Source organism: Typopeltis vanoorti, chromosome 4, assembly GCF_054136105.1.
Source record: "Typopeltis vanoorti isolate ZY-2024b chromosome 4, IOZ_Tvanoo_1.0, whole genome shotgun sequence".
NCBI lineage: Eukaryota > Metazoa > Arthropoda > Arachnida > Uropygi > Thelyphonidae > Typopeltis > Typopeltis vanoorti.
The window spans coordinates 39,601,879-39,657,020 of NC_143552.1; the positions used below are offsets into that span (position 1 = coordinate 39,601,879).

The 55,142-nt window shown below is 34.4% G+C and overlaps 2 protein-coding genes across 2 annotated transcripts; both read right to left on the minus strand.

The window, feature by feature from the left end:
• Positions 1–18,277: 18,277 nt before the first annotated feature.
• LOC150107242 (uncharacterized) lies at positions 18,278–36,145 on the minus strand. Its single transcript, XM_090391095.1, has 4 exons — positions 36,095–36,145; positions 25,690–25,789; positions 21,946–22,911; positions 18,278–19,325 (listed from the first exon to the last, which is right to left on the minus strand). The coding sequence occupies exons 2-4, from the start codon at positions 25,763–25,765 to the stop codon at positions 19,015–19,017; spliced, it is 1,353 nt and encodes a 450-aa protein (XP_090247221.1). The 5' UTR covers positions 25,766–25,789; positions 36,095–36,145; the 3' UTR covers positions 18,278–19,014.
• A 7,183-nt stretch (positions 36,146–43,328) lies between these two features.
• Positions 43,329–50,069, minus strand: LOC150107243 (uncharacterized). The gene is made up of 3 exons (XM_090391096.1): positions 49,930–50,069; positions 48,279–48,337; positions 43,329–44,262 (listed from the first exon to the last, which is right to left on the minus strand). The coding sequence occupies exons 2-3, from the start codon at positions 48,313–48,315 to the stop codon at positions 43,676–43,678; spliced, it is 624 nt and encodes a 207-aa protein (XP_090247222.1). The 5' UTR covers positions 48,316–48,337; positions 49,930–50,069; the 3' UTR covers positions 43,329–43,675.
• Positions 50,070–55,142: the final 5,073 nt, after the last annotated feature.

The window sequence follows — 55,142 nt, forward strand, 5'->3', positions numbered from 1 at the left end:
ATTTTGGTGCCTATAAAATAAACGCATAAGTGCCTTAGTTCTCGGAATGCAATCCGAGATATTTCTACGCTTTGACTTAGCAGAGCTTTGATTAAATGAAATCCTTTCTGCGGTTTTATTAAAATTTTAATAAAATTTTAATTTTATTAAAATTACAATTATTCTGATATGGTTGCGCTCATCTGTCCCTTTCGTTTGCTTTTTGTCCATAAAAATTTTATAAGTTATCTTAAACGAAGTACACAATGTTAAGTAAAAATAAATAGCTGTAATGATAATCCCAAATATTATCCCACTCTAATGATAATCCCATGCTATAATGTTAGCTATTTTTGTTGAGTGCATGTTTGTATATACAAAATTAAAAATCATTACCACCTAAAGAAAATGAAAAGGCGAATGAAAATCACCTACCTTCTAAATAATCTTCGAACATTATTCATGCCAGTTTGGAATTTCATCCAACATTCCTCTTGGTTGGAGTGTATACACGCTGTTTACTATTCAAGACAAGTCTGCAAATAGAAACAGATATTTATTTAATGAAATTTTAATTCAGCTAGATGAACTAATGCCTTTTATTCTCTGAAAGGAGTAGGTGAGGCTCCTTCAGCACTGTGGGCAAGCAGTGCTCATTCTTCCATCCTTCGCTGAAAGGGAGCTCAGACTATTATGAATCAAGGCTTATCAGGAGAAACTACGCAGACAACTCGTGGTTATAAAAACATCCCAACATGTGTTAAGTTCTGTAATAATGTAAGTTATACTTTGATGTTTTGAGATATGGGGTTAAAATCACAGGTTCCGGCAGGAATGAGCCCTAATTTCTGTAGTAAAGATCGACTAATTCGGGAATCGGCCAAATAAGTTTCTCTAATCAGCGACCAGAATAGAACCCATAACAGGTCTTTTTTTTTTCTGGTGGAAGCCTAGCGTTATGGAAGAAAACGCCATTTCACAGCGCTACACAAGCACCTTCAAATAGTAATAATAATTATAATTGTAATTATACATCGCTATTCATAAAGTATGCAAAAATAATCTTACTTATTTATCTTACTTACATACTTCTCTGGCTCAGGCAATGATAGAAACATTGTATTGTCCATTCATAGACGGCAACATATTTATCTAGTTTTACTTTAAAGAGTTTGTTGAGTGACAAGAAGATTCTTAGTTCTTACGGCAGAAGACCGAAGCTGTAAAAACTAAGAAGTTTCTTTTTCTCAACTTTAAAGTGGGACTGGAGAATTCACGATCTGCTCAAAATATTCTGAGGTTGAGTGTAGTGAGAGTTGGCTGTTAAACTTTACTATGTTAAACTTGACAGTTACGTGTTAAATGAATGTCTTTTCCAACCGGTCTGCTTGTTTTGTAAATTTAAAAAATCATTATATCTCTTTCAAAGATCGATCTAAAGTGAGAACCAGGGGCAGAAAAAGTGTTGGAGAAAGTTCCTTTTGTCAACGACTGTAATCTTGCCTACAGAGGTATATTTTCTATCGATCTAAGGTTATAAATTTTATGACGAGGCAATGTAGATCGTTGTATGAACGTTGATATGAAGCTCTAGTTCTCCGCATTCCTTAAATGGTATGTGAAGGGCTCCCTGTTATCTAGCTTTAACCAGTAAGATTATTATATTCTCGCATGAATTGCTTACTGGTTAAAGCTAGATAACTGGGAGCTCCTCACATAGCCTTTAAGGAATGCGGAAAACTAGAACTTCATACCAAAGTTCACTTCGTAGCTCTCATTAGTAGGTATCCACTATGCACTGAAGAAATGAGGATGGACTAGCAATTTGGGATTTAGCGAACCGTATTCTATATTGGCTTAAACAAAAAATAAAAATGATGGTACAAGACAGTGCCATGTCGACTGGAGTGTTTTCCCGTTTTAACAAGGGTCCCTGTTTTCGTTAGGGAACTAGGACGGATAGTGAGAAACCAGCTATTGGAACAAAACTAACGTCAGCAGAATTGAAGATAATGCCATCAGCATGAGAAACATCAACACAAAAAAGTCAAACCTATGGCAGAAAAATTAGAACAATAACACTTAGGCATAATTGGTTGTTATTATTACTGAGACACATACGCTAGATCCTGCTAAATAACAAATACAGGATGCTATATCAGGGCAACGCCATTCATCAGGGAAAGGAAGGAGAAGCGATATTATCCGACATTAAATATGACTAAGATTCATATGGATAGAAGACACACAAAAAAAGAAAAGTCTTACTGACTATGTTATCAAAGATGGCAAAGTCAATAAGATATCACAATCAACGATAACAGTGATATTTTCAAGCTACGGGAATATACAGGGAATATGAAATATGAAATGATCATTACTAAGAATTGTTAGATTGGCAGAGGAAATACTTATAAGTTCAATCTAATAATTCTTTAGAGAATTTTTTACAATGGAATCTACACTGGTATATGACCACCCTGGTTTGGTCTATCCATAGAATCCAATTTCATGGTGACATATAGGCTTGTGAAAGTCTTTAAGAAGTAGACAATTATCGCCACCTTGTATGAGATCAGCACTCTGCTCATTGGAGACCTGAAGTTGCTTGAAAAGTTATGTTTAGTCTTTAAAGCAGAGGGAACAGGATTATCTAGACCTGGAATTTTGACTTGTAATTTAGATTTAGATATGAAATTACTCCCGCCCTCATTTTGTTGTCAACATTTGTAGCTTTTACCTTTCTTTCATTTGACTTTTGTTAAATTTATTTATATATAAAAGTCCATCGTCTAATTACCAAAACAGTGAGATAATTTTCCTTAAAGATTTCAATGTCTGTAGTTAATACTGATTCATCTTCTCTAAATTCACAGAAAAATCCCGAAGAGAAGCAGAATTGTTTACTGTCGGTAACGATGTGACACGAATTCCTTCTCCATGACAATCTTAGGCTCGTATCATATTGGCATCACACGCTGTCAATTGGGATGTCCTTCAAGATCTCTATGCCTCTTTTGTATGGTTTGATTATTGCTCGTTCTTCTGGGCACTTGTTCCAATCTAATAACTGAAATTATTCTTACTGCGATTAATGTCTTTACTTCTCGACCCTCAAAATTCTCAGCCCTTATTCAAGCCTTGCTTTTCAAACAAATGTGCCAAAGCAGTCCAAGCTAAAAGTTCAGTAGTTCAAATTAAAAACTCCTGCTCCTCACTCAGCTTACACAATAACTTGCAACAACGGCAAAAATCATCAACAGATCCCAAGCAGAACTTCTTAAGGGTCAAATGCACGAAGTTTTCCCCTTGCTCAACTGGTAGTTGAGCCTTTTGGTTTCTCGCCAAGTCTATTGGGCAAAACGTCCACCCTGCCACGTTCCAGTTTCTCTCTCTCTCTCTCTATTTTAATTGCAAATGTTCGTGAGACCTGTTAGATAAGTTTCAATATTATAAACTATTCCATAACCAGTACAAAAATGTTTCTTTTTTTGTGTAAAACCTCTTGTTACGCTATTTGTATATTTTAAAAACATGGGCTAACCAAAGAATTCAGTTTCCAGATGAAAGCACCCTTTGAATACGTAAATTTTCTGTGGTTTAGTAGTTCTATAGAAAGCTTCCTGTATTTAGACCATATGTTTTTAGACTAAAATAAATGATTAAATTCGTTATTTATCAAAAACAATATATATTCTCAATACAGGAAGCTGTCTACAGAAAGTAGCCTTTCCTCAACAAGAACAAAAAAAAAAAAAATCGATGACTAAAGATGTGAATATTTGCGCTAAAGATACTGAACGATTCAGTTATGGAGGGTTTCACACTGAAATAAGCTGTAACACTTAACTTGTCAGTTAAAGATTACAATTTATAAAATATTTGTTTAAGATAATAAAATAAAATAAGAAGACATTGTATAGAAAATATAACAAGATATTGTAAACAATATTTGAAAACACGTTATTCTTATTTCGCTCTTTTATGGAAGAAGGAAAGTCGGTTAATTTTCATACAGAATTTAAACTGTTAACTGCGAGGAAAAGATATCCAAGACATCAAAATAAAATATTTCATACTAAGCTATAATACTTTTTATAGTACACCTATTACCTTACCTCTTCGAAAAGAAAACTACATATCCAGGTTTACAAAGTGTTTAATAATAACTGGAAAACAGTTGTTGCTCATGACAACTATTTAAAATCTGTCTTCTCAAGTTCCCAGATCATAAAGGTCATCTTCAAGAGCAGATGACCTTCATTATCTGGAATCTTTGGTCATCCCAGAAATCACCCACAATTATCGAAACTATTCAGTTAGTATCTACCCTAACGTGAAATGTATTACTAGCTTTCATTTTTCTTGTTTAAAACATGAGTGTAATTGAGAAAGAAATGTTTTTTTTTTCTAGACTAACCATCACGCTCTCTAACAAACATGAAACTGGTGCTAAATGAACAGATGTGTTTTATTCTTCTCACAGTTGTCTGCGTTCTGGGAAATTCATCACCTGAGAAACCTTGGGAAGGTAAGCGTGTGTGTGTGTGTGTGTGTGTGTGTGTGTGTGTGTGTGTGTGTGTGTGTGTGTGTGTGTGTGTGTGTGTGTGTGTGTGTGTGTGTGTGTGTGTGTGTGTGTGTGTGTGTGTGTGTGTGTGTGTGTGTGTGTGTGTGTGTGTGTGTGTGTGTGTGTGTGTGTGAACGAAATGGAGCGTACTGTTGGTTTCAAGTAGCATTGATCTTATTTCTTATTCCTGATATGATAGCACTTGCTGATACACATAGGATACTGCAAAGACAGGCAATATTCGAAGTGTGCAGATAATATTCACCTAAAATAATATATTATTCATTTGAATTATTTCTCTCTAAGATTAGGACTATTTATGTTTTGTACAAACTTCGAAAATAACGATTTCGATTGATGGACACATTATAAGCCTTGCTGCCCACAATGTTCAATACCAAGAAACATAGCTTATTTCACGATAGGCGGGCGTCATCTAGTGGTGCCTTTATTATGGATTGTTGTTCGAAATTAATAACGAATACCGAATTTTAATTTATCATATTTTTATCTAATGAGACTAAACTTCCATTTAAGTTTTCTGAACAGCATAAAGTACTTGTGAGAAGAAATGGCCAATCGTTGTCACTTAAGATGTTTATTTAATAAGAGAGGGCAAGGGAACGGAATGGGAGGACACTGAGTGATAGTTATGTTTTGCATGACTTGACCATTGACGACTATTTAATTACATGTGTGTGTGTGTGTGTGTGTGTGTGTGTGTGTGTGTGTGTGTGTGTGTGTGTGTGTGTGTGTGTGTGTGTGTGTGTGTGTGTGTGTGTGTGTGTGTGTGTGTGTTCACCGCGCTCATTCGCACGTGCATGCTCACCAGAAAATCTCGCTAGGAAGATTCTCGTGTACACTCAGATAATTTTACTCTATCTCTTTTAACTAATGAAAGTAGTTTATATTGCAAAGCTTCTCTCTCTCTCTCTCAACACTGAAATTATCAGTCTCTACATGCTAACATCGAACTTACTTCTTAATTACACCAATTGATATGCTGGTGGTGGGGTATATCCCCGGGTTATTTATAGAAAGAATCGATCGGAATTCATGATACGCATGCAGTGTAAGGCCCTCGTGTGCAATTAATTCAACTGATTTTCTATTAATGAGTGCCAAATCAAAAGCTTATACATGAATACATCTTCAACAGGAACGTTTAATATAATACGGTATAAAATAAAAGCCGTACAGGAGTTCTACGCCATTTTATGTGAATATCAGAAAGCTGGGGCTATATCCATCTTTATCTCTCTCTCTTAGGTAATGATTTAGTTAAATACCAAATATTAGGGCTTACTTAAATGCAACGCATTATTATATTGAGTATTAATTTTATATTATCATCATCAATTTTTGACGTGTACCCTCAAGGATGTACCAGATAACAGTACATAATTAGGTTTACATCATTACTAGAATCTTATCGGTAGTTTTCCTACATATTAATCTGTATTTGTTAGGCCTCCAGCATTGTTAAATCTGGCATTTTCTTCTAAGATATTACTAACAGCATCAATAAAAATAGATCTTGGTCATCTCTTATTATTTCCAATATTTCCTCTCCTATTCTGTTTAATGATAATACCATCTGAGATTAGCTCTGACCATATATGACCATATATGACATTCCTGAATGTCAACAATGTCAAGTTACTTCGTACTATTTTCATTTTTAATATGATTCTGCTACTGATCCGTTGGTTAGATATTGGATTATAGTGAAATATCATTAATCAAACTGTACTGAACTTGGAATTGGCTACGTATATGAATGTTTCATTCATAAAAGGCCACATACTAAAGTACAAAGCAAGAATAATCAGGGCTGAAGAGAAATGGTGATATTATTCAAGAGATTCTAAAGAAAAAAATTATGTGAAATTCCGGAATACCATTTGCATAAGGATGATGTCAGTTATAAAAATGATAAGGCGTTACGAGAAAGGTCTTACAAGTATTGTACAGAAAGTCAAGTCTGTGAATGAAATGAAATGAAACTAGCTTTGCAAGATAATGACAACCCAAATAATTCTATAATTACACTGTAAGTAAAAGAAATAAATAATGTGAAAGAAGAACTCTACGGAATGAGAAGAGATGTGAGTAGGAGATGAATGAGAGAGAGAGAGAGAGAGAGAGATCGTTTAACTAATGAGTACTCATCTGCCAAGAGGTATTATGCTGGGGCAGCATGGAACTCCATGATACCAATAAAATGGATGAAGAAACTTAGGTATATGAAGCGAAGATACTATAACTGATGAGTAAATGAAATAAGAATTCGGCAATAGGTACTGATGTAATGTCAGCAAGGAGACGTTGAGTGTTCAGCTGAAGTAGTTGTTCCTTTCACGATGATGATTATGAGCCTTTGTTCTAGCTGTAATAATCTCGGCACAAGGAAGATTCCACAGGAGCAGAAAGAATGAATGAAAATTCGTTCAAAGCAATACTTAGTGCAAGAGTGATGTATCCAACTGTCGAACTCTCAGTATCTGTGGGATGGTGGTAATGATTTTAAAAAAGTTGGCGAGATCTCAGATACGGGAATGGACTGACAGGAAATGTTGCTTTAGAATGAAAAGTGTGTCTACTAAAGGAAGGTCCTGTTTGAGTAGTATGCTCATATTTTATGAAGATGTAATCGTTCTGTTAGATAGGATACGGAACGAAAGTCTAATACATACGTTGGAGTTATTGGGTTGATTATAAACTATTAGCTTGGATAGTAGGACGATTGCCGTTAGATATCAAAACGCTTTGTTTGGGGGGGTGAGCCTGAAAGATTTAAGATGACCAGTGCAGTACTCCAGCTATCAGTCCTAGGTACACTGTTATTCAGTCTTTAGTCGTGCATTAATTATATTTGGAAGAATTTCACAGATGACAGAGTTCTTTGCTGATAATAGATACTCACGGGAATCAGGAATGCGACGGACATGCAGCATTTGCAAAATGATATGAACAGACTGAATTTGTGAACATGTAAAAACTGTTGTCAGTTCAACGTTAGAAAATGAAACGTTATGCACTATGGTGTAATGAAATATTCAATGTCGTATTATATTGATTGGATTATGCTGAAAAAAACTAATCATACTAGGAATCTTTGAGTTTTAATAGAAAGTTTAGAGCGCGTATAGCAAAGAATGCAAATACAACACAGGATAATTGCAACACTGATACGAACATTGACAAGTATAGAGAGCGAAGTCATTTTGCCTCTTTACACGTTTTGATACGGTCTCACCTGGATTACTGTGAGCAGACTAAAGTGTTGCAGATATAGTGGATAGGATGCAGAGAAGAGGTAAGGATGATGTTGGGAATATCGAATATAAATTATGAGGAAGACTGAGAATAGAAGAAAAAAAGGTGTCATACGATAATGAGCTGCAAACCTTTGCAAGGGTCATAGAGAATACCGGTAGGTGGATTTTATTTTATTTTATTTTATGGAGGATGTGGAGAGAACAGGAGGACATTTACGGAAGTTTAGAATGAATGAATGAATGTAGTCATGATAGGAGTTACAGTTAGATTTTCCTCTCACAGAGCAGTGTGTGATTGGAGTCGCTTATTTTTGGAGGTAGTGTGAATGAATTCAAGAAAAGATAAGACAGCTTGTTGTGACGAATAGAATTGCCTGTCTGGATGAGTTGCTGAGTTCCTAAAGGTCTATGATAATAATAATAATAAAAAAATAAAATAATAATAATAATAATTTATTATTATTATTATTATTAAATTACAAAATTGAGGTGAACAAGACGTGGCAATGGCTACAATATGGATATATTAAAAAAAAGAAGCAGAAGGATTTATTTTAGCAGCTCAAGAATAGGCATTACAAACTAATGCAATGAAAGCAAAAATTTTTGACATTGATAATAATAGCAAATGCAGATTCTGTGATCAGAAAGATGAGACTGTAGAACATGTGATCAGTGCCTGCAGCAAGATAGCTCAAACTGACTATAAATACCACCATGATCAAGTAGCCAAAATAATTCATTGGCATGTATGCAAAAAATATGGCATTCCTACTTCTGATAACTAGTGGCAGCATAAAATAGAGACTGTATTGGAAAACGAAACAGCAAAAATTCTCTGGGAGGACTTTCGAATACAAACTGATCGGCATTTGGAACACAATAAACCTGACATCACAATTATCGAACATCGACAGGTTTGGATTATCGATATCTTAGTACCCAATGATAACAGCATTAACAAAGAACTGGAAAAAATGACTAAATATCGAGAACTGGCAATCGAAGTTGGCTGACCGTGGCTTAAAAACACTAAAGTTATCCCAATAGTTATCGGTGCACTTGGCGCAATTTCAAAGAAGCTATCCAACTATTTACAGCAATTAAACATCAACGAAGTGACCCCACATGACCTACAAAAAAACAGCATTTCTTGAAACAGTCCATATTTTACGACTCTACCTGACGGACTATTCTTAGATTCTTGGGTAGAATCTGAATTGTTCTGTATCACCAGTCAAACTGTTGTTTAAATAATATTTGCTGTTTAAATAATGTTGTTTAAATCTTGTTTTGATTGTATATCAATTATGTAAATAAATAATTTATTTATTTATTTATGCTTATGGCTACATGAAACTGGTAAGTGAAGAGTACAATCACAATTTCCAGCAACAAATGATGAAAATCTTAAAATATAAAAGTTCATTACATAAAAGGCACAACCAGCTTTCTAAGTCTTTCCTTTTTTTTTTTTTTAATAAAGCAAAAGTAACTTGTCATAATCAAGCCAGGGGCAATTATCGTCCTACTGTAACAAGTATGACAAGGCTGCATGTTCTCACAACACTTCACAACATAAATGTAGCTGTATTCTAGGTTTAATTAGAGAGCAGTTGTGTCTTGTGTGAGAAAACTTGATCCATTAGAGGGGGCCCATTTCACATTACATCATCTTCTAACATGAGGAGAAGCTCTGTTGATAGCATTACGAGGACTATGAGAGTGACTACGAGAATAACGTCTTCGTGGTGAGACGAGACCATATGATCTTCTGTTTTCTCCATAACCACCGCCACACCAACTACAGGTCAAGGTCCAGGCTAGAAAGCCAATTATGATGATAATAATAATAATAATAATAACAAACATTGAAGATAGTATATACTGTGTTATACCTGATATGGCATCGAACAATCTCATACATTATTCAGTTCTAACTGCTGATTTACAACTTAACTAGGCTATATATTGTCCCGTGTAAGATTCCCACTTATTTTTGAGGAACACCAAAATCTTCGTTTTCTCTTGACATTTTATCATATGCTATTTCCAGATAAATAAATAAATAAATATTTGATTTTATTCTCATGACTTTTTGACTATTTATCGTAAAGTGAAATACAATGTATAGTCGGGACAATCCCTATTTGGCCTGAACTAACTTGCTCTTCTTCTAATTTGTCTTCCACAATTTTCTGCATATGCTTGCATAAATCTAAACTGCAATATGTGGTAGAACACTCCTCTGTGATTCTCACATTCAGTTTCATTTCTATTTTTTTTTGTTTTGTTATAAATGATATTTCTGAAAGCTCTGCTACAATTATTTGGTTTAATGATAGTAAAGCTAAGAAAAATATTTCTAGTGAAATCATTACCTACAACCTCGTTTTTACATTTCAAGTTTCTTGCGGCTTCTTGTACTTAAGTATTGATTGAATTTCTCTTGAGTATTTTCTGTCTTGTTCTATCGTTACTCCTCAATTAGCAATTTTCAAGGTAATTATTCTTTGGTTGTACTATTATATGACACAGATTCTAGATCTATATATTTCGCTTTAATTTCTTATTTATGCGAGAATGAAACCTTATGGAGGACACTCCCATGAGGAAGGTGCATCGTTCCGTGTAACAAGTCAGACGTTTGTAACCTCGAACACGAATATGTGCAAAAATATTCAGAACCGAGGCTCACAACATGGGTTTCCATGGCAGGACCGCAATATGCAAGCCCCACATTATTCGAACCAACATGAAGCGTCGTCTCAATGGTGCAAAGAGAGTGTATAATGAGATGTAAAAGCTTACAAAACTGTGCATGGAGCAACGAATCACGCTGTATCCTCTCCCAAGCAGTTGGACGGTGTGGATGTGGCGGATTCCCGGTAAACGTCTCTTACCAAAGTGCGTCAGCCTAACTATGAAATTCGGAGGTGGCGGTGCGATGGTATGGTCCAGTTTTCCTGGTTTCGCCCTAGACATGTGTTTGTTGAATATTGAATATTGAACTCCGAGAGGTATCTGAACATTCTGGTCAATGCAATTCTTCTTACTTTGTGGCGTTTCCAGAACTCACCATTGTCTCTTCCAGCAAGACAATAACCTGCGTCATAACGCTGCTGCTGCTGCTTGCTGTAACTGCGTGGTTTGTGGATATGACCGTCACCACACTTTACCAGCCTCCACAGAGCCCTGATCTCAACCGTATTGAACATCTGTGGGATGAACTGGATCGTCTAATATCAAGGGATCTCCACTCCACAACAATCCAGGAACTCATTACATGCGTACAGGAAGAATAGTCCAAAATTCCAATTGATTGCTATCATACGCCTGTGGAAAGAATACCCCATAAGATTGCTGAAATCATCGCAGCGAAAGAAGGTCCTGCATCTAGTTAAGATGGGTTCCACTGCTGTTTCTTACTCACACTATGTTGTCTAATCAGTGTATATGCTTCCGACACGCTGTTTAAGGAGTGATTTGAGTATAAGATTGATTTCTTGAATAATGATGAGATACATCATTGAGAGGTCAGCTATTTCTTACCACTGTTCAATCTAAGAAAAAGCTACGATGATTCTCCTGTGTTGTCAGAATGCAAGATATTCGATCAACTAAAAAGATTATGTTAAGTGATTTAGAAAGCTTTGGAAAAAGAGCTAGTGCAGAATGAGATGGATCAGTAATATCAGATATATAAATATCAGATACATATAAATATCAGATACAATATCAGATATATAAAAAAGATTATGTTAAGTGATTTAGAAAACTTTGGAAAAAGAGGTAGTGCAGAATGAGATGGATCAGCAATATCAGATATCGACATGTTAGCGTAGGGAGCTGTTCGAACTATCAATCCTCAGTGACAGTTGACTGCATGTGTGGTGGGGGAGAGAATTGGGCAAGTAGTTTTATGTATCAACTGCATATATAAATTCGTAAACAAAAACTCTACTCATGAAGAATTCATAAAACATAAAATACAGGAGTAAAACGTAATATCTAAATTTGTGTTTTATGAAGTAAAGTAATCTTTCCAAGTGCACTTCTTAACTCAGTAATTAATTTCACTCAAGGACTACTTTGTTTGGCTTAAAATTTACAATATTCTACAGAAAATTATAGTTACTTGCAATCCTTCTGTCTCTATGTGATAATTTGCACTGAATAATTCAACAAACATAAATATATACTAAGTTATCATTAATTAAAACATTTTCTTTTTCTCTTTTTACTTATTAGATTTATTAATTTCAGAGGGCTGGAGTATTTCAGGAATGACATCTGTAGAAGATACTCTGAGAATGCTTGATATGTCAAACTTTAATGTCTTCGCTACAAATCTCCTACACAACTTGAAAAAGGACTTAAAATTAGGAATCCCCGAATTTGGAATCCCACAGATAGACCCATTTGTTGTTCCCAAATTAGAAAAAAGTGTTGGAACCTACAGCATGTATATTAACATCACCATTGAGAAATTCGAAGTTACTGGCCTTTCCGATTACATCGTAGATGAGTTCAGCTTGGACACCCGAAATGAATCTATCGCAGTTCAGTTACGGATACCCATCGTCATAGCAACAGGCAATTACATTCTAACTAGTAGAGCCTTTGGTTGGTTTGTTCCGTTGACTGGAGATGGTCCATTTGCTATCGAGTTCACAAATCTCTCAGCTTCTGCTAGATTCCCGTTCACCGTAGATTCTTGGGGTTATTTACAACTGGATTATGAATTTGATTTGAAAGTCTCATATGAAGATCTGAAATTAAATTTTACTAATTTACTCGGAGGAGGAAAGATGGGAGATACGATTCAAGCTCTTTTAAAAGGAGCCGTTCTTACGATGGTGAACTCTTGCACTCCCGCTATTAAAAATCTTACGAGTGGAACTTTTTCGAAACTAAATGATTTCTTGCTTAGCTTTCCTTTAAAGACGCTAATTCCAGGTCAAACTGCGAACGAATTTGCAGATAGAGTTCTTCAGGACGTTGCAAAGGGATCAACAGGTGTTAAGTTGGATCCATTACCACTTCCAGATCGAGGAAAACTTGTTGCTGGTTCGGGAGCGAAATTAAGAGATGGAAATCTATCTGGATTAAGTTCACTTCATCGAACAGGCGACTGCTATCTCTCTTTCAACGAAGACAGCGTTTTATTTAACGTCCATCTAGGAGTGAATAACTTAAAAGCGACATATAACGGTAATTTGTATTCCTTTATTGTCTTCTTAATTTTACTTACTTACGAACTAACTCATCCTTAAGTTCATGTTTAATGTGCAAATTTATATAAATAGTTTTCAAACATTTTTTAAGCAAATTGTTCGAAACTAGTATGATTTTATGTAATTTTTATAAAGAAGATAGCTTCTGCTACCATGAAAGAAAAATCATTTTAACGTCCATTTGAAATTTTAAACTTTATATTTAAAATATATTTCTCGAGAAATTACCACGTATGCAATCATGTGGAAATAATATTTCTTCCTCAGCACTAGATGGGCCGCAGAAATACTGTTACAGATTCGATTCTAGTCCCCCAGAATAAATGAACTTGTTCTGGGCCTTTCTTCAGCTATTCCGAGTTAGTTGATCTTTGGAACAGCCAAGCAGGAATTTTCTTCCCGAACGCCAGGGTATTTAACCCGCAGTTCAAACATTCACTATAGAATACACTCTATTTGAGTCATACAAGATATCAGAGCTTTTCTGCAGTAATCTCTTCTCAGGAAAGCTTTATTCATTGATCATCTTGAGATCAAGTATCAGTGATGGTCGAAGAATGAAGATGGCTACTTATCAATATTCAAAATTTGAGTTGTCTAAGTTGTCTGACGTCTGCTTGCGTTGAGAATAAACATCGTTAACGGGTTTATTTAGTTATTTACAGTTATTTATTCTCAACCAATGGCAATTTCGTCGTTTTCTTTACTGTTTGAATTTTAGCTGGAATACTCTTTTTAAATGGCCATGTTTAAAATATATATTATAATAAAATTTATATAAATTTAAAATAAATTTAAATATCAAAATAAAATGTATATATATATATATATATATATATATATATATATATATATATATATTGGAAATTAAAGTAGACATCTTTCACTAATTTTCTACATAATTTCCGCCATTGTTCAGGCACTAATCATAAGGGGACACCAAGAGTTGTATACCTTCATCGTAGAAGGTTGCCGCCTGAGAAGCAAACCACGTATTGACTGCTTCTTTGACCTCGTCGTTCTTGAAACCGCCGGCCACCCAAGAAAGATTTCAGATGTTTGAACAAGTAAAAGTCGCTTGGAGCGAGGTCAGGACTATATGGGGGGATGATAGAATTGTTCCCAGCCGAAGGTGGGGGGAAGTTGTGTTACGGCAGCCGTGTGTTCTCCGTAAACCTTAATAAGTTGCATGAATTTCAGCTGCTTTAACGTTCCTGGCATTCAAGAAACGGATAACTGACCTAATTTCACATGCGCCGGGCGATTATAATATATATATATATATATATATAATATATTATATATTTTTATATAATATATTTTATATATATAATATATATAAAAATTACATATATAATTTTATTTTTATGACTACTACTATTAACTCGTTTTATTTATATATATATATATAATATATATATATAAAATAAACTTTATTATATATATATATATAATAAAGTTGAGTAAATAAAATATATATTTTTTATTTACTCAACTGTAAATAAAATGTAATCTAAATACTTCTTGTTCCTTAACACTGATCCTCGTGTGTGTGTGTGTGTGTGTGTGTGTGTGTGTGTGTGTGTGTGTGTGTGTGTGTGTGTGTGTGTGTGTGTGTGTGTGTGTGTGTGTGTGTGTGTGTGTGTGTGTGTGTGTGTGTGTGTGTGTGTGTGTATATATATATATACACTTCTTGTTCCTTAACACTGATCCTCGTGTGTGTGTGTGTGTGTGTGTGTATATATATATATATATATATATATATATATACACTTCTTCTTGTTCCTTAACACTGATCCTCGTGTATGTGTATATATACACACACAGGAGGATCAGTGTTAAGGAACAAGAAGTATTTAGATTACATTTTATTTACAGTTGAGTGTCGATAAACTGCTATTCAGTATCAACTTGTACTTGTTGCTTTTCTTCACTCAGGTATCATTGGACTATTCCTAGGGTGGAAATTTAACGTGTCAGTACGAATAAAAGAAGCTAACGTGTTTGCAGCGGTGAGAGTTCCATTGAGGAGAGGTGCCCATCCTATCGTCGAAGTGTTCCGTTTCACCGATATCTCAAAAATAGTGGTAGATCTGAGTCGAACCATGGGTCGCCTCTACTCCGTATTTATGAGTCTTCTGACCAATAGCGTAGTCTCCATAATGAAACGATTTATTAAAAACAGACTTACAAAGGTGCTTAAAAAGACAATCCAATCTCAGTTGCAGAACTTTAAGTTACCTATAGGTTAACTCATCGGTTGAGGACCAATATGTAACTTTACACACGCATAACAGATTTCACCATTCAGGGACCACTCCTTCCTCGATTTTCTCTCTCTCTCTCTCTCTCTCTCTCTCTCTCTCTCTCTCTCACACACACACACACACACACACACACACACACACACACGCACACACGCACGCACACACGCGCGTGCCATTAGGTAAATAACTGTGACTAAATAAGATACATTCCATCTACGTTTCGCGTTTTCCATCTCGGGTTACTTGCATTTAACAAACCAAGCTACACTTCTCTACCAAATGCAATTCTATGCTTAAAAGAAGTGGCTATGAAATATGCACAGAAACTGATCATGAAGAATTTAAGAAATAAGGCTTAACCTTATATGGAGGCAAGCAGTAAAGCAGTGTCAGTGTTTATATTGTAGGCCCCATCGAGGCCAATTCAACATGTGTTGAATTAAGTCTACAGTGTAGATTAAACTTCAGTTAAATATATTACTAAACTGTACAATCTTATTATGGAATACACAGTATCGGTAAAAATATTTACTGATATTTTTACTGATACAATAAATATTTTTACTGATTGTAATATCAGTAAAAATATTTACTGATATTACAGAATAATTTCGGATGATCATATGAGCTATTTTAAACAATTTTTTAAGCAAGAGAAAAAAAAGTTATTTTTGTTATTTTTATTACGCCTTTTCCAGTAAAATAAGTGCTTGTTTTCCATTTCCTTATTAATAAAATAAAATCAAACACTCTAATAGAGTTCATAACAATCGTATTTCTAATTGGTAAGTACATTACCAATATTCAGTAGCTTTATCAAAGTAGTGTATATAAAATCCGTAGTAGATGATTTCTCTTTTTCGTAACATTTCGTAATATACATAGACATTTATATATATATTTATCTATAAAGCTAAAAAAACTACTAGCGCAGTTTTTCATACTGAATTTTTATATAATGAGATTATATACTAACTTGAAACTACCTCATTACTTCGAAGTACTGCCATGCCAAGAAGCAATAAACAACATAATAACAATGAAAAGCAAAGGCTCTCCATCAACTTGAACAAATGTCAATAAAAGACATCAGAGGATGTCTCTCTCTCTCTCTCTCTCTCTCTCCTCATGAATACTAAAGCTACCTTGCTATCGTATTTTTTTCCAAATATTCAATTCAAGAAAGAGTCACGACATGAGAAAACTTTATAAAAATATGTTTTTAAAAATTTATAAGTGTTTACATGGCCTGTCCAAAATTCCTAACTCAAATACACCAGACAGACAGATTCATGATTGCACGAGTTCCCCCACTCATTCGCTGTTGAAACTCTTAAGTGTCTCTTAAATTCATTAAGCAACCTAGAATCGTGTGTACTACATCTCGCATCTGATTTTCCGCATTAGAAATTACGGTCCTTTTGATGCCCTTTGGTTGTTAAGACGCTCGAACCCCCGTCTTGGAAAGAGAACTACTTTTATATGAACTGTAAAATGAAAGCGAATTAATTCTTTCTAATGTACGTTGCTCCACTGAATTGGCAACTGCTTGATTCTTTCTCTTTCTTTCAATTATATAAGAACATGAGCAGTTTCTTTTCAGCTCCTCATTGATTGTGCAACCTTCTCGCCCTCTTCGTTCATTCCATATACCTCTGTTCTTTGAAACACTCTTCATCATATCTTTTTTCCTCAATGAGTATAACCTTTGGCTCTTAAAAAACTCATAAACATGTTAATATAAGCATATGAAGGGCAAGACGTTTTCTCTTCTGAAAATTCGGGCTTTTCATTCGATAAATAGATAAACCGAAGAGAAGAACACATGAAATTAATTAACATAATGTACTTCTTTCATAGCCGTAGTAGCTTCTTTCTTAATTCCTAATATCATGGTATAGTATCTTTCATAGATGTTGACTAGTATGGATGTCCTATCTTTATTTACCAACGTCTCAGTACAAGAAGCTCTCATACACAGAGATTCTTTGTTCCCTGGACATAGTTGACCTTTATAGGCATTGTAATAATTTATCTTTTTTCAAACGGCAAGAACAGATATAACATTGACAATACGGCTATGAATGATTGGAAATTTTAGGAACTACCATATCCTAAGGCACTCCTAAATAGTTAATTTGGTGAAGACATTTTGATTATATTTATATTGTTTGATGAAAATACCATCAATGTCACCACCATCGTCAATCACTGTCCACAAAAAAAACTCTAAATATCACTAGAAAAAATATAATTTTCTTCTATGTTTTCTAACTAGCCATGAAAAGATTGAATTTACCATCAATATTGAGAGCAATAAACTCCAATTTAATATTCTAGACGTTATGAACAAGACACCAGCAGGTAGGATTTTTATTTTTTTGTTTATCGAGAACTTACTAACACTGCCAACTATCTGCATGATAAATCTTTCAATCATCGGAGTCAAAGACTTGCCATTATCAATACTGTGAATAACACAGGATAATGCTTTCCAGAAGGAAATGACGATAAAAGATGAAATTTAATTTTTTATAAGATCACTTCATCTATAATGGTAACCCAAGAAATTATTCCAACTTTGAATTTATGGATTGCGAATTGCTTCTAAACTTCATACACGAATTTCATCTTAATGCGACGCATTGGCGGTATTTCCTTCAATCTTTTCTGATAAAAGAAAAAAAATGCTAATATTACTTTGAAATTAGTACTAAAACCACTGTGCTTTTTCGTAACCCTAATGTAAATCAAACTGGACGGAGCTATGAAATCTGTCGAGGATGGAGGGGGAAGATATTGTAACGATGTGACTCATAAGGGAAAAGAAAAATCCACTTTAACTGCTCATATACATCTATATGAGCAGTTAGATATAAATATTCTAATTGGCCCATTGCTATATCACCTTTAGAACTTTACATAATCGATTTGAAGAAACAGAAATCTGAGGAAAATTCCAAGTTTTATTGAATTTTAAATCACTATGGACAATACAGTATTTTGTGGCATAGCTATCAACAGATTTATTTCAGATTACATCTTTGTCCATTACGGATCTGCCTCATCGTACGGACGCATATGCAGTAATTGAAATTCATCCAAAATAATCACATTCAACTATCAAAATACGTATTCGGAACAATAGAACATTCACTGAACTAAACAGTAAATCATCATTCAATGATAACTTTATTGTACAGAGTTTGATAAACTGTTCTTAAATAATAATAATAATAATAAAAAAATAATAATAATAATAAACTAATTATCATAAACTGAGTGAACCCAAAGGTTTATATCTTTTTTAAAATACTCGAAGTTTTATGGCTGTAGATAGTCAATGTCGGTCATCATTTATATGTAACCCTTCTCTGCTAGATTATAATACTTATGGATGTATCGTTTGTAGAATTCCATAATGATGTTTCTTCAGATCAGTAATGCAGCACTTCGGATTTTATAATAGAATGTAATCTTTTGTATTGAAAAATTTTGTACTTAATAAACATTTCAAAACTGCAGTTGTTGTCATTAATTGTTTCGTTGATTATAGAACGTAAAGGAAAGGAGAAATTGCTTTTAAGATAGATATCAACAAAAGACCTTTGCTGATGGCCTAAAATAGTTGCGTTATGCGAAAAGCAACTCAATTCTTATTAACTTAATTTAGTTAATCATTCTTATCCAATAGGAAATGTTATTTTCTTGAGTTCTTCTGCAATATACTCTCTAAGAACCTCAGTGACCTTTTCCTGTATTGAATTTTGTACAAATGATATCACACTATTTACCATCCACTCAGCAATCCATGTTAACGGTCCTAATCCCAGTAGTCTTATACTAATAGTACTCGTGTCTGTTATTCTGAACTCATCCAATTCTACAACACAACCATAGCAATTAAAATGTTTTGCCTTGAAATAGAAAGAAACTTCTTCCACTGAGCCTTCACATCTGATCGAAGGGCCGTAGCCCATGAATTTAGCTTCTCCTGAAAAAGAAAAAGAAAAAAAATATGAACTAATATTGTTTTTTGATATAATATTTCTTTTTAATTATCTATTGTGTTTTTTGAAAGACATATATTATCAATAAATAAGGGTTCTATGTGAATTACTTAGATGGAAAGAGTAATATCTGGTATGTAGAAGGGAATATTGATCTCCATAGGGCAGAAGTCAGTAGGAGCCCAAATCTTCCTGCACTAAGTCATTAAACTCTATCAAAATACTTTGTAAAACGAAAATTTGACAAATATCTCTTTGTGTGTGATAAAATAATTTGGTCTCTTTGTTGGTTAAGTATCTTCGAACTCATTATCGGAGACTCAAACTATCCACACATTCTCTCATACCTTTCCTTGGACCTATTAACAGACAAACTACTCACAACTGACTGGCAAACTATTTCATTCATTCACAATTCTCCAAGTGAGTCTAGGCCTCATACCCGTACTAACCATAACCTTTACTCCACTTCAAGGGATGATCTCTTGTCTTCTCCCCTCTATCCAAGTGCTGAAACATTTCCATTGTATCAATCCTATAAAACTCTTTAAGCAAATTAAATGTTTCTATCATATCCCCTGTTTTTCTCCTACTAATCAACTTCTGCATACCTCAATCTGTCTTCATAGGGAACATTCCACAGGCCAGTCACTATCTTCGTCGCTTGCCTCTGAATCCTCTGCACCACTTCTTCATCCCCAAGAAAACCAGGAGACCAGACTTGAGCACAATCTCGGTGTACTACGAGGGCCTTATAAAAAGGAATAACTTCCTTATCTCTACTTGTTAGTGTGTTCTTCAATAGCCAAGTAATCTTATGAGCAACCTTAGCAATTAGATAATTACAATTATCCGCTTAACAACATACTTAAATACATTTATTTTACATCTGAGCAAGTCTTCAGTAACCAAAAACAAGAATAACATTGCGAAACATCTTGCTGGTGACTTACAAAAAGAAACAAACATTTAAATAGCTACTTTTATAAAATGTCTTATTACTAACAATCCATTTTTAATCTGAGGGATATCTGAATTTTAATACATATATCCTGCAATGGGCCACCCTAAGAATAAAAAAATAGTTATTTTATTTATTTTTTAAGTACCACATTTTATAAATTCCCTTTTGATTGGAAGATGAGCGTAGAGAATAATTACTAAACCCTGCTCTGCATATATAAGAATATCTATCAGTAATTTCACTATTTACTTTATGACCATTTGATTTAGACTTAGGCGAAATCATCGAATTTTCTGTGACCTGTTCATCCATGAAGAACTTTCTTAAATTATTGCATGGCAATACAGCACTCTTATCATAATAATATTCTTTGAGCTTTTCAGTGTCTGCTATCATAAACCAATTAGTACATTTAGTATCTACAGTTTTATGTGTCACTGGACAGATCTTTTTCAAAATTCTACATGGTCCGAATTTACCCACTCCTGGTTTATCTTTACTTCGCTGATCATTGTTTTCTTTAAGTAAGGCCAGGTCACTTACTTCTAAATCTCTTTGTTTTCTAAACTGATTGAATACCAGTTTACCCTTCTCACGTGTAAATTCGATGTTCCACTTTTGAAATTACTTCCTTTATACTAATTTTATGGAGGGGAACTTCCAAAACCAATGTCATTATACTTGATCTACATCATTTGCAGCATCATGCGTGCTCATATCATCCACATCAGCTTTAGAAAGACAATCACAATCAGCGTCTATATTTTGTATGCCAGTTAAATAAAACATTTTCAATTCATATTCTCAAACTTCCAAAGCCTGTCTGATAGTTCGTTGGCTTTTATCCTTCATGTTATTCAAGAATATCAGTGGCTTGTAGTCTGACTTTAGTTCTGTTTCTGACCATACAACAAATACTTTGGCTTTCTAAGAGGATAAATTAGGGATAACGCTCCTTTCTCTATCGTGGAATAAATCCCTTCTTAGCTAATTACTTGCTTATCAAATTCCCAAAGGAAGGGATCTCCTTTACGATTCCAAAAACAAGTTCTACAAAGTAAAGGTAGTGAGCATTCCTGTATTTTCTCTCTTCGCATAATTATTGTATCTGGTTTCACATCCCTAGCTTTAGCTTGTATGACGTAATTTACTATAAAACTATTACACTATATATTTTATATCGTTGTAAATCAATAAATTCAGTTAGTGTATATATATTTTACCAAAATAGGTACCTTCTCAATGCAGCGCTAGTGTTGGTAATATTGCATGAGAGTACTTCTGTCTAATTCCTCTCAGAAACGGGTTTTTCTTCTTGCAGAAGTCCATTGGTCAGGAGGACACACAAAAGTAAGGTACAACACACTGGCTTCCTTTTCCTTAGTTATATTTGGCCATAATCACGACCAAACCAAAAACATCTGTTTTGATCGTAATAATAACGAGAAAATTGATTGTAGCAATTAGTAAAAAATATTCAAATGAGCTTTTATTTATAAATAATTCACGAGAATTTTTCATTCGAACTGTTTCACTTTCTTATTGATTAATTAATTTATTGTTTGTTATCGCGAACTCAGTATACGTAGATGTATTCCTTTCTACGAAACATAACAAAGAAAGGCATCAGATTTACTTACCCGAATATGAAATCGAGAGATTGTTTAACGCCAAATGAGCCTCCACTGCAATACTGTTTTCAGTAGCATTGATATCACTGTCTCCCAGTCGGTGAAGAGATGATAATCCACTCAGAAGTCCTTCCCTAAGAACTGCCTCTCCATGCAAAGTTACCAAGACGATTTCTTTAGAAAAGTTGTACTTAAAATCAGGAAGGTCCAATGGATCCATTCCATAATCTAATATTCGATTTTTGACGACATCAATAACTTGATCTACAAAGTAATTAACGGAATCTCCTGGAAGAATGGCTTTAATATTTAACTTTCCTATTTCCCGATTGATTTTTTTACGGAGTGATGCTTGTAGCTTTTGCCATACATCTGGACTAAGTTTATCGAAGAGTAGTTTGCTCATGTTGTTCAGTATTTTCATTAACTCTTTTGCAAGATTTCCACCTCCTAATAAGTTTTGGAAGTCCATTGTCATCTCGGCAAAGGAAATATCTAGACTGAAATCTTTTCCACCTGATAATTTCCTATCTGTTGTGGACGTCAGAGATGCGCTTACTAATATCGAGATATTTTTGCATTGTACCCAAAAATCTCCGTTTCCAGTCAGTGGAAATATTCGAAAAGCAGTTCCGTTGAGAAGATATTGGCCACTGACAAGAGCATTAGGAATATGCATACCTATAGAAAGATTAAGATATTTCGCACTTACATCAAGGTCCTCTATGACAAATGTTGATAGTCCCATTACAGTTAAATTATTAATTTCTAATATAGCTTTAATATTGTTTTTGTCAATTTTCAAATTAATATCCCGATTACGATAGGGATCAAGAACTGGGATGTTAAGATCTGAAATTCCAGTTTTCATATCCTCTTTGAAGTTATTTAAGATTCCAAGAAGATAGCTGTTAATGTCCAAGTACTCAAAGGTTCCATAGAGACTTGCGCTGTAACGCATATTCGGAATATAATCTGGAAAAAATAATAAATCTTGAAATCTATTGAACTCATATCAGATAATTTTATCTGTTAAAAAGTAATACAGGATTATAAACTTTAACTTTAAAATAAAATAAAAACTCTTCTTTTCATCCACAAAAATAGATGAGTGACATTCATTTTCAGACCTAACTTTTTTGGAAACTGGTAGGCCGCCAGTTTCCACTTCTCACACTGCAAAGTTGAATGCACTCCCCATGTTCTTCCAGATAAAAGCAATCTTCTCAAGACTAACTTCGTATTATCTATACCTAGTCGTATATTCTGCAGCGATATTGCTGGGATGCAGAACGAAAAGCCCCAAATTTCTTCTTGGAGTGAAAACAGTACTTCTTTGCCAAAGCTAGATTACTCAAGAGTAGGTAACAAAAATACCAAGAGAAGTTCTAGTCGAGACTAGAGTCGAACCTAGAACGATCTCTCTCTCTCTCTCTCTCTCTCTCTCTCTCTCTCTCTCTCTCTCTCTCTCTCTCTCTCTCTCTCTCTCTCTCTCTCTCTCTCTCTCTTCTGTTGACCTAACACGGAAATTACCAAGAAGCTAAGCTCGTAACCTCACTAACTGAAACAAAACAAAAACAATAATAATATATTGAAAAAAATTAAAGCCATAGCCAGATAATGCAGACTTAGAAGCTGAATACAAAAGAAGGAGGAATGACCCTACAATGCAGAGAAGAAACCAAACATAAGTTACTATAAAGACAAATTAACTTATGTTCAAAATGGATTGTACATTGGAATTGTGCTTCTAATACAGCTGCGTTTACAATTACAAAACAAGGCTTCATGGAAAAGGCCAAAGCTTTACAACAGCCAGCAAATTAATTCAACTAGTACTTTGTAGACTCTGTCCTAGAACTACAGGAAAACATCTCCCGTTCAAAAAAAGAACACTTCCCCACATAGTTCACAAGCAAAGCAGACGTTATAATTCTCAACCATAAGAGAAGCAGAATTGTTCTCTCTAATCCATCAAAACTCTTCCGAACAAAGGTCCAGGAACTGATGACATCAAACCCAAAGATTAAAAACACGTCTGATTAACAACTAGGTCTGATCATACTACAATTGATAAATAAAATCTTTGAAACTCGACATATATCCAACACCTTAACGACCAATCTAATGACATCTTTATACAAACAGGGGGGAAATAAATCCAGTCAGTAACTACAGACCCATAGCTAGTTATCAACAAAATTATGGAAATGATTGTTCTTAGCAAAACTCACTACATGTACCGAAAATTTTCATATCATTCGAAAGGCACAGTATGATTTCCAGAAGAACTGGGAATAGAATCACTGTTGGAGATTTTACAGATTTAATCTATCCTATCACACATAAAAACAAAACTGTTATGGTTATCTTTACCTGTCTAAATAATTTCATAAAGTCATAATGGAAGATGTGGCCTCTGTATACAATGAAATTACCTTCGAAACAGAAACAAATAATGCCCATCAGATCATTCCGAAGCATGGAGTAACCGATAACTTGTGGAATTCCACAGGGACGTATTTTCTAAAACTTTTGTATGCATGATATTAAGATGCAACTTTTTATTCACACTGATGTGAGCGCTGACGAAGCAAATATATAATATGAATTCAATCTGGTAACCAGCTAGTTCAGCATAAACTCCATTCACCTGCTGTAAGACACAACTGCTATAAGACAAAATCAATGCCATTCAGAAACCCAGTTGACCATAAGTACATAATAATCTAACAGCAGGTGAATGGAGTTTATAATTCTCAACCATAAGAGAAGCTCTTCTCCACACAACACGCACACATTCATAAGCAAAACTACCACCATTACACAGGTCCAAACCGTACGATATCTTGGAATTTAATTTAATGGGGATATGAAATGGAAGAGCTATATAAATCGCCTACAAACCAAACACTACATAATTGGCAAACAAACTGTATTGACTGAACGACAGCAACTGCCTTCTGTGATTCACCGAATATCATTTCCTTTTGCAGTTGTTTCCAACTATCAAATAACTAAACTTTTCATACAGAGCTGTAAAGCAATGAAGCATCCTTTGATGTAGCAATGACAGCTTTATAATAGTGCTAAAAATTCCATTCCATGAGGATCTATAATAACAAATATTCAGTTTTGGTCATGTAAAGGCATTTTACCTAGGAAAATGTGACTAAGTATCTTGGGCTAAAAACTATAAATATTCATATTCCAAATGCAATCAATGGTTCTAATAATAAGTATTTTACGTTTTGTTATGTTTCAAAATTCTATTGGATCTTCTCAAAATATGACTTTTTTTCTTACCTGAGCCATATAGAAAACGTCCTTTTGTCGGAAAGACCTTTTGTCGGAAAGACCTGGGTTCGATTCCCGTCCATGACGTGAGGAACCGTTAACTGGTTTCTTTCGACTAAAGGTGAGTTAGCCAGTCTCATATGGTGGTAGAAGGTTTTTTTTACCCAGAAACTTGGGTTTTTCGTCCCTCAGAGCAGGCAAACCAGTTCCATAAACACAGACATGAGACACACCAAGAATAAGGATTAACCAACTGTGTAGGCGTTCGGTTTCGAACGCCTACACGTTCAAGGTCTATACGTGAACCTAAAATCATGGACGCAAGGGCAACACTCAGCAGTGTTAATGTAATCCTTCAGTGGAGAAATATAAATTAAAATATTCACTATCATCTACAATTCAATTCGGAAATACAAAAAAGTAAAAATATTAAAAAAATTAGAAGCATAAACGTACCTGAAACTGCACTAATTGCAAACAGTGACACCAGAATGGAAGCAGTGCTCATGTTTATTATGATTCCTCCTTTCATCTTTCTTGATAACAAATATCGGACCTGCATTACGAAAAAAAAAATCATGAATTTTCAAAATGCATTTATATATAGTAAAATGCACTGAATGTTCCAAGTTAAATGGTCAGGAAAGGTATTACATCTGAATTTCTCTGATGCACCTGAAGAAAAGGCGAACGGGTGCGAGACAACAGAAGAAAAGAACTGGTCCTCTATGAAAACGTGACGTAGCATACCTTAGCTTACAAAATGATTTATTGTCTGGATTATTTTTATAATTAACTGGCCCAATGTTATTTCGTTTTGTTGTTTGAAAAATGAAAAGTGAGAGAAAAGTGTTGTCATCACATTCTTAATTTCTATCATCCACTCATTTTACACTTTTGATCTTTTTTTTATTTCAAGAGTAGAAAATAGTTTGATTTAGCATAAAATGAAAAATAACCTTGTAAATAAACGGTTATTAATCTATGATTTGTCTTCCGTCGCTTTTCAAGAGTGTTCCTAATGTATTTTTCTTCCTATTTAGTCCTTGAGCTAAACATAAAATCAATCAAAAACATCTCAAGGACTAATTTCGAAGACAATACTTTCTAAACCCTAATCCGATTGGCTTATGTCAACAAAATATAAAACCGGTCAGTGAGTTATGAGAAACACTAAGCGAGAGAAAGCTATTATCCTCCCCCACTCCTCTTGAGGGTATGAGTCAGTAGTTTTTCGAATGGGCGAAAGCAGTTACTCACCACTCCTGTTGGGGGTGGTGAGTCAGCGGTCTTCTCACCTCTGAAGCCTCCAGCCTTTTTATGTGCTAAAGAAAAGGTAAAGAATTTGCACAAAACGGTTATAGTTTTATCATTTTTGTCTCAGAGTGTAATACTTTACTTGGGAACAATAGAAACTAAACTGAACAATAGAAAATAAAATCCATTTAGTCACCGAATGTATTTATATGCAAAATTATCGTTCTAATAAGAGTTTTTTAAAAATCTCTGAAATAATAATTCGAAAATTGTTTTGCGCTGTGGCTCCATCTCTTGATAAACTTCTTCATTGATAACTATAAAATAAATTGTCTCGTCTAAAAGTGGCTTATTCATTTTTAACATAATATATATATTCTCATATGTTCAGTTTTGCCGTTTCAGAAACAGACAAGCTAGAAAGCAATTATCTTTTAACATTCTACCTCTTACCAAATGAAAACGAGTTTGGATAATTTTAGTGGAGCCGTCCTAATTTAAGGTAATTTGGTATCTGGAATATATGCTATTAAACAACATGAAAAATTAAATAATAATTGACTGATTGATTTATTTTTATAAAATAAAAAGAAACTAATAATAAATAAAATTTACTTTTGTTTTGTTTTTTCAGCAAAATCTTCCAAAATGGTGTCATATTTAATTTTTTTTTTGTTTCGCGATCAAATTGAGTTTAATCGGCATGTTGTTGTTGCTCTATGTCATATTAAACACTCTTTCAATCCAAGGATTACCAGCCTTTTTTACATAATTTGGAAAATCGTTTGAGAATTTTTTTTCTTCTACCATAAGTACGACAAACCTTGGCACACAAATCGAAGGAAATCAACAATTTTAAAGACTTATCTATTGAATGTGGTTAGTGAGTCTCATACAGAGGAACGCAAACTCTCCCCTTCTGTCAATTCGTAGTTTTTTCATTATGCAAAACTGGAAAACCGCAAAGAAGAGCTCGTACTTAATATTTTTAGTTTGCTACCTCATAGCCTAATTTCAGCCATAATTTCAACGAAATCATATCTTGGCTTGTGCGCAATTTCTAAAATATAGTATTTAGGCACTCTGTTCCAAATAATAGCTTCCAAAAGAAGTCGAAGGAGGTAGGTGACGCGATCATTGTGATCTGGACGGCACTAGCTATAAAAGGGTTGATTTGTTGCTGTAAGTAAAAAACGTAGGTTCATTGTGATATGCATGGAATAACTTTAATAAGGTATGATAGGTATGAGTTATAAACAGAGAAAACGGCTTGACTCACATCTGCCATTTCGAATCCTTACAAAGAATTGTGAAGAATGTTCGTTTCAATGCGACGAAGGGTCAATACTCATAGAAATTTTATATTGAAACACTTCACTCTGGCTGGAAAGAATTTAATAAAATATGCAACTTCGATATATACATAAAAAGTTTCAACATGAACAAACCTGAACCGCCATATCATTCAATTTTGGTTTTATTCAACGTATTTTATTGGCAAACGTGGACACGAAATGATATTCGACATGAAATGATTCGTAATGCAATTTGTCGAACCCTTTCAGTTTTTGATTCAATCGGATCATTTGTTGTGGTAAAATTATCCACATCAAAATTATATATCTTGGGTATATAAGAATCTCAGTGTAATGAAACGGGTTATGACTTTAGATGCAACTCATTGGATGTCGAGTAATGTACCACCACTTGTTCTTTAAAGAACGTAACTTTATCACAGACGTCTTATCAATTTTTGTGAATCGAATGGAAATATTGACCAATCACGAATCCACCTCGGATTATTTCTGTATATAAATACATTGGTGTCCAAAAAAAAAAAAATTCATGACTGCAGCCATTGTGGTCATCAATTTATTGCCAGCATACTAATAAATTATATTACGCTGTGTTATAAATTGTTATGTTATAAAATGTGTTAAATTGTTATGTTATAAATTGTTATAAAATGTGTTATAAACGTACAAATTAAATTACAATACGTTTTTGGTAAAAATACAAATTTCGTAAGGATTTAGTTAAGAAATTGATGTACACTGCACCAAAAAACTATGCGGACAGACATTTCAGTATGGAAAATGTGCGCCCCGAAGTGCGATGCAGCTTTCACTAGGTCGTACTTACCATGATTAGCACCAAGTGATTCAAGGGTTCTTGAGGCAAACTGGCCTACTTCTCTTTGAGAGCAACAAAGATAAAGCTTTTTTTTTCTTCCTCTGGGTAATTTCGAGCAGCAGTGCGTCTCCCTATAGCGTCCCATATAGGGAGACGCACTGCTATGCGTCTATGGAGATAAGATCTCGGAAGCGTCCTGACCATCATTATCATCATCATGCATATCAAGGATTTTAGGCCTAGCGTGGCCTATTCCGGCCTGGTTTTCTTTTTCCTAATGGCTTGTACTTTAAGATTTGTTTTGGTAATCTTTCTGTTTTCATTCTTTGAACGTGTTCCATCCATTTATGTTTATATTTTTTAACTTTTTCTATTACTGATTCTTGGTTTAATTCTTTCATAATTTCTTCGTTTCTTTTGTGATCAAATAGAGTATACTTTGCAGTTTTTCTCATAAACTTCATTTCTGCTGTTGTTAATCTTTTTGTTTTATTGTCCAGATTTCGCTTCCATACATTAAGACTGGTAGGGTTAATGTATTGTATACTTTTAGCCTGGTTTGTTTTTGAACTAGGTTTGGTTTAAATATAGAGTTAATTACACCTGTTATTTTTAAATATTTTGCAATTTTTACGTATATATCTTTTTCATTTTTATATGTGATCATACATCCTAGGTAGTTAAATGAATTCACCTGTTCTAAGATCTTGTTATCTATTACTATCTTAGTTCTTACTTGATCTTGTTCTTTAAAGGCCATAGTTTTTGATATTTCTGTTGATATTTTCATACCGTAATCTTTGGCTATCTCATTTAGATCTAAAATAGCTTTCTGTAAGTTATCTTCAGAATTTGTAATTATTATTTGGTCATCGGAAAAAAGGAGAGTGTTTAAGTTCACTGTAGGAGAAAGTTTAATACCTTGATGGAAATTTTTATTGTATTTTATTATTATTTCATTTACGTAAATATTAAAAAGAGTTGCTGAGAGGGGGCATCCCTTTCGGACCCCTTTGGTTTATCTCTCTTGTATATGATAGCTCATGATTTAATCTTATTTGTTTTGATTGTTTTCATATATACTTGTGATAGCTTTTTGGATATTATTTGGATAGTATTTGTCTTTCTTTTAATATGTTAAATAATATGTTTCTTTTAACTTTGTCAAATGCTTTTTCAAAGTCAATAAATGCAATATGTGTTTCTAAATTATATTCTCTTCTTTTCTCTATTATTAATTTTAGGCAAAAGGCCGGGTCTATACATGATCATCCTTTTCTAAATCCATTCTGTACTTCTAACATAAAGTTTTCGGAGTATTTCATTAGTTTGCTATTTAAAATTCTGCTATATATTTTGTAACAGGAATTTAGTATACTTATACCTCTATAGTTTTTAGGGTCATCTTTACTACCTTTTTTCAAGATAGGAATCACAATTGGTTTTTTCCATTCTATTGGGGAGTTGCCAGTTGATTAAATTTTATTTAAAAATAATAGGAGTCTTTCTTTGAATCTTGTTCTGCATATTTATATAGTTCTGAACCTAGCTTATCTTCTCCAGGTGATTTTCCGTTTCTTGTTTCTTTCAGGCTGATTTCATGCTGACCAATCGATTCCATTAATACCCTTGGTTTCCAGAAGTATCTCCACCGCTCGTATATGATGTGGTGCAGTATTGTCATCCATAAAAATGAATTCTTCGCCTACAGCACCACGAACCAATCGAACATAAGTGAAGAACTTCGTTGTGATATCGTTCACCAATCAGAGTCACTTATTCCAGCAATTGTAGTGGCATGTCCATTAAGTATAATGCCTCCCAACACTATGACTCCAGCATCTCCGTATTTATTCCTTTGAAGAACATTCTCGCGATGTTTAGCTGTACCACTTTCACAACAGATTAAGTGTAGAAAAGACTAAAACGACTCCCGACAAAAACTAAAACGAACTCTGTAAAGAGCTCATTCATTAGTCGATTGGTGTTTTGTCGAATTTTGTGAAACACAATATCACTGAAAATGTGCTCTATGATGAGCTGTAGACAAAGGGACACAGATTACAGGCTTTCTGACGTATAGACCCACTTGTCGCAGACGTCTTGCCACCGTTTCTCGAGATATCCACATATTTTTGCCTGAATGGAGCCGACTTGCAAGTTGACCTGTCGTACTACGATTACGTTTTGCTCTTATGAGCAAAAATCTGTCTTCATGCCCCGTGTTAGATTGACAATGACTGCTTAGCAAACGTCTGGAATTCAGTCGATTGGTTTGAAACGCTGCCCAGACAGAGCGTGGATACAACGCTATGTGAGATTCCAAACTCTCTTACAATATCAGTAATTCGGCTGCCTTCTTCAAGCTTTCCAATAATTCTTCCGCGCGTGAAATCACCTAGATGATGTTTGACAGATTGCAAGACATTCAAGTTTGCAACTATATTTCTTCCCGGAAGAATTTCTTTCAAACACAACTCGTTTAACGTAGCCTCTTGTCTTTTATCCTGTTGTGTGCTTGTTACCACGTGATCCCATTGACTGCGATTCGAAATCATTAGTTATACAAATTGATATAACTAATTTGTATCTTTATATTTATTTATTGTATTATTTATTTTTTTATTTTATATAAAATATAAAATATTTTAAATACAATATATAAAAAATATATTTTTTTTATATTGTATTTTATATTGTATTGCATTTTATCATCATCATCATCATCAAATTCCTGCAATGTACCCTCAAGGGGTGTACAGGATATGATAGTACTACATGAAAAAAAATTACATCATTACTTCCTATCTACAATTTCCTCCAAATCAGTCTGTTACTTGTCAAGACTCCAACATTATCAGATCTTATATTTCTATCGTCTAAGGCACTTTGTACCGTATCAATCCACCTACATCTTGGTCTTCCTCTGGGTCGTTTTCCTGCCAACCTGGCAGAGAAAACTTGTTTCGCTAATCTTTCCTCGCCCATTCTGTTTAAGTGACCATACCACTTGAGATTAGCTCTGCTAACGCATTCCTGGATGCTAACAATGTCAAGGTCTTTCCTAATATCTTCGTTTTTAATATGATTTTTGCCATTGATGCCATCTGTTCACGCCTCTAATCTTTCTGATTCTCATATCTGCGGTCTCTAGTCTTTGGTCAAGTGTTTTATTTGTAACCCAACTCTCAGATCCATAAGTTAAAACTGATTTGAACACTGTCTTGTATACAGTCAATTTAGTGTTCTGACTAATTTCTCTCTTATTCCATATGAATTTATTTAACTGACTTCCTACCATACCAGCTTTGTTGATTCTGTTGTCTATTTCCATATTTAATTCACCATCTTCACTAAAAATTGTGCCTTCACTAAAGATATGTGGAACAAGTTCTCCGTTCACAACGCAGTTGGAATTTTCAACGATCTTCATTGTCTTTGTCTTTTTATTGCTGACCTTCATACCATATCTATTACAACAGTTATTCGATTTAGTCAGGGAATCTTGCAGACTTGTAGTGGATTTATTTAGAAGTATAACATCGTCCGCATAAATAAAGCAAAAGCAACTCCAATTTTGATATCATGTTCAATACCACTTTTCTTCATAATGTGTTCCATATAGATAATGAATAACAGAGGGAATAATGTACATCCTTGTCTCACACCAGATTTAACATTAAACCATCTTACTGTACTTCCTTCAATTCTAACTGCTGACTTACAACTCAAATAAAGACTAAGTATTGCTTGATATAATGCCCCTTTGACACCATATAACTGTAGCGTATTGAACAGCTTCTCTCCTGGCACCTTGTCATATGCCTTTTCCATATCGACAAAACGTAAATACAAATCTTTGTTATATTCCCATGATTTCTCAACTATTTGTCGTAAAGTGAAGATCTGATCCTGACAGCCTCCATTGGGCCTGAATCCAGCTTGTTCTTCACCAAGCTTTTCTTCCACAATTCTTCTCAACCGTTTCTCAAGTATACTGGTACAAATCTTATCAGAATCACTCAGTAGAGAATTGCCTCTGTAATTTTCACATTCAGTTTTATTTCCCTTTTTATATGCGGGTACTATGAGAGCTCTACTCCATCAGCTCTACTCATCGGGAATTCGTCCCTCTGTCTAGGCCTTCTGAACTATACAGTGCAACTACTGTAAGACTTTTATACCACCATACTTCAGCATTTCTGGTCGAATATCATCTACTACTGCTACCTTTTCACATTTCAAGCCTTTGATGGCTTTTTCTACTTCAGATATTGATATGTATTCCTGACTGCATGCCTGTTGAGTGTTTGTTACCACTGTTCTATCACTGCTTGTTTCATTTAGCAATTTTTCAAAGTAATTACTCCATACTTCAAGGATATCTTTTTCTCCCATTTTCATGTCACCTTTATCATCTCTAACTCCTTTTACAGCACTCTTTCCCCCATTCATAAGCTTCTTCAACAACCTACAGAATATTTTGCCACCTTCTTGATATTTAATTTCTATATTCTTGCCAAAGTCCTCCCATGAATTTTGATTATATAGGTTTACACAGTGTTTAGCTTTCTTACATTTGTCTCTGTATTCTCTAAGAACACAAGCTGATTTATTTGCCAGGAACGTTTGATATGCTTTCTTCTTTTCCTTCACTGCCTCTTTAATTTCCTATGTCCACCACGGAGTTCTGATTTTTCTATCCTTGCAGACAACCTCACCACATGCCTCTCTAGCTGAATCAATCAGGGTTTTCTTCAAGGTTTGCCACTGAATCTCCAAGGTTTGGTTCCTGTTCTCAAACTCTTTCATTTTTTCTTGAATGATCTTCATGTATTTTAGTCGACAGTTCACATCTGAGAGCTGCTCAACTTTTATTCGCTTTAAAACTTTCTTACATTTTATTCCTTTCAATATGAAATTCAATTTTATCCTGTTCAAGACTAAATAGTGATCACTTCCAATTTCAAATCCTCTGTACACTCTGGTCCTGCACCAGGGAGAAAACATCAATATCAACAATAACATAGTCAATGAGACTTTTCTTATTCCTTGCCTCTTCTCTCCATGTGAATTTGTGCACATTTGTATGTTGGAACATGGTGTTAGTAATAACCAGTCCATGTCCTGAACAGAAATCCAACAAGTATTTGCCATTATTATTAGCTTTGCTCTTTTCTCCAAATGTTCCCAAAATATTTTTGTATGTCTGACAATCACTTCTTACTCTGCTGTTTAGATCCCCAACCAGGACCAACTTTTCCTTTTTCATTGTGTCAGTAGCTTTCTCTAGAGCCTCAAAAAAATTCCTCCACTTCTACCTTAGTAGAGCCTTCTGTGGGACCATAGGCACAAATAAGTCTTATTGTCCAGTTCGCTATTCTGATATTTGCCAACATCACTCTACTTGAGACTGCCTGTCATTCAAGATTAGCCTCGTATTTAGTGTTGAATACAATGGCTACTCCTTCTTTTCCTTGATGGTCATTACCTCAATATATAATATTTTATATTTATTGCTCAGAATGTTCTCACCAGTTTTTGTCTTTTTTTTTTGTTTCAATCACCCCTATTATGTCGAGCTGGTATTTATCTAATTCCTCAGCTAGCTTCATTTCTTTGCCATTGAGGCTTCTCATGTTAATAGTACCGATCTTTAACTCTGGTGGTGTAGAGTTGAGGTGTGTTTTCAGATTTATTCCAGTAGCTGACTTTTCTCTGTTTGGCCTGGTTCCCTGGCCAAAACAAATGGGGGGGGCTTGTTTAACCGGGAGACGCCCCAGCCGGCATTAAATTTTGTCATATTATGTTATCATTTTGTATTTTGGTTTAAGCCGATAAGAATACAATTTGATTGGCTAAATCCCAAATTGCCAGCCCATCCTCGTTCATTCAGTATCCAGGTAGATACCCAACAGGGTGCACCAGGAGAACGCGAGGAGTGGATATTAGGTCAGAAGCCCTGGTCGCTTCTCCGCATTCCTTTAAAGGCTATGTGGAGGTCTCCTCTCAGTTATATAGCTTTCACCCTTAAGCACCCCATTCTATTTTATAAATACAATATATAAAATATATTTATTTTATATATTGTATTTATTTCTATAATTAATTTGTAATTAGTATAACTAAATAAATGACACACGCTGATTCGTCTAAATTTGCAGTTAAAATCTTCAGAAATGTTTGTCCTTAGGTTTTGGAACCAGTGTAGTTAGAACGGATGCCTGTAGCAAAATGGATAGCTTATTGAGTAGTAGTTTTCATTTCTGACTACTAGTTTGGACCAAAACATCAGGAAATATTTCATTTCTTCCTTAACGCAGTATGATTCGGGTTTTATTTTTTGGCAAAATGAGTTAACATTTTGATGATGATATATATATATATATATATATATATATATATATATATACCATTTAAAATAAAAAAATTTAAAGGTCATATGTGAAACCACTCATGTGCTAAAAGACGTAAACTATTAGGCCTGCAGTATATGAGAGAACATCTTCAAGATAAATAATAAAATTATTATCTCGTACCTTCCAAGAATTCAGGCATGACATCAAAAAAATGTGCACGCTTTGAATGTGTTAAATGTACTTAATAATAAAGAGAATTTCTGGTAATGTACATAAATACGTTTCTTCGATTTTTTGTGCACAAAAATTTACAAAATGGAATAATGGAAATGTCATAACAGGATGGCAGGTGTTCCTTCTTTTTGGTTTTCCTTAATTGATTAAAGTGGCGGATTCGTCACGGATTTATAAATCTGACAGTGTTATTTCAACTCACAAAAATGACCGATCTTTTTCACGATATTAAGTACGCTTTTTTGAATGTGCTACTTCTGGATGATGCTAGAATTTCGAATAATGAAAACAGAAAGAGGTTATAAATTGCAATGGGGTATTTATAAGTAGTAGAAATATCGAAGTAATGATTAAGATACATTTCTGAATTTCTGCTAGCAATGCATTTAAACTATCTTAACTAAAATATGAGGATTGTTGGATCTCGCCGTCCCAAAAGATAATGTACAGTTAACCGTGGATGAACACGCATAAATATCTGATACAGAACTTATTCAGTTTTTGGATAAGGAGAAGAAGCCTTCTCTTTAAAGTAAATAGCACGTGACCGTCTGCATATACCAAAAATAATTTTTAATGCTAACATGGAGAATCAGAAAAAAAACCCAGATATATCTAATTCTTAATCCTAATTAGGGTATCGAAAAGAATACGAGTAAAATATATAAAAAAAAATTGATAAGTGACCTTCGGCTTGATGTCAATCGATATGCATTAATCGCAGAAATCACTTTCGATATATATATATTATATATATATATATTTTTTTTTTAAATTACTCATAAGGAAATGATGTATGAACCTTATGCTAGGACCTCTGGCGAGGTATTGCTAAATAATTAAGCAGTAAATTTTAGAAGCAATGAAATTTAGCTTACCAGCTGGCGTATTATTCCGTCAAAGAACGTTAAGCCTCACACTAATAGCACAACGGCAATCTTTCCTTACAACTAATTCGGAGTTATCTTCGCAACTGCTGCCACTTTATCTCCAGTTTATCTCTTCGTGATATTTAAAGTTACAATTTGTGGAAAACAGGCTAACATTAAAAAGTGTTTTAATTTTCGCCTTGATACTAAAGAAGGAGATAGAAGATAATCTGATATACGGACATAATTATTTCTCTATTTTCCAAGTACTCGACTTCCTTTCTAAGCCTGTATCTTTGTTCTAAAAGACTGCTGCTTGATTTTTAAAAGATGTTATGAAGTATACGAAAGGCATCGTAAAAAACAAGTTTAGTTCACTTTCGACCTCCCATATTAACTATTAATGTCATTTTCAAGGATGCTGATGAGAACGCACACATTTCTCAGTTGAAAATATGCAAATTCGAAATCCTGTCCGCGATTACTGCGTTATCTTTGTATGGGTCACGTGCGTGAATAGATATTTGCCCTTTTGTAAGAAAGATCTAGGGTTAAAATCCCATCTAAGATGCGAGAACGTCTAAGGGCTTTTCAAATGAAGAGAGTTAGGCAGTCCTATATAGAGAAGGAAGGGACATTGTTTTCTTCTTGGAAAATTCGCCAAAACTAACTACACAGGACATACTATTAATATATTTGCCACACAGCATTAGTCGCATCGGCCGTAATCCCAACTAAACAAACCACCCCCAAATTGTTACAATCATAACAATTGCAATGTTTCTATAATGAATCTTTATACGGATTCATTACAAGTTCACAGAGCTACACAGTAAGCAGCTGTGAATACATGGTCCACTTTTCATCCTCAAAAAGCAACAATGTTTGTGCTGTTTAATGTCAACTCACTGATATGTAGTGAGTCAGTGTTTGTATTCAGTTGTATAAGCGATGATTTGGTCGTTATCAAATTCCATAATATCATTATGAAATTTGATAAATTTGATTTAATTATGGAACCGTTATCATTCCATAACACTGGGTGTTAACTTTGTTGTTGTAATGACTGTCGATTTTATTTTATTTTTTCATGTTTGTATATAAAGTTGAGCATAATTTATAATTACACAACTCTAGAATAATAAAAACACTAAAATAAAAAAAAAATCAGCTAACGCCTTTTTATTCCCGTATACGGGGAGTAGGCGAGGCCATTTAGCCCTATCTAACTTTTGGAGACTGAGTGGGCAGTTCAATCTCCACTGGTACCAATCAGAGAATAGATGGCCCAAGGCTATCACTAATTAACACGTTCATTGCCAATCACGCGATATCGCACGATGCGAGTTCTCACCAAACGGCCGATCACGCGTTATCGCGTTGACGTCGCTAACTAAATAAAAAAATAAAAAAAATTTGGCCACCACACGAAATTCCAATTTTCAGCTTGGCAATGAAAGTGTTAAGCGGTACATAGTGAAGAGAGACGGCTCAAATGTGCTGCCATCTCGTGGTCCCTAACCCTAACACTATATATTTAATGTCTGAAAATAATGTGGGTTCTACGGTCGATTTTCTTGAGTTTACGGGACGAAAAACCCGAGTTTCCGGGAGGAAAAACCCGCTTGCCCGTGCTAGAGATCGACTAACTCGGGAACCGGTCGAAAAAAGGCTTAGAAAAATTTCCTCTAGTCGCCGACTAGACTCGAAACCAAGTATTCCTTCGTGAGGCCAAGCGCTGTGGTATGCAAACGCCACATCCACTGAGCTACACAGGCTCAAAACACTAAAACACTCTATCAAACACTCTATCACCTGGTTGACAAAAATATTTGGATACCTTACGTGTCATTTCGGATCCCACCACATGCAATTCAGGGAGTTTTTGCATAAGTCTAGTAATAAAAAGTGGGATGTGGTGAATGGTTTGCACTGTACTCGATGTCAAGTTTCCACGTTCAGCTGAAATGACAGATTTTCAACGTGGTATGGTAGTTGGTTGATATATCAGTGGTCTTTCTGTCCGTAACATTGCTACCCGTCTCAGTATACCGAAATCCACCATTATTATGTTATTCATACATGGAAAGTTGATGGCGCTACCACAGCTGGAAAACGCCCTGGGAGGCCATCGACACTCACTGACCGAGATTAACCGAGATTAACATGCCTTGGAATGTTCGAGAATCTCGCACGTCATCAGGGGACGGACCTCGCAGTCAACCAGGAAAATGCTGCAGGAACATCTGTCAGCAGTAGAACTGCCCTAAAGGACTTGAATGCACTAGATTATCACGGAAGTTGTTGTGAACTGATGTCTTTTACATCGTTCCTGGACCGTAGACAATTGGAAAAAGATTCTGTTGATTGACGAATCACGCTTCCAAATGTTTCACTTTGATGGTCGTGTTTGGATTTGGTGATAACCGGGGAACGGTTCCAGCAGGACTGCATCATTCCAACTGTCAAGTTTATGGAGGCTCAGTAATGATATGGGGGAGTTTCAGTCGAATGAACTTGGTCCATTGGTGGACGTGCCCAGAAGTCCGATAGCTACCTGGACATCTTGGACAACATCCTGCTTCCGACGCTGTGGAAGTACTTCGGCAGCGATATTTGCATGCTTCAGCACGACAATGCTCCATGCCATACTGCCCTGCGTGACCGAGACTGGTTTCCGCAAAATAACGTCGAAGTATTTTACTGGCTGACTCAGAGTCTAAACCATAACCCCCACCGAACATCTTCAAGACGAACTAGAAGCCGAATTCGCTCGAGACCGAAGCGGCCGTTATCAATATATCAGCAGTGGGGATAGTTTCGCGCAAGGAATGGAAGAATCTTCCTGTTGCGACGTATCAAAGTTGGTTCAAACCTTCCATGAAGGGTAGTTGCTGTCATTCAGGCCAAAGGTGATCCCATTCCTACTAGAAATGTATCTAAAACGAATTTGTTTATCAGAAATAGGTATTCAAATAGTTTTGTCAATATATAGTATATATATTATGGTAAAACCATGGCTAAATATATTGCAAGTAGGTCATTTCACGTTGATTAATGATTGCACGACATCAAGGAAATAAAAATTCAAAGCAGCCGACAATGGTCACAGCTTGTTTAGATATCCGCCAATCACAAACAGCTACTACTCTTTGTAGATCGGCTCGGCTAATTCCTGCTGCTTAAGTTTTTAGTGTGATATAAAAATAGGAGTTTGATAAACCCGAGCTAAAAACTTGCCACCTCCTAAGTGGAAGGGAGTTTCCTGTTATACAAGCTCTTCTCAGGAAGAGCTTACTCATGTTTCCACAAGCTGCTGGAAAGTAAGTCTAAAGGACATATTTTACAAAGAATCTTCACGATCAGAACTTGAAAAAAAAATTAATTTCATAAGCTTTGAATGCCAAAGGATTTTAGTACAAATGCCTTCAATATGGTTAGTCCGTTCAAAGTTGGAGAATGCCAGAAGAGAGAATCTGGTTACGCAAAGAAGAAAGGCCCTCCTTTCTAAAAGGAAGAATACTCTATGAAATCAACTGTACACTTTTAACTGTACACTGTACACTTTTAAATTATTTTCTGATTGAATCTTAAAAATTATCGTCTGGAAGATACTTTAGCCGTATAAATAATAATATTGTATAACTCTGGCGTCGCAAAAATATTTAAATCACTAATGCGATTTAAATATTTCGCTTATTTAAATATTTAAATCGCTCTCAACCTTAGATAAGTCAAATTTGACACAAAGGTCGTTACTGTACATTTAGAGATTTACTATCGATTAAATAAATCAAATGCACTCCAGAGATATTGTATTTATTTTAATTCTGAAAAATTAGGAATAAAATGAGAGTTATTACAGCAGATTTTAAAAGATGTCGCACTTGTCTGTAAACTTGCTTGTTTCAAATGTTAATTGACATAATGACTGGCCCATCTGTAGAAATGATCCAGGTATAGGATGCAAATCTGATTATTAAATCTAGAACAATTAAAAAACATCATGAACTGAAAGAAAGTAAATTATGTAAGGGAAAAATAAAGCCTTTCTGAAAGTCTGTTTTTTTTCTTTAAATAATTAACGTGTTTAGTTGGTTCAGTTCACCCAGTTTAGTTTGTTAATTTTTTCGTTAAGTGATTTTTAGGACTATTTATCTACGAGTACAAGGTTCTTTTTTTAACATATACGTGTACGTGAACTATGCTTTCAATTTTCAATGTTTAAAATGTTCCTTGGTTTTGTAATGTAATAGTATTATACCACTAGCCTCACAGCAGTAAAAAGAATGAATTTCCATCTTTGCTTCGTGTAACTACATTTGCTGCGTGCTTACTCTGATGATATCATCGAAATCCTCAATGAGGAAATGTAAGTGTTTCTGTATTAATACTTTATTTTTTACCCTTTACATAATTTACGTGTTTATTCACTTCAGCATGGTATTAATCCCATCTGTATTAATAATCAAGTCAATAACTTGAATTCCAGTAACATTTAATAACATAAGACGCAACTGTCGATTTGATGCTATAAAAAGAAGTTTTCAAAGGATGGCAGAATATTATTAAAGAATAAAAAAATAATTCAACATATAAAATACATAAATTTACGATAAATGTGAAATAAGCACATGCAACAAATATAAAAATCCACGAAGCGAGCATTTATCTCGATTAACGATCCAACTATTATTGATTCATTCCAATTTCGTGCACACTGACGTTCACTTTCTGCCTGCTTTATCCTTATTCTAGATATATTCTCAGGATGGTTGGTGATCCGAATTGGTATCAGTAACTCTCACTCTCTCTCTCTCTCTTTGAGTCTTCATCTGGAACAGCCATTTATTCCTATGAATCGTAAAAAATGTATCCTAGTGGTTTTCAAATTTAATATGTACCAATATCTTCTTTTGCTTTATTTTAGATTATGCAGCGTACTCCTGTTTTATAGAATGACAAGCATTTGTGTCTGGTATCACCATGAAAATAGATGAAACAGCATCATCCAACAGGCTGCAGGTACAAATTCCGCCATGGGAATGAATGTTTGAGATTATCTTTTGGTGAGATATGAATTTCACCGCCCGATGAATGAAACTTGAAATGGCTTTTAAAAATTTCATGTTTAGTCTCTAGACAGAGAGGGATTTCTAGACTATGTAAAATAAATAAAAACTATAAAAAATAAATAAAATTTAAAAAACAAGAAATATTCTGTATTCCAGCCACGGTACTAATGTATTATAGGTTCCTAATAGGTATTTTATATGGGAGTAACATAAATATTTTCACATTCATTAAATTTTTTTGTTTATCTGTGAACATTATTTTAACACCATCATCTACTGTTCCTTCACACACAAGTCCAAGCATGCAAAAATGCATAGCTCCGACCATTACGCAATTCAGAAATTATCAAAACTATAAAATAAAATATATTTTTAAATTAAAATACATGTTAAATGCATTTCAAAATTTAAAAGAAACTTTAATTCCACTTTCATGAACTTGGATTTCAAACAGCAACGTTTCACTATTACTTCTATGCTAAATTGGGAAACAAAAAAAGCACAGCAGAATGAAATTTTAGGTGGTTTTGATGTGTTAAATGTCACGAAAAGTCAAAAGTGTATTCAAAAAAAAATTTATCTATCTATCTATTAACGATATAGGGAAGGATCTAAGAGGTACATTTTATTTGTTCGCTGATGATGCAAAGTTGGCCAGGGCAATAGTGAATGCAGAAGATGTCAAAATCTTGCAGGACGACTTGGATAGATTGGAGTTCTGGGCTAAGGAGAATGGATGTCAATTTAATGTGACAAAATGTAAGGTTATGCATTTTGGGGTGAAAAGATTAGCAGCAGTATACCACATTGGTGGAACTGTACTCCAGGAGATTGATCAGGCCAGGAACTTGGGAGTGTTGGTGGATAGGGAGAGGAAGTTTACGGGACACATTGCAAAAGTGGCTAAATCAGCTCATCAACTCACTTGGTTGTTGAAAAATACTTTGACGAGCAGAGACAAGCAAGTTATTGTACCTCTGTACCGAGCCTTGATAAGACCTCATCTCGACTACTGTGCCCAGATTTGGTCACCTAGGTTTCTTCTTGATGGGGAGGGGTTGGAGAGGATCCAGAGGCGAGTGACCAAGATGATAGCAGGTCTATGGAATGAACCTTATGAAAACAGGTTGAAGATTTGTGGGTTGCAGAAATTAGTTGATAGGCGGAAAAGGGGAAATATGATTGAGACATTCAAATTGCTAAATGGTTTCCATAGGATTAATTCAGAGGATATTTTTGAGATCAAGACTGGTGATGGGAGAACTAGGGGACATCTATGGAAGCTGGGAAAGAGTGTGGTTAGCAAGGGTGTCAGAGCTGGGTTCTTTACTTTTAGAGTGGTAAATGAGTGGAATAAGCTCCCAGAGTCTGCTGTGGGTGCAATGACGGTGAGTGAGTTAAAGGCAAGGTATGATAGATACTGTGAGAATGTTGTGTAGTTGTGTGGACATGATGTTTAGGGCCTCCCTCGATGAGTCTAAGGACTCTCTGGAGTCGCCCATAATAATAATAATAATAATAATAATAATAATATATTTTTCTATCTATGTACATATATACACCTCACTTCTCTTTCTTCTCCGTGAATATGAATAGCAGTGTAGCATGTTTTAAATTAAGCAATCCTCTAGAAAACAAAGAAAAAAATCATTCTTTAATTAATCTGTATCAGTAAAGTAAATTGGTCAAAACAATTTTAGTTTTTATTTTCGCCTGCTTTCTGTTGAGAGTATTATTGTTGTTAAAGTTGAACTAAGATACTTGAAATATTTTTGTAATTGTTTTTTTTTTTTTTTTTTGTAAACAATTCGAGTACCTGGTACTCGAATGGGATACTAATTCAATACCTAGCTTAGGAGATGAAAGAAAGACAGGGTAATAAAGATATTTTTATAACCTTTGCTCAAAATATGTTGGATATTTTGGGTGACATTGATCTTAGTTAAAAAATATTTGAGACATGAATATAAACTTCACGATTCTTGACTACAAGAATAGTTGGTCTCTAGTAGAGAGTAAATTTATTCTTTAGTTAAAATTGAATCAAAATAATAATAATTTATGACTTTTATTTGAAAGTTATTATCTTAACATCTCCATTCAATATTATTATTGAAGTTGAATATTTCTATTAAGTAATTTTAAATTAATACAGCTGAACCGTTGAGGAAGATTTAATTTCAGTATTGTTTATTTTTCATGAAATCTTTAAATAAGTAAAAAAATACAATGAGAGATAGCTTGCGATAAATACAGAAGAAGAGAATCCTTCTATCAGTAAAATGCTTGCTTAAACTCGGCAATTAAACTTTGGAGTTCTTTTTTTTTTCGGTTTTTAGTTTCTTCCATTTTTCACAGGTGCGATAGCTCTTTAAGGAAAACGAGAATATTAATATTTTCTACATTCCTTTCTGATTTTTATAGACTGAGAAACGTCATCTCACTCTTGACAACATATTAGTAAGAAGTTAATTATTATACAAAATGGAAACCTCCAAAATATTTCTATTACTCTCTACGCGAATGGCCTTCTAACCACAGCTGCGTGAATACATTTACTGAATTCGGAATTAAAAATCCTCTGGAATTCGTTGACCACATGACTTTTGAATCCTTTCTCTAGGGCTTTCAGGTGATGCAGTACAGCGGATCCTTCCGAAAACTTTGTACTTACATCGCCTACAATTTGCAGCAACAGTCGTTTCAGAAGAGGATAAGCCCCAGGGGTACTTGTGGCTTCGAAGGCTGCAGTGGTAGTTGTAAAACTTGCTGTGATAACGGTATGAAATGATGGAAGTGATCCATATTTTACTGTTACATTATAATGGAATGTCAAATTTGGGAAGGCCATTGCACACTTAATAGTAATATCCCTATAAACACTGGATTTCTTACATTCACCCCACCTCCGAACTTCACTCAAACCTGTTAATCGACCTGTGGAATATGTAGCATTACCTTTTATTAATAAAACGCTAAATTCTTCAGTAAAATCTGGAACGAATTTCGGATCAAGATTGAACTTTTGCAGTTCTATGGGCAAAAATGTGTGCAACATAGTATCTGTCCAGATATTAGCAGCTTCATTTGCAGAAACGTAACCTAATAGAGAGAAAAAAGAAACAAAGTATCATTTCACACTTAAAAACATATAAAATAGTTGAATTTTATATGCATCCTATATAACAATATTCATAAATGCTGGTTTAAGTCAAAAAGTGTCCCAATGTTCCTAGGGTGTTTATATATATATACAAAGCAATCCTACATAGCAGTGTGAACTAAAAACTGTTGCTATCCATTCATCACATTTTCTGTAAATGTAGTATGACGTTGCATGATATTGCCGATAGGGATCTCAGAGATTATATCAAATTGATGATGAAAATTTATGCAGTGACTCAGTTGTTGACTGAAGAATATCATTCATTTCATTAATTCGTCGAATGAAAGAGATGCTTATGAGACTTCGGGATCTTTCGCCTTTGGGTTGTATGCGTCAAGCATAGAAACCACAGTGCCTGAATGATGTGGTATATTAGAAATTTCTGCTCGTTGTCACCACCATTAACTCCAAAAAACTATTCAAATACTTCAATCATCGAGCACACCACTGAGATTAAAAAACGCTTATACTGACATGCATTACAAGAAATTAAAAAGAATTTGAAAAATAACGGTCTGTGAAACTTTCCTGTTGTAGTGAAATATCTGTTTGTAAAATAGTTGCGAAACGTTGATTTTAAACATAGTCTCTTCTATTCACTTAAACTTGTATAACTACAATACAGAACTACTATTCGTTGATATAGTCCAGTTGAGTTTGAATGTACAATAGTTGATTCACACTACACGCTTTGGAATATTTTGGGGGTAGTGTGGGGAGAAACCAGCGATTCACCTATTTGCTGCCATCATTACAAGTACCACTTTCTCTTGATCGCTGTCATTCAAGGCTATCGAAGCCGCTCCTTTCTTTTTTTTCCCCAACGATAAAGAGCGTCCTTATAGTCTTCTGCAAATCTTCAATACCTTTCTTTATTTCCCTCCCAAAAAATCGAATAAACATACTTCTTCTGCAGTGTATACAGTCAGCAGTGTGCAGTAAGGCAACTGCAAACACTTGGCTTAAATAATGATGAAGTTTCATATTTACGGTTGCTCATCAGAAAGGGAACTTTCGTGAAAAAATAAATAAAACATTGCGGATACTTTGTAATCTGCCTTCATATTAAAAATAAACAACAGTGTATTATTATTATTAGCATCTCCAAAGAATCCAAGGACTCATCGAGGATGGGCACTCTATTCTCTAACTCTCCGTCCCGCATTTATTCCACCAATTAGACAGGACCGCTACCACCATCGTCATCTAGGTACAGATTCAAAACCTTGCTTTAACTTTTCTCGTATTTCAAGAGGAATACAGAGATTAATATCTTAGCGGACAGGCACTCTTCTATAAGAAAGACCCGAGTTTCATTCTCGTCAGAACGAAGGAAATCTTCATGCGTTTTTTTTCCCTCCTGTAAAGGCAAGATAGTCCGTCTTATACAGAGGTAGTAGAGTATATTTCGTCAGGAAACACTTCTTTTTCTTGCATAGCTAACGTATTTTCCAGAGAGCACTGAATTAACAAATAAAAGTACTGTCCATTTGTGACAGTAGTAGTAAATGGCGCAGTGCATACGTTAGGTCGTGTACTTTGAATGAATCACATAGTTTTGTGTAGTGAAGAGCGAGCTCTTGCGATGACTCCTGAGACTCGATGAAAGGTATCATTCGCTACTAAGGCTGTAGCGAATTACTCATTGCACCTCTTAGAGGTTTAAATAACACCGTCGCAGTTATCGCATTATTTTGTAAAATTTAGCTAACTTTTATTTTCAATTTGAACCACATTTAGAATTCTTAGTAACGATGTCTAATTCAAACGTTCTTCAATATTTGTCGAGTTAGATTAATGCGAATATCTACCAAAAAGGTTACTTTAAAAGATATGAATGTTTGTGCATTTTTGCAAAATTCACCTAAAGAAAATAAATGTAAATAGCTTTTCAATTTAAGATTATCAATAATATTTCAAGTCCCAGTGTTGCTTCCGTTTCGAGGCGTTTTTTAAGGCTCTAACACTAACAACTTCTCTTCCGCAAACTGCAATTGGCAGAAAAAAGTTTGCAGGATAGGAAATTGTTATGGAGACGTCTATGTAAAATCTCATCAAATACCTTGAGACATTTCGCATAATGGTTTGATTTTTCTGTGAAACTGTCACCTGTTTAGAAATATGATTTAGGCGAGATGTCCCAGTGATCTTGAGCACGGGCAGAGTCTATACTAACGAGCATTCTCGGAGGAGGAGGTCACGATATTTACCCCTAAATTTTGGTGACCTGGAAACACTGGTGTTTTTCTGGAAACTCCGATTTTTAATCCTGTATAACCGGCGGAAGAACACAGAACAATTAACATACATAATATACTAGTCTCAGAACCTTGTTTCATCAGTAATTCCAACTATTCTATAACTGGTGGACCTCCTAACACTAAAGTTGACTCTTGATGTTTTTGAAAGGAACGTGGTAAGAGAAATGACACAACGAGTGTCCGTTCACCGTAATTCGCATGACCGTGATTTTTCTTTAGGAACGTTTTAAAAAATCATGGTCACATTCACTTGACAGTGAATTTCTGAGGCGTTCTGAGGCACACAGAACGCCTCAGAAATGATGAAATTTGATACTGTCCATTAGCAACAAATACGTACTTCTATGAAGCACTAACACTCAAGTTGGGCCATGAAAAACATTAAACAGCAATGTGTATCCAATTTATTTTTTTGAAGCCCAACAAATCTTGATCCACGTTTTGCTTATTTATATCTTAGTGAGATTTGTTTTTGTTTCCATTTAGTCAGGAAGAGAAAGAACAACTCTTCAACTTCTCATCTCACCTTAATGCAAGATATGGCGTCCGGTTAACGCGCACTCGCACGCACGCACACACACACACACACACACACACACACACACACACACACACACACACACACACACACACACACACACACACACACACACACACACACACACACAAACTATTCTGTGGTCCATTTATTATTAAAATGTATATGCTTGCCTGTTTGGTGATTGCGGAACATTGGAATATATATTCAAATTCGAAATATATTTATTCATTTGAATATATATTTGGGATCACATTTGTATTATAAAAAGCGAATTTTAATTACTGATTTTAATTCTTTGAATTGGTTATTTGTTTGCCTAGTTATCTAGTGTACCCACAAAAACACAAGTAAAGTAAAGCAATATTACTGTTTCAAACAAAAGCAAAATTAGGCTAACGTGTTTCAGTTTTGAACGATGATTTAACTGTTTTTAATTTAAATTTTATTATAATTATCAAAGCTTTTCAAAAATTAAAATGCAGTGGATAGATATGGTTGAAGTGTCTAATTTCATTTTTTTTAATTAAAATTTGAAACCGGAGAGATAATGAACACATCTGCTTTTACATATTTTCTATTACAACATCATTTATGTATCTTTACAATATCAATACTGAAGAAAAACAAAACTGGACCAATTGCTCGCCGATTTTGAAACTTGCTTACTGTGACGCTTTCTTTGGTTCCCGTTGATCATCGTAAGCTAAAATCCATTGTATTTTGATGATAAGATAGCTCACCTTTACCTGAAAGATATTCTATAAAAGGACTACCCGAAAACCAGGAAAACTTTAAAAAGTTCAGGAGAAGGATTCAATGATTAATTCTAGAATAAGACGAGATTATTCTCACTTAGGCATACCGAAGAGAAATTTGATGTCGATATTTCGTTTTACTAGGCTCCTTGCATCTAGTCCACAAAACAACAGCTGGCTGTTTTTTTTTTTTTTCATGTTTTGCAATTTCATGAAATAGCGCTGAGAGAATGGAATTAGCGCAACAAGTGGTGAAGTCGAAACTCCCTATTCAGTGTTACTACAAATAATGATAATTAGAAAAAGATTCCGCATGAAAGATTTTTGTTCAACCTCATACAGATTCTGAAAATATTAACAAATAAGTATAGAAAGCAATACAATGAAATACTCACCACACATTAATGCAAAGCCAAGAATAATAAACATCATTAACTTCTTATAGTTCTTTTCACTGTGAAAAAAAGGAGAAACATTTGATAAAAAAAAAACAAAAAGATACTGATGATAAAAAGATACGTATTTATAGATCATCATAACTTACCAAAATGGAAGTTTCATTTTCTGAAAAAGATGTTGTAAAGTAGAATTATACTCGGCTCAATCAACTTGTTCTATAATATCAGCTTAAGGCTACGTTTGTAATGTTTCTTACTGATAGATGTTTGGGTTTTTTAGGCCTGGTAAAAGGAGCCTGGTTTATCGTTCTTAAGCAATATAGGCATCTTAAAATGTATTGGTGTTACATAGCAAAAATCTAAGCATAAATCACACGAGAGGATTTTTTTTTACATATCGCATTTTTCTCGCTTATCTTTTTCTTTCAGATATCAAGAAATCATTATGCCCGCAATCGTGATGTTACTTATCGTAATCTGCTCCTTTAAAGGGGTTATTTTCCACTTTGCCATTTTTTCGAGTATTTTTTTTTCTGTATCGTTCTTCGGAACATTGCCAGCTGAATGATGATTAAAAGACTAATTTAAAAAAGAATATTGCTATTCTAAAGTGAAAATTAGTTCACTTGGAATTTATTTAGTTTCATTTATTTATTTATAGATACCCAATTTCAGAGTTGAACAAAATTTGAAAATATTTAAAAATGCTAATAACAAATAAATATATGTTTTATTTTATTTTATTTTAATGTTTAATTATAATACTGACTTATTTATAAATAAATAAGACAGTGAACATGACTCCATTCGGTATTATTTAAAACGATCATTAGTTCATCCGTGAAGAATACCTGAACGTGCTCAATAATTGTTATAAAGAAAGTGCGAAAAGTACTGAGTACAAAAAATTCCAGATCATCCTGTAATGTCAAACCTACCGACAAGTTTCAAGTTCAAATCCCAATCGGGGAATGGATGTGTGTGTGAATGTCTATTGGTGCGAAAGAAATTTTCTTCATGAGACTAGTGTCTTGCTTAGTGGATACCTGAAGTGGCTTGAAAAAAGTTCTATGGTTGGTCTTTAGAGCAAGATTTCCAAATTATGCAAAATAAATATAAAATATTAATAAATAAGTAAACAATCCTTGATCTACCCAAGGATAATATGTGTAAAGTAACTGTTATCAGTTATTCTAAGCTGATTTATTCAATTTTATGTTTAATATTATTCATTTCTCAATCTCATGGTAGTTTATTTAACAAAAATCTGGATTTCTTTATCTACTCACTGTAGTCACTATTTCTCTTTTCTGAGTTATCTCAGTCTGAAACTATCTCATTTACTGTCTACAACACCATTATTTATAATTATCGTAATTCTTGAAATTATCATTAAACGAGCAACTCGCATACTCAGGAGCGTATTTAGAATGTTGAGAGAGAGAGAGAGAGAGAGAGAGAGAGAGAGGAGATCTGATCTATTTATATTTTGAAGCATAAAAATAGGTGTTCTGATGATATTTTCAATAAAACAATATCACAGAATGCGATTGTAATATAGGATATCAAAGATATTTTAATAGTCTACAACGTCCTGGTTAAAGCTAAATACTGACTATTAATAAACTGTATGAATATAGATCCTTACCTGGAAGGATAAAATAAATCTTCGACTAATTAAAGCATGTGCAAACAAGAGGGCGAGAAAAGGGGGGAGGATTTTTATTTCCCGAGGCCACGTGCCTCCAACTTTCCAATCATCAAACAATTGTGGACACTCAACAACTGGATTCCTAAACTATTGTGCAACAGGGAAAAAATGCAATAGCAACACCCGTGCAATAATACTTCGAACTATGAAACTATTTACATAAACGCCTCTCTTTTTAATCTTTCTCAAAGTCAAAAGGAAGGCAGGCGTTAGTCACAATTTCGGTCGATAACAACGAAACAAGATAAGGAGAATCACTTTGTTTGTTGAATGAGACAAACAGATGATAGTTACCCTTGAGAACTCTCTCATTTTCTTTCTTCTTTTCTCTAGATAACAAGATAATCTGAAGTACTATAACTGAAATTCCATATTAGATTCTTTACATTTGACATATCTCTAAAGAATGTTCATTACTTGACGTAGTTCAAAACCAAAACTAAAATACGCTAAAAATGACATCGGTGTTATTAGGTTCATTGTTAAGTTCTATGATAAGGTAATTAGATATGATTTAAAACTGGTGTAATTCACTGTACAAATAATTATGTGCATAAAATGAATGAAATAGTTTTTTTTTTAAATATAGTCATATATGCATTTTTAAAACTATCTATTTCTTTCATTTCAAAATCATCCAAATGATTCGAGATTTTAAGGAAACAATGATGTTGAAGGAATGACTTAGGAAAATATATGATTTTGCAATTATTTTAAATGTCATCAGTTTAAGGTTAATAAAAACTAAGCCCAGTGTTAATGACTTAAAAATGTTTTCATCATACCAAAATAACAATACGTAATTGAATAAATATTTGCATTGTAAATTCTTCCAGTACTGTTTGGACAGCAAATGCCCTTCCACTCTGAATACAGCCCATATAATGTAGGCGCAAATACTCTTTTACAGGGATCAAAGGCGTCAATGAATTCTCTCTCTCTCTCTCTCTCTCTCTCTCTGTGTGTGTGTGTGTGTGTGTGTGTGTGTGTGTGTGTGTGTGTGTGTGTGTGTGTGTGTGTGTGTGTGTGTGTGTGTGTGTGTGTGTGTGTGTGTGTGTGTGTGTGTGTGTGTGTGTGTGTGTGTGTGTGTGTGTGTGTGTGTGTGTGTGTGTGTGTGTGTGTGTGTGTGTGTGTGTGTGTGTGTGTGTGTGTGTGTGTGTGTGTGTGTGTGTATAGAACAACAGAATGTCAGTTAATTTATTTACAGGTATGCGTTTATTCATTCACTCAATGCTTTGTTATAATTAGTTTATGCCGAAACAAAATACTTCATTGTTTAGGCTCACGCTGAAGCAATTAAAGCTAGCGAACAGACCATCTCTCTGTCTGATTATCAGATATGCTGCGATGTGTGTGTTTGGCCACGGGGAAGGGGAGATCCAAGTCTTTATAACAAATAGTATCTTCAATGTCTACTGCGCTAAGGAGGAGTTTTTAACCTCCATTGCCAATTTGCAGAGCAATGAAATTAATTAAATAACTAGTTATAGCTCAATACATCTGTTTATGCGTGTGACAAGGGTGGATTATAATGTATATAGCTGACTGTATCTAATTGATTCACTTCGTTGCGGTGGCATTCCAAGGCTCTTCTAATTACTTTCTCCTAAAGGATGGCCAACAACTGTTTCCTGAAAACTATTAAACAGCCAAATTATTTACATTCTATGATGCCGAGAAACTAAAAAATGCACTGACATTGTCTCCCTCCCCGGTTTTCTCAATCCAAAGGCGAAATGACTTTTCAGTTAAAAAAAAAGTAACTTGAATATTCAACTGAAGCAGAAGACAAAAGCAACTTGTATGTAAAAACAAGAAGTAAATTATAAAAATGTGTTGTTTCAACATGCATTTTCATACTCTATTGTTCGGAATATTATTTAGCAATAAGTTTTCTCTTCTGTTAAGTTATATGTGAATGACATTTTGTTACATTAAACGATATTTTGGTTTTCAATGTAGTGATAAGAAATGCATCGTCTATGTTTAAATGAATTCTTCAGGAAAATACTATTTTCGCAAAGTTGTGCATTTGATTTAAGAGAAGCATTTAGTTTTTATTTCCCAACTTTGTAAACCTGTATAGATCGTAAGAATATACATTAGTGATAATAGTACTTTCCTGACATTGCCGCTCCACTAGAATCCATCAGGTTCTAATGGAGTGTCTCCACTCTTCAACTAACAGACGGTGGATTACAATTCCACCTAGTGCGCGAATGCAAGTAAATGACTTTAGATGGTAAATTATTTTAATCGCACTGCTAATTGGAAATCTGAAGTGAGCTGAAAAAATGTCTCAGATTTTGTTATCCATACAATTATTCTGTTAAGATTTTTTTTTAATTATCCTAGTCCTATCAGCAATTCTAACATAACGGAAAAATTCAGTGATATGTGCAACTAGATGTTCTTTGTCTAAAATTATAAACTGACACCAATAGTACTAACGTAGAATTAACAGTGCTAATCTTCATTCTGCTAGACACACCAAGGTGGGATAGGGAGGACTGTGGCCTATGGGATCTCTCGTCCCGATAAGATAAGAATCGGAGCGAAAGTCCTTACACTTTTTCCATACTCTGATTGTATAGACATAATTTAATTATGAAATTACTAAAATATTTGTAATATATGGGTGATTGGGTACTTTTATACTAAAACTCTAAATCACATTCTGGAAAGATTCCGTGCTCTTACTACCAATATGCATAGGATAAATAATCAGGATGATTCATAAAGGCAGTATGTATTTGTGTCTGAAATCGGGTACATTTTATTGTTGTAAATTAATATTCTATAATTAATAGTAAGTTATTTAAGATAAGTCATTACAGCACTCCATGGCAGGGACATCCATTCTGGTAGATGATGAGATGGATACACCCACCATTGGAGGATTGATATTGCCAATTGAAGGTTTTTTCCCATTTCTTTTAATTATAATTTAGTGCAACGGTTGAAATCTTTATCTTCATTATTATTATTGTTATTATTATTATTATTACTATTATTATTATTATTGCATTAATTAAAGTGCATCACAACATCACATAACTCAAAAAAGACAAACTACCAACGATCAACAAAAAAACTACCGACACAAAGTGAACAACAAACGATGTATTTTCCACCCATAACAAAACAGGAACTGAAAGAAGCACTCCTAAAACTAAAACCAAAGACCACTCCAGGAATAGACAAAATAAGACTCACAGACCTTATAACACACTTTGAACAAATAAATCCAATACTTTTGAAACTCGTGAACATAATATTCGACACAGGCATTACTCCACAACAACTAAAAACTGCAGTAATTACGCCAATATACAAACACGGCAAAAGAAACGATACTCAGAACTACAGACCAATAGCTACACTTCCAGTCATCTCAAAAATTCTAGAAAAAATAACACACCAGACTACAGAACTATTTACAGAAGTACAACATCATCTCACAAAACCAATACGGCTTTCAGAAAACAAAAAGCACCATTACTTTATTAGAAGACATCGCCGACACAATAAACAAAGCTCTCGACAAAAACAAGTACGCCGTCCTTATACTGCTGGACCTAACCAAAGCATTTGACACACTTGAACATGACATACTACTCACCAAACTATACTCAATAGGTATAAGAGGAACACTGCATACATGGTTCAAGAACTATCTCTCAAACAGAACACAAGTAACAAAAATAGGTACATGTCACAGTCGGAGTATACAAGTAAAACACGGTGTACCTCAAGGTGCCATATTATCACCCACTCTATTCAACATATACATAAACGATGTTCATAACATATCCATAAGAAGTCAAATATTTCAATACGCAGATGACACTGCACTACTAGCAATCTACACAGACATTAACACAGCTCTCTGCAAAGCACAAAAAGACCTAAACGAAATCACAACACACTTCCACCAAAACGCAATTCTAATCAACGGCACCAAAACACTGATGTTGATAATAAACAACCCAAGAATCATACGCCCCGCATCACTATCGATACATTGTCACACATACCGCTGCATTAACAACAAAAATACCTGCCAATGTTCCGAAATCAAACCTGTAACACACGCAAAATACCTCGGTCTCTATATAGATTCCCACCTTAAATGGACAAAACATATAGAATACCTACACACCAAACTCCGGATCATCGCAGCAAAACTCTTCCAAGTTAAAGACATTATTCCACCCAACATAAAAAAACTCCTATATCACGGTATCTGCGAATCCCTACTCAGATACGGAATAACAGTCTATACAAATACATCAAACAGCCACCTAACAAAATTAGAAACACTACACAGGAAAATCGTGTCAACAGTGATTTGGACACCTTACACGCAACAACCAATATCCGACAAGCACATGGCGATACACAGAATTCTGAGTATTAAAAACCTGAAACACTACATGATATTAACAAGGAATTAGGAATTACTTCAACATCATCTATCGAAACAACAGAGACACATATCGTATAACACGACCTACAACAACTCTCTACATCCCCACACCCTTCAACAACTCATACGGTTCATTTGTGAGATCACATTAGATACCCACCAACTCAACAACCTATCAAGAAAGTTTAAACACTTAGATAACTACAGAACATTAAAAAACGAACTCTGGAAAATAAACCAACAAAGTTAAGAAACCATTAATACTAATATACACATCACAAACCACTAGCATCCAATGCCTACATCCCATACATAAACAGTAGCAACAACACAAATAGTGAAGGCTAAATCCCACTCTCATTATAAAAGCTAACCCAAGCTTCGAAGTAGGTGGGATTAACTTGCCTCACTCATCTACAAGTAATACTTATAAGCAAATGCAGAAATTTGTATGTATAATCATTCTTTCTCAAACTTAAAAAAAAATAATAATAATAAATAAATAAAAATAAAAATAAAATAAAAAATTATACAAAAAATTCTGTATAATCTTCACTGTTAATATTAGAAGAACATGTGTTGTAAATACATAACATAAAGGCAAAAAAGTATTATTAAAAATTTTAATTGAAATCCAATGTAAGAATTGCAGCACTTAGTGCTGAACTCTGTAAAATTATAAGATGCAATGTCACACAAGATGTTTATTGTATGTATAAAT

Bases quoted from the DNA above. Each gene is read 5' to 3' on its own strand.
- LOC150107242 (XM_090391095.1), bottom strand. From the start codon at position 25,765: ATGAAAGGAGGAATCATAATAAACATGAGCACTGCTTCCATTCTGGTG. The intron at 22,912-25,689 runs GTACGTTTATGC...TATTTTTTCCAG, and splicing joins TGCAATTAGTGCAGTTTCAG to ATTATATTCCGAATATGCGT. The intron at 19,326-21,945 runs GTAAGTAAATCT...TTTCTTTTTCAG, and splicing joins TCTCTCGATTTCATATTCGG to GAGAAGCTAAATTCATGGGC.
- LOC150107243 (XM_090391096.1), bottom strand. From the start codon at position 48,315: ATGATGTTTATTATTCTTGGCTTTGCATTAATGTGTG. The intron at 44,263-48,278 runs GTGAGTATTTCA...TCTCTCTATTAG, and splicing joins TGGCTTTGCATTAATGTGTG to GTTACGTTTCTGCAAATGAA.